The sequence below is a fragment of the Carcharhinus amblyrhynchos genome, chromosome 9 (genome assembly GCF_965287045.1).
Source record: "Carcharhinus amblyrhynchos chromosome 9, sCarAmb.v2.hapA, whole genome shotgun sequence".
In the NCBI taxonomy this organism is placed as follows: domain Eukaryota; kingdom Metazoa; phylum Chordata; class Chondrichthyes; order Carcharhiniformes; family Carcharhinidae; genus Carcharhinus; species Carcharhinus amblyrhynchos.
The window spans coordinates 112,339,194-112,411,282 of record NC_137332.1 but is presented as its reverse complement, the minus strand read 5'-3'; the positions used below and the strand labels follow the sequence as shown (position 1 = coordinate 112,411,282).

Sequence of the window (72,089 nt, the reverse complement as noted above, 5' to 3'; positions counted from 1 at the left end):
GTGAAAATGTGACTGATGTTTTCACTGGTGAAACACCTCACTCCAATGTTAAAGCTGATGACAGAAGTTCTCAATGCTGATAATGGGTGAGAGCAGTTTCCAAAATACAGGAGGGTCTCTGCCGGCGGGAAGATTGCTGCCGATGATAGAAACTTCCCAGACTGTCTTTCCATGAAGGGGAATGTGAGTGAATTCCGCTGGGATGAATAAGGAGTGCACGGATCACGCGCCAGGCTTTCGTTCCAGCTTCCCACACAGTCTCTGCTTGACGCCCGGGGAGTAAAAATGAAAATATATCTGAGTGTTAGAGATTGTGGCAGAGATGGAGCATTTTACAGAATAGAATGACGGAGAATATCTCTGCAATTAAAAATGCAATTATTTTTAATCAACGTTGCAACTCGCTCCCCTCCTCCTTCACTCTCTACATTAGTCTAATTAAAATATCTGCTTATCACTCAATCCGATGCGGGAAATATGCCAAAATGTCACAGCCTGTGAGTTCTCCCTGTTTGTGTTTCCTACCCTGCTGGACAGGCACAAGTGTTCTTCCAGTAGCGGGAGGCGCTTTAAGATCACTTCCATTAGACAATGCTGGAAATGCTCAGCAGTTCTGACAGCCTGTGTGGAGAGAGAAATGGAGTTCATGTTTCGAGTCCGTGTCACTTCTTTTTAACTCTATTTCCTCTCTCCACTCAGCCTACCAGACCGGCTGAGATTTTCCAGCATTTTCTGTTTTTGTTTCAGGTTCCAGCATCTGCAGTATTTTGCTTTTAGACTCCCAATTGGATGAGATTTCACCCTCTCCCACTTTACATTGGTTAGTCCCACAGTGTTACCCCCATCCCTATGATATTTTTCCTCTTTCTCAATGAGTGAGAGGGTCGGCACTGTTTGAGATATGAATCCATATAAAAAAAGCCCCTGGACCAGTGTTTAAATGTGTCTGTATTTTATTTATATTTCAGAAAATAAGCCTTGTTTGCCCAAACAGACAGAAAACAAGGTCCATAAACATGCTGTGATGATCTTGTAATTCAAGCCTCCCTGTCAATGTATCAACTCTCTCTATTTCAACCATTCCATGTGACAGTGAGTTCCACATTCTCACCCCACTCTGCGCATAGAAGTCCCTCCGAATACTGGGGGAAAGATGAGATTGCAAGTCCTTCCAAACAACATCAGTTGATGTTATTTTCAGGGCCATTGTCTCTGGGAGATATCCACTGAACACAGAGACTTGTGTTGTAGAGATGGCTGGGAGGAACCGGCCAGTGCATCAACTCTCCAATGCCTCTCCACCTCTATCCCTCACCAGGAGGGGTTGAGGTCTCGCACTGCTTCCTTGAGCAGGGACGTGAACAATTCCCATTCACCACTCTCCTCCACCAGATTCAACTTGTCACAACAATTTCTCCTTTAATTTATTTCGTTTCCTGCAACTAAAAGGTGCGGCTATGAGGACCAGTAAGGGCCCCAGTTGTGTTTATCTTTTTGTGGGGTGTGTGGAAGACTCCTGGTTCCATTCTACTCTGGAACACTCTGCAACTCCTTTTTCTATTGCATCAATGACAGTATCAGTGCCACTTTGTACTTTCATCTGGAACAGGGAAAAAAGTCGGCTTTGCTTCCAATTTTCACCTCTCTCTCGCTTTCACAGGATCCATCTCCAACACTTCATTTCCCTTCCTTGACTTCTGTCTCCATTTCTGGTGATAGGCTGACCACCATGTTCATTATAAACCCACTGATTACCACAATTACTTTGACGACAGCTCCTCACACCCGGCTTCCTGTAAGAACCCAATCCTATTCTCCCAGCTTCTCCATCTATGTAATATCTCTTTTGATGATGCCACCTTCGACAATGGTGCTTCTAACATATCTGTTTTTTTACTTCACCGAGTCTCTCCCCCTGCACGATCTGCACTCCCTCGCTGCAATTGATATGAAACTCAATACTGACTAACCCATCTCCTTTACCTCTACCACACTCCTTTTCCTCTCTCTCAGTACCATCCACTGGTTTACTCTTAGACTTGTATTCTTTGTCCCTTCCTGTCATGCTCTGTTTACCATTTCCAATATTAGTACCTTTTTCCCTTGCCTTGTCTCTTCACTTTGGTAAATCACATCATTCCAAATTTGATGCCTCGCCCAAACATCTAACTTGAAACTCTCTACTTTCCTAGTTAAGTGCCTGCTGGAAGATTATCCCCAGCACAGTTCAGGTGCAGGCTGTCCCAATGGTACAGATTCCCCAGTACTGATGTCAGTGCTCATGAACCGGAATGCACTTCTCCCACTCCAGTCTTTGAGCCATGAATTCATTTCTCCAATTTTTATTGCTCCATGGATATCTGCACATGACTCGGGCAATAATTCAGAAATGGTTACCATTGAGGTTTGTGCATTAATTTGGTGCCTAGCCCCGTCTATGCAGAAACTCCTTCCTTCTTCTGCCTACATCATTGGCATCTACATGGACCTCGGCCACTGGACGCTCGCCCGCCCAGTCCATGTTCCTCTCCAGCCCGGAGCACATATCTCAAACCCTTGCACAGCGCAGGTAACACAGACATCTCTCACTCCTTGCTACGGAGGACCCTTGACTGTACTGGCCTCTTAGCCCCTACCATTCTCTATTCTGCCAGCACATACTCTCTCCACTTCCTCTCCTTCTCCCTTTCCTCATTATTCTGCTTTATCTCTCCCCAAGCACTCTCCTTCTGCCCCTCTCTCCTTTCTCTTTCCAGCAATTTCTCTCCTGCTCTGCTTTCTTTCCCCACATCAGCTTGAACATTCACCCCCCTCTCCCAATCCCGTCTTGCACATTCTCCCCCATCTCTCACTCCAGTCTTGCACATTCCCTCCCCTCTCCCACTCTCTCTCATGCACTCATTCTTTTTCCCATCCCCCTGTTTTTGCTAACATGCCTCAATCTTTTTTACACTCTTCTACTTCTACATTCACCCTCATGCTCACTCTCTCACTCACACTGTGCCTTTCTCCCTGAATCCTGCATTCTCTACTCCCCTAATCTCATTGTTAGAGAGCTTCCAAGACACTTCCTGCCACCTTCCCGCTCTCTCTGTCCTCCCCTCTCTTTTTTATCCACCCTCCTGATTTCCTTGTCACACTGCTCTCTCGCACTCTCTTCTGCTTCCACACCCTCCAGACACCCGATCTCTCTCCAATCCCACTCTCCATCTCTTGACTCCAGCTCTCTCCACTTCTCTATTCCTCACTCTCTGCTCCGTTTCCTCTCTTCTCAACCTCATTCTCAGCTTTCATCTCTCTCCTCTCCCCTCTCTCTCACCTCCTGGATTTGCTTCCTATCTCATTTCTTTCCTTGAGACTCATATCTCCCCTACACCTTATTGTCCTCTCCCTTCACTTCTTTACCTCACTGTGCTCACTTCTCCTCACTCCATCTGTTTCTCCCTGTGGGATTCTACCCCTCTTCTCACACTCTCCTCTCTTCATCTGACTAAATCACTGACTGTTATTTTAACTTTCCCCCAGCTCCAGCCTCTCTGACACTGGATCCAAACACAGCCCAACCCCGCCTCATCCTGTCTGAGGACCGGACCCGTGTGGGATTTGGAGAGAAATGGTAGCCGGTCCCTGACACCCCGGAGAGGTTTGATTCCTGGCCCTTCGTTCTGGGATCAGAGGAATTCACATCAGGGAGACATTCCTGGGAGGTGGAAGTGGGGCAAAAGACTTGGTGGCGGCTGGGAGTAGCCCGAGAGTCTGCAGAAAGGAAAGGGACAATCGACCTGAGCGCCGAGTTTGGGTACTGGGCTGTGGGGCTGAATCCCAGAAGCAGTTGTTTTGTCCTTACTTCCCCATCATGCACCTCCTTCACCCCAAGAGTGAAATCCCAGATGATCGGAATTTACCTGGACTATGAGTGTGGACACGTGTCATTTTACAATGCAGATAACATGTCCCATTTCCACACTTTTACCCACAGTTTCACAGAGCGAATCTTTCCCTTTTACAGTCCGGGATGGAATGACAATGAGGAAAACCCTGCACCACTGACAACCTGCTGGATTAAAGATCATTAACAAATCCATCCCATAACTTCACACCGCCTCTCTGCGCCCTGCCAGCTGTCAGACCATCAGATATAGGAGCAGAATTAGGCCACTTGAAACCTGTTCCACCATTCGATCATGGCTGATGTTTTTCTCATCCCCATTCTCCTGCCTTTTCCCCATAACCCCGATCCCCTTATCAATCAAGAACCTATCTATCTCTGACTTAAAGACACAAAATGACCTACCCTCTACAGCTTTCTGCGGCAAAGAGTTTCTCAGATTCACCACTTTCTGGCTGAAAGAATTCCTCCTCATCTCCGTTTTAAAGGATCTTCCCTTCAGCCTGAGGTTGTGCCCTCTTGTTCTAGTTTTTCCGACTAGTGGAAACATCCTCTCCATGTACACTCTATCCAGGCCTCGCAGTATCCTGTAAGTTTCAATGAGATGCCCCCTCACCCTCCTAAGCTCCAACGAGTACAGACCCAGCGTCCTCAACAGTTCCTCATATGACAACCTCTTCATTCCAGGGATCATGCTTGTGAACCTCCTCTGGACCCTTTGCAAGGTCAGAACATCCTTCCTTAGATATGGGGTCCAAAACAGCTCACAAAACTCCAAATGGAGTTTGACCAGAGCCTAATACAGCCTGAGAAGTACATTCCTGCACTTGTATTCTCGCCCTCTCGACATGAATGCTAACATTGCATTTGCCTTCCTAACTGCCGACTGAATCTGCACATGAACCTGAAGGGAATGTTGAAGAAAGACTTCCAGATCCCTTTGTATATCTGATTTCCTAAGCATTTTCCCATTTAGAAAACAGTCTGTGCCTCAATTCTTCCTTCCAAAGTGCATAACCTCACACTTTTCCACATTGTATTCCATCTGCCACTTCTTTGCCCACTCTCCTAACCTGATCAAGTCCTTCTGCAGCGCCCCCTCCCCCCTGCTTCCTCAATATTACCTATCCCTCTGCATATCTTTGTTTCAAATTCAAACTCAGCAACAGTGCCTTCAGTTCCTTCCTACAAATCGTTAATGTATAATGTGAAAAGTTGTGGTTCCAGCATTGACCCCTGAGGCACACCATAGTTAGTGGCTGCCATCCTGAGAAAGACCCCTTTATCCACACTCTCTGCCTTCTGCCAGTCAGTAAGAAATCTCAAACACCAGGTTAAAGCCCAACAGATTTATTTGGTAGCACAAGCTTTCAGAGTGTTGCTCCTTCCTTCGGTGAGTGAAGAGTTGTGTTCACAAACAGGGCAGACATAGATACAGACTCAGTTTACAAGATCATGGTTGGAATGCGAGTCTTTACAGGTAATCAAGTCTTAAAGGTACAGGCAATGTGAGTGGAGAGAGGGTTAAGCACAGGTTGAAGAGAAGTGGAAATTGTCTCCAGCCAGAACAGTTAGTGAGATTTTGCAAGCCTAGGCAAGTCGTGGGGGTTACAGATAGTGTGACATGAACACAAAATCCCTGCAGAGGTCATCCCCATCTGTGAGGAACTTAGCTATCAGTTTTTGCTCGGCGATTCTACATTGTCAAGTGTCACGAAGGCCACCTTGGAGAATGCTTACCCGAAGATCAGAGGCTGAATGCCCATGACTGCTGCCCCTGACAGGAAGAGAACACTGTTGCCTGGCGATTGTCGAGTGGTGTTCATTCATCCGTTGTCATAGCGTCTGCATGGTCTTCCCAATGAACCATGCCTTGGGACATCCTTTCCTGCAATATATCAGGTAGGCAAATTTGGCAGCTGGTAATTAGTGGTGTGCCTCAGGGGTCAATGCTGGAACCACAACTTTTCACAATATACATTAACGATTTGTAGGAAGGAACTGAAGGCATTGTTGCTACGTTTGCAGATAATACAAAGATGTGCAGAGGGACTGATAATATTGAGGAAGCGGGTTGTGGGGTGGCTGCAGAAGGACTTGGACAGGTTCGGAGATTGGGCGAAGAAGTGGCAAAAGTATGTATCGTGTACCGGGTGGATGGTGTTCTCACGTGAGATGATGACATCCATGTCAATGATCCTGCACATCTTGCACGGGCTACTGTGGCAAGGTTCTGTGGTGTTGTGGTCACTGTTCTCCTGAAGGCTGGGGTATTTTGCCTCGGACATTGGTGTGTTGAGGTTGTGCAGTTGTTTGATGACAAGAAGTGGGGGTGTGGGGATGGCCTTGGCGAGATGTACTTCTTCATCTATGACATGTTGAAGGCTCCAGAGAAGATATCGTAACTTCTCCGCTTCGGAGAAGTACTGGTCAAAGAAGGATACTCTGTCCGCCGTGTCCCATGTTTGTCTTCTGAGGATGTCGGTGCGGTTTTCCGCAGTGGTGTGTCAGAACTGTCGATCGATGAGTCAAACGCCATATCCTATTTTATGAGGGCGTCTTTTAGCATCTATGGGTGTCTGTTGCAATCCTCCCCTGCCATTCAACCAATCCTCTATCCATGTAAGATGATGAGTGTGGGTCTCAGTCACAGGTGGAGAGAGAAGCCAGGTTAGCATTCCTGGTATAAACCCTGGGAACTGAAAGATCAGCAATGACTTCTGTAGGGCTGGGAGAAAGAAGGAGGAGGAGAGAAGAAACAAATAAAAGTTTAATTGTGGGAAGGAACTTTCCGGGTAGAGCTGTGAACTGCAGGAACCCAGTGACCTTCCTGCCTGTAGTGTTTCTCCAAAGGCAGAAGGTAGTGGGACACCACCATGTTTGAGATGAATCAGGGCAGAGATCTCCAGGGATGCTTTCAATAAAGTAATTTATATTTAGGGAAAAAAAGAACAACACAAAGAAGAGGGGAAGAAAATTTGTAAAACAATAACAAGCTCACCGCTTTGTATAAATTCCTAGGAGTTAATGCTAGATCTGCAAGAGCAGCTGTGAGGATTTCCACCCCAATCTTCCAGAATTCTTTCCCTTCTTCACAATGATGAACAATTTGGCTGTCACAGTTTTCAGCGGTGAGCTGGACATTTATTTTGCGTAGGTTGATGCGGGGGTGCGGGGGGTGGGGAAGTGGTGGGGAAGGTGGGAGAGCAGCTGTTGTTGTGATACTCGGCCATCTCCATTTTGGGTTCAAGCAGTGAACAAGTGCCATTACCGTGCTGCCTGGTCTGTTAAGTACTTCCATCATTTTCTATTTATATTAATCTCCAGTTGGTTTGTTTCTAGTAATTGTGACAAAGCTGTCTGCCTAACTGACTTCAAACTCTCAGCATGGTTCAACAGTGTTCCCTTAATGATTCAATAACAATGATGAACTGGATTGGGTTTGCACAGCTCTGTAAATATCGCCCAGAATGCCATGATCAAGGGAACATTTGTAATAAAACTGGAAGGAAGTAAACTTCTGTGTTTATGGGAGGTTTTACTTTATATTAAAGTAGCAAGCTGTCTTGAGACAGTTTGAAGATGTAGTTTGAATGCAGCCAGTCCATCACACAAAACAGCCTCCCATCCATTGACTCTGACTACACTTCCTGCTGCCTCGGCAAAACAGCCAGCACAATTAAGAACCACACGCACCCCCGATATTCTCTCTTCCACCTTCTTCCGACAGGAAAAAAGTCACATAAGTCTGAGGTCACGTACCAACTGGCTCAAGAACAGCTTCTTCCCAGCTGCTGTCAGACTTTTGAATGAACTTACCTTGCATTAAGTTGATCTTTCTCTACTCCCTAGCTATAACTGTAACAGTACATTCTGCACTCTTGTTTCCGTCTCTATGAACGGTATGTTTTGTCTGTACATCGCGCCAGAAACCATACTTTTCACTGTATGTTAATTCATGTGACAATGATAAATCAAATCAGATTGTACATGATGTGATGCTGCTCTGAATATAGATTTGAAAATCTGTCTGTATTGATCACGATGTGTGGACTAATCGAATTGAGAGGACATTAATATTTAACCAAATGAAAAGCAGTTCAGTTGCTGCACTAATGTGTGAGTGGAGTCACAGTTATTGTTAGTTTCTGGTTTGTCTGACCTGTATCATCATTGTCCACATCAGCGAAATAATCTTTTAATCACTAGTATGTAATTACTTGTTTTAATAACATCTTTAATGTTCTTTGTAAATGGAACCATTTCCTGTTATTATATTGAATTATATTTAACATCCATTTTATCATTACATTGGTAAAATGATTTTCCAAACAAAACCATCTGAGAACCACTGGAATAGAAACAATTTTTCTGAAAGATTCCACAGTTCATCATTAAATCCAAGAAGCAGAAACTCAACCTGTTATTGGTGCTTGTCGAGATATGATGCGGAGATGCCAGCTTTGGACTGGGGTAAACACAGTTAGAAGTCTCACAACAGCAGGTTAAAGTCCAACAGGTTTATTTATAGCAAACGCCACTAGCTTTCGGAACTGCCTATTCCTTCGTCAGGTGGGTGGAAGGAACAAGCAGTTCCGAAAGTTAATGGCGTTTGCTAATAATAAACCGCCTGGACTTCAACCTGGTGTTGTGAGGCTTCTCACCTTGTCGAGGGCGGCAGGTTTCCGGGGAGTGGCATCGGATTGGTCAGAGAGCCTGTCACTTAGATAGAGAGGGTGTGTCCCTGGTGACTAGGGAAGCCGATTGGCTGGCAAATCCGCCAATCAGAAGCAGTAGGCGGGCTTCCGAATGTCCTGGAAGAGGATGGGTTGGAGCTCCTGTCACTCTGAGCGCGGAGTTCCTGCCTCCGGGGCGGGGCGGTGTTCTGGACGTTGATTGGTTAAAGTGCCTGTCCGTCATACGCCGGAGGATGAGCTTCCGGTCAGTTCGAAAGCTGGTTGGTTGCATCATCTGTCACTCAGAGAGTGGGTGCCCTGTTGTGTTGGCAGCAAGGGTCAGATCACAGCACAGCCACACCGAGCAAGAGCAGTTCCTAGAAGATCAGATTGGGAGGAGGAATTGTCCATCTGTTAACAGGCACAGGTGAGAGGGGCTTCCTCTTTGGTGAGGGTTGAAAAGTTATACAACCCCGAAAGTGCAGAAGGAGGCCAGAATGTCACGTTCCAGTGGGGAGTCCAATAAAATTCATGGGAGCTAAACTCGTATTGTTTGGGGACGTTTGGGCAGGAAAGGAGGTGGGGGATGATGGAGGTAAGGAGATGGGGTTGTAATGGAGGTGAAAGGCGATAATGGGGGTAGATAGCTGAAGGAGGATGATGAGGGTGAGGAGATGAGGAAGAGCGGGGATAGTCAGAGTGAAGCAGGTTTTGACGAGGAGCAGGGGAGGGTTTGTGTCACTTGAGAAGCAGTGGAAGGATTGTTAAGGAGGAGGGTGGAGAGTGGTTTTAGGAGGGGAGAAGGTTGATGGGGTTGAGGATGGGGAGAAGGGGTTCAGGAGGATGGAATAGAGGTTTAGGAGGAGCGATATCGTGTTAAGGAGAAGGGGTGTCGAGTATGAAGGATGGGCAGTGGTGAAGTTGATGGGAGAAAAGAGTGTGGTTTGTGGGATAGGAAGTACAGTGGGGTATGTGTTGAGGAGGGGTATGACAGGAGGATAACAGCGATCATTGTGAAATTAATTTGATCGATTTTATTCAGGCCTCAGTGAATATCAATCCCAGGGAATAAATTAAAACAATTGTCAGATTCAACAGCATTCAAATTACACAAAACAAATGAACACACTGTGACATCCTCTGAGGCAGAATAAAACCGCTTTTGAATGTTTGTACATTTTTAATTTTAGCAGCAAGAGGGCCTCTCTGAAATTAAGCACAATTCTCAGTTAGCTGATGTTGGATGTGGCTGTGTGGATCGTGATATTAATCCCATGTCCATCTAACAGAACTCTGTCTCTGTACATTTTCAGCAGTGAAACTAGCTGTTTTTTAAACTTAGTACTTAATCAATGTGTTAGTGACCTGTGAGAGTTTAAATTCCTGCTTTTACCAGCTGTTTTTGTCTTCACAGGAACAGTTGAATCAATGACAGAACCTCGATCCTGCATTTTTTCAACTTTGAACAAGATGGTGTGGAACTTGTTGATAAATCTGAATGAGGAGGAGGATGATATTTTATTCAGAACAGAGACAAATCGACAAAGGAAACAAGGCAATTCAAAGGAACCTTTGTGTTTTACATAAAGGACATGGACTTGGATCTAGAGGATACAATTTCCATGTTTATCGATGTTGGAATACTGGGCAATGAAGTAAATAGTGAGGAGGATAATTACATATTTCAGGAAGATGGACTGGTGGAATCGACAGACACATACCAGACATAAGTAAATGTGGAGTAATGTATTCCAGGAGGAGCATGATGAAAACACAGCATCATTTAAATGGAATCGTTTTGATGGGCCGGCCTTGTGAATGGATAACTGTTAAGGCTCCACGGTCAAGTGGATCTAATATTATGATTTATGGAGAGATTCCAAGTATCTTTAATGCCTACTTCCCATGAAACGTATTACTGCTCAAATAGCAGGTAATGTCAAGTTTCAAGAACAAATTTCCAAACAGATAAATAACGCTCGGGATGTTGTTAACCATGTCTGTATGGGTGACGAGCAGTGAACAGAACTTATTGGAGTTCTAGCATCTACACATGTCTGAGTGATTGAGCATGGGGGGGGGGATGAGAGTCTGTGCTCACTGGTCATCCTGTCCACTGAGAATAATGCCAATCCAAGTATCTTGGTGAGCAAAGGTTTTCTTTGTTTCTATTCATTGTTCAGTCTGATATTTTATTTATTTGTCTTTTGGTTAAAAGTTATTTTTATGACATATAATTTATCAGTTAAATTATAAAAATCTTTTGAGATTACAGTTTTAGTTTGAAAACTTTTGCTCAATTCTATTACATTCCTCAACTCAAAGGGACCAATATACAAGTTTGTCCACCTACCATTTTTGAAAAAAAGAGCACAGTGACAAGAGAAGGCCATTCAGTCTCTCAAGCCTGAGAACTTTTGGTTAATCTCAGATTTACAGTTAGAATTCATCCAACATCAAAGTTGTACCATCCTTTGTTTTTTGACATTTTGCTCATTTCATTTATGAAAGCATAAGAACCAGGAGCACATTTGGCTATAATATCTTCTATCTTCAGATTGTAAATAGTTGGGACCTGAACACCAAACGTGTGACACCCCACTCGTTAAATCTTGCCAACAAGAAGACGGCCCATTTACCCTGACTCTCTTTCTTTCTCTTTTTTTCTCTCTCTCTCTTTCTCTCTCTCTTCTTTCTCTCTCTCTGCTTCCTCTCTCTCTCTCGCTCTGCTTCCTCTCTCTCTCTCTCTCTCTTTCTACTTTCCCGTACCTTGTAAATCTGGGTGATCTCCCTCATTGAGGCGCTGCTTGGGCGGGTTCTCCGTGCATCCCTTCTCGCTGCCACGGTTGCAGCGACCTCCCCGGGTACTGCCCTGGGCACTGGCTGACCCACTGCCCCCTCGCCGATGCCTCCCCTGACGGGTGAGGTCCCCCGCTGCCCAGTCAGACTGCCCAGCTGTTTCCGAGCCTTGGCCACCTTCCTCCTGGCAGTGCGGTTGATCCGGACAGCACGGGGAGCGAATTCCTGGCAGCACAGGGGGCAGGGGAGACGCTTGGGCAGCGGGAAGCCGTCCTCCACCGGCCGGAGAGGGAGGGTGGGGAGGCAGACCCGGCAGACGATGTGACCGCAGGGCACACTCACTGGCTGCTTGTAGAGCTGCAGGCAGACAGGACAGATAGTTCCATCCAGGATACTCTCCATCTCCTCAGCTGCTGCCTCGGCCCCAGCACCGAGCGGCTGGTCAAAGTTTCGATTTCCCCTCAGACAGCTGTGGGAAAGGTGGGGAAGTCAGTCTCCGTAACACTTCCTGCATTAAGCTCTGCTCTGTGGAGCTGGAGGTGGGGCTTACTTAACAAGGAACAGAATCCACATTCTGATCCGCAGACTCAATATCTCCACTGATCCACGCAGCGTGACACTCGCAGGGAGGCTGTAAGTGTCAAAAGAAGTAAGAAGTCTCACAACACCAGGTTAAAGTCCAACCAGTTTGTTTGATAGTGATCCCACAAGCTTCTGGAAACGCTATTCCACTCTCAAAATAATCCAGAGAATAAGAACATAAGAAATAGGAGCGGGAGTAGGCCATCCAGCCCTTCGAGTCTGCCCCGCCATTCAATAAGATCATGGCTGATCTGTCGTGGCTCAGTTCCACATTCCTGCCCTCTCCCCATAACCCTTAATCCCCTCGCTTATCAAAAACCCATCAACACGCGTCTTAAAAATATTTAGCGAGGCAGCCTCCACCACTTCAACGGGCAGAGAATTCCAGAGATTCACCATCCTTTGAGTGAGGAAGTTCCTCCTCAACTCCGTTCTAAACCGCCCCCTACCTTTATCTTGAGGCTGTGCCCCCTAGTCCTACTGTCCTTTCTGAGCGGGAAGAGCCTCTCCACCTCTATCCTATCCATCCCATTCATCATCTTATATGTCTCAATGAGATCTCCCCTCATTCTTCTAAACTCTAATGAGTACAAGCTTAGTTTATTCAGCCTCTCCTCATAGCTCAATCCCCTCAACTCCGGTATCAGCCTAGTAAACCTCCTCTGCACTCCCTCCAAGGCCAAAATATCCTTGCGTAAGTGCGGTGACCAAAACTGCACACAGTACTCCAGTTGCGGCCTCACCAATGCCCTATACAGCTGCAGCAAGACCTCCCTACTTTTATATTCAATCCCCCTCGCTATGAAGGCCAGCATCCCATTAGCCTTCCTGACCACTTGCTGCACCTGCAGGCTGGGTTTTTGCGACTCATGCACAAGGACCCCGAGGTCCCTCTGCACCGTCGCCTGCTGCAGTTTTTCGCCACGTAAGTCATAGTCCTTACTACCATTATTCCTACCAAAGTGGACCACCTCGCACTAGCCAACATTACATTCCATTTGCCAGTTCCTGGCCCATTCGCCCAGCCTATCTAGATCCTTCTGCAGACTCTCCACACCCTCCACGCAATTTGCCGTTCCACCAATCTTGATGTCATCAGCAAATTTCGACACCATACACTCGGTTCCCTCCTCCAGATCATCTATATAAATGGTCAATAGCTGAGGCCCCAGCACCGACCCCTGGGGCACTCCACTAGTCACCAACCGCCAATCCGAATAGCACCCATTAACCCCCACTCTCTGCCTCCTATTTGACAGCCAATCCTCTATCCACGCTAACACCCTACACCCAACTCCATGCCCCCTTACCTTCTGCAATAACCTCTTGAGAGGCACTTTGTCAAACGCCTTCTGAAAATCAAGAAAGACCACATCCACTGGCTCTCCTCTATTCACCGCCCTAGACACATCCTCATAGAACTCAAATAAATTTGTTAGACACAACTTCCCTTTAAGGAAACCGTGCTGCGTCTGCTCTATCAAGCAATTCCCCTCAAGATGCCTCGCTATTTCCTCCTTGATGACGGATTCTAACATTTTACCTACAACAGACGTTAAACTAACCGGCCTATAATTCCTTGCCTTTTGCCTGCCACCCTTCTTAAACAACGGCGTAACATTAGCCGTTTTCCAGTCTTCCGGCACTTGCATCCTTTCTGCTTGGTGTTTCTTCTGCTCTGCCCAAGTTTGCAAGAATTCGATTTCATAGAAACCTTGCAGTGCAGGAGGCCAAACGGCCCATCGAGTCCGCACCAGCAACAAAGTAAAAAGTTTATTTATTCATCATAAGTCACTGTGAAAATCCCCCAGTCGCCACACTCTGTTCGGGTACACTGAGGGAAGATTTAGCATGGCCAATGCGCCTAGTAAGAAGTCTCACAACACCAGGTTAAGGTCCAATAGGTTTACTTGGTCGCAAAAGCCACTAGCTCCGAAAGCTAGTGGCCTTTACTACCAAATAAACCTGTTGGACTTAAACCTGATGTTGTGAGACTTCTTACTGTGTTTACCCCAGTCCAACGCCGGCATCTCCACATCACTGCATCTAACCAGCAGGACTTTCAGACGATGGGAGGAAACTGGAGCATCCAGAGAAACCCACACAGACGTGGGGAGAATGTGCAAAGATTCCCACCTAGACTCTATCCCAAAACCCCACACATTTACTCCACTAATCCCCCTAATGCCCTCTCTCTCTGTCTATCTCTGCCTCCCCTTCTATCTGCCTTCCCCTCAATCGCTCTCTCTCTCTCTCTCTCTCTGCTTCCCCCTCTCACTCTCTTTCTCTGCCTCCCTTCCCGCCCCACTTTCTGCCTTCCCTCTCTCTCTCTCTCCTTCCCCTCTCTCTCACTCTCTTTGCTTCCCTTCTATCTCCTGGGTCACTAAAGGGCAACTTAGCAGAGCCAAACTACCTAACCAGCACATCTTTCAGACAGTGGGAGGAAAGTGGAGCACCTGGGAGGAACCCATGCAGACATGGGGAGAACTTGCAGACTCCACACAGACAGTGGCCCAAGTCAGGAATTGAACCCAGGACCTTGGAGCTATGAGGCAGCAGTGCTAACCACTGTGCTGCCCCATTTTATTTGATTAAATTTATTATTATTACATGTATTAGTATACAGTGAAAAGTATTTTTCATTGCGTGCTATACAGACAAAGCATACCATTCATAGAGAAGGAAAGAAGAGTGCGCCAAATGTAGTGTTAGAGTCATAGCTAGGGCGTAGAGAAAAATCAACTTAGTGCGAGGTAGGTCCATTCAAAAGCCTGACTGCAGCAGGGAAGAAGCTGTACTTGAGTGGGTTGGTACGTGGCCTCAGACTTTTGTATCTTTTTCCCGAAGGAAGAAGGTGGAAGAGGGAATGTCCGGGGTGCATGGGGTCCGTAATTATGCTTGCTGCTTTTCCGAGGCAATGGGAAGTGTAGACAGAGTCAAGGGATGGGAGGCTGGTTTGCATGATGGATTGGGCTGCATTCACAACCTTTTGTACTTGCTTGCATTCTTCGGCAGAGCTGGAGACATACCAAGCTGTGATACAACCAGAAAGAATGCTTTCTATGGTGCATCTATAAAAGTTGGTGAGAGTTGTAGCTAACATGCCAAATTTCCTACCACTATAAATTACAAAATGTCGTGAATTTCCTGATGGCAGCAAATTAGTTAGGAATTTTGTTCTCCTGAAATTCCATGACCAGTCCACCTGACCTACACATCTTGGGATGTTAAGGGGCCACATTTGAACGGCCCCACACAAGCAATTGCTCTTCCATTCTGCTCTCTGATTCCCTCACCTTCTCTGCACTAACACCACCTCACCCCACACCCTAACCCCCACCCCAACTCCCTGGTGCACTCAACCCCATAGCAGGAAGGCGGAAGTAACGTTTGCTAACCTCAAAGGTACAGAAAAATGTCTGTCCCACCAGGTGTATGCACCAATCATTACATACATCATCACCGGGTGGGGGGGGGGGGGAGGGGGTCTGCTACACAAGATTCCGGCATGTTGGATTATTAATGAGGATTCACCGGATGAAAATGGGATTCCAAACATATACCCCCCCCTGCCCAGGAAACTCCATTAAGGGATTTGAGGAAAATGTCTAGTTTCCTCCTGCAGTCTTAAGATGTGGAAGTTAAGGGGATTGGCCATACTAAATTGTCCCTTGGTGTCCAAAGACATTTGGGTTAGGTGGATTGGCCATGCTAAATTGCCCCTTAGTGTCAGGAGGATTAGCTAAGGGAAATACATGGGGTTACAGTGAAAGGGCCTGGGTGGGATTGTGGCCGGTGCAGCCCCGATGGGCCAAATGGCCTTCTTCTGCACTGTAGGGATTCGAAGACTTCCAACTTCCACCACCGGACCTCGTTTCCAGAATGGAAAGTTCCTCCCAGAGTTCCAAATCAGGACAATGTGTGTGTCTGTTCTGGGGTGAGGGTTGGGGGGATGGTGGTGGTGGGAAGGAGAGTGTCGGGGGAAGGAGGATGTTGGGGGGAGGGGGGTTGGGCGGTGGCAGTGGAAAGGTTCCCGCTGGGAATGAGATAAATAGTAATAATTGCTGGTGATGTAATCTGTTGGTTAATGTGGTTTAATGCTAACAGCAATAACAGGCTTAGAATAAAAGTTTGTTGTATCTGTAAATAAGTGAATGAAACCTGCACAGATCAATGTGCCCTTTGCCCCATAAAATAGTTGTGGTCGCCTATACCTTTGGACCATCGCTCTCCGAAGGTGTGCCCCCAGCCCATGTTGAATAAACCAGATTAACTTTACTCCTATCCCAGCAAAACCAGAAACATTTAGCATGGCCAATCTACCTAACCTGCACAATCTTTGGACATGAAGGGACAATTTAGCATGGCCAATCTATCTAACCTGCACATCTTTGTAACCAGAACATCGGGAGGAAACCTACGCAGATACGGGGAGAACGTGCAAACTCCACACAGACAGTGACGCAAGACAGAAATTGAACATTCGTCCCTGGTGCTGTGAGCCAGCAGTGCAAACCACTGTGCCACAGTGCTGCCCCATTGAATGGTGGAGTAGACTTGATGGGCTGAATGGCCTACCTATGCTCCTACATCTTGTGGCCTTATAAGGTGAGATTTAGAATTAAATTTGCATTTAACGTTAGGTTTCAGGTTAGATTTAGAGTTAAGATTGGATGTAGGGTTTGGTTTAGGATTAGGTTTCTGTTTAGGGCTAGTTTTCGGGTTAGATTTAGGGTTAGGTTTATGGTCAGACTTAGGGCTTGAGTGAGTTGTGTGGGTTACTTGGAGTTTAGGATCGGGGTCTATCACAGTCTATATTTGTATACATGAGCTCAATATTAAAATGTTGGTCGTAGATGAGATAGTTCTTCCGTTAGTGTTGGTGTCCAAAATAGTTGGGCCAGGGTTTGTGTTAGACAGGAAGATTTTTTCGGTGTTTAGCCTGGTTGAGTTTCCCTATTAGGCCAGAATTCTCTGGCCATTCACGCCAGTGAGATTCTCCAGCCCCGCTGGCAGCATACCCCCATCTGTGGGTTTCCCGCTGGCATGGGGTGACATCAATGGGAATTCCCACTGACGGCGGTGGGAACCAGAGAATCCCACTGACAAACAACACACCACCTCCCGCCAAGGGGCTTGGAGGCTGGTGAACTTCAGGTTTTTAGGTGTCCAGATCACCAGCAACCTGTCCTAATCCCCCCTTGCTGATGCTACAATAAAGAAAGCCCACCAACGCCTCTACTTTCTCTGGAAACTCAGGAAATTTGGCATGTCCACTACGACTCTCTCCAACTTTTACAGATGCACTATAGAAAACCTCTTTCTGGTTGCATCACAGCTTGGTATGGCTACTGCTCTGTCCAAGACCACAAGAAACGAAAGGGTCATGAATGTAGCCCAGTCCATCATGCAAACCAGCCTCCCATCCATTGACTCCGTCTACACTTCCCGCTGCCTTAGAAAAGAAGCCAAAATAATCAAGGATCCCACATGCCCCAAACATTTGTCTCTTCCAACTTCTTCCATCGGGAAAAAGCTACAAAGGTCTGAGGTCACATACCAACCAACTCAAGAACGGCTTCTTCCCTACCGCCATCAGACTTTTGAATGGAAATACCTTGTATTAAGTTGATCTTTCTCTACACCCTGGCTATGACTGTAACACTACATTCTGCACTCTCTCATATCCTTCTCTATGAGCGGTATGCTTTGTCTGTATAGCACGCAAGAAAAAATATTTTTCACTGTATACTCACACATACAACAATAAGAAGTCAAATAAAGTCAAAGAATCTCGCCCTTTACGTTTGATTCAGATTATTTGGTAATGGGGTTTGTTGCATGTCTGATCTCTGGGTTGTGTTTTTTTTTCTTTGTTGCCCGTTGCAATGGCACAAAAGTGTCCTATGACACTTTTAATGTGTCATTAAATGTTGATTTGAGACATTGTTTAGTTTGGACTGACAAGATTACATTGTGTTGCTCGCATGCAATGTTTGATTTACTGAGGTGGTTCTCATGTGATCTTGTTTTGTCAGAGGCTGTGGCTTAGAGGTATCGTCATTGGACTAGCAATCCAGAGATTCGGCATAATGTCCTGGGGTCCTGGCTTCGAATCCCACCACAGCAAATGGTGAAACTTGAGTCTGGAATTAAAAGTCTAATGATAACCATTGTCGATTGTCGGAAAAACCCATCCGATTCACTAACGTTCTTCAGGGAAGGAAATCCACCATCCTTACCCGGTCTAGCTTACATGTGACTCCAGAGCCACAGCAATGTGGTTGACTCTGAAATACCCTCTGAAATAGCTTGGCAAGCTAATTAGTTCAAGGGCAGTGCTAGTCCAATGAATAAAAAGAGAGGAAATGCTAAAAACTCCCCAGAAACAACAGAGAATCAAGGGATTGTGAATCAGTCTAGTGAACCTTCATTGCACTCCCTCTGTGTCAATGCTCCAGGTGTGGTCTCACCAAGCATCTATACTCTATGATGATTAAGGAATGTGCATTACTTTCTAGCACTTCCTGGCCACTCAAAAATAAGCAAAATTAGCATACATGGGATTGGGGGGTGGTGGGTAATACACTGTCTTGGATTGAGAAATTTGGGACACAAAACAGAGAGCAGGAATAAATGGGTCTTTTTCAGGTGGGCCAGCTGTGATGGGTTTGGGACTGTAAGGATCAGTACCTTGGGGTTCAGCTATTCACAATGTTTTAGATGTAGGGACTAAATGTGTTATTTCCAAAATGACACAAAACTCGGTGTAAGCTGTGAAGAGGATACAAAGAAGCTGCAAAGGGACTTGGAGAGGCTGAGCGAGTGGGTGAAAATTTGCCAGATGGTTAGCACTGCTGCCTCAGCACCAGGGACCCGGGTTCAATTCCGACCTCGGGTCATTGTCTGTGTGGAGTTTGCACATTATCCCCATGCCTGCGTGGGTTTCCTCCAGGTGCTCCGTTTTCCTCCCACAGTCCAAAGCTATGCAAGTTAGGTGGATTGACCATACTAAATTGCCCCTTAGTGTCAGGGGTACTAGCTAGGGTAAATGTGTGGGGCTATGGGGATAGGGCCTGGGTGGGATCGTGGTCAGTGCAGACTTGATGGGCCAAATGGCCTCCTTCTGCACTGTAGGGATTCTATGTAATTCTGATATGGGCCAAACGTGGGCAGTTGGGACTGCTGGGAGGGCACCATGGATCAGTTGGACCGAAGGGCCTGTTTTCATGCTGTATTGCTCTATGACAGAGCAGGTTCAAAGGGCCGAATGGTCTACTCCTGCCCCAACCTAATATGCTATTATGTATCATTTTTAATGCCCTTGATTAATGGCATGTTCCTCGAGTAAACGTTTCAACTAAAAGACAGCACCTCTGGCAGTGCGGCATGTCCTCAGTACTGCACCAAGTGTTGGCTGGTACATGTTCGGAACTCTGGATTCAAAACCATATTTTTCTTCTTTCAAATGATAAAGTTTAAAGTTTATTTATTGGTGTCACAAGTAAGGCTTACATGAACACTGCAAAGAAGTTACTGTGAAAATCCCCTAGTTGCCACACCCTGGCGTCTGTTCGGGTACCCTGAGGGAGAATTTAGCATGGCCAATGCACCTAACCATCTGGTCGCAGCAGCTGAGGGACTTCACTGGTGCATTCTGGGAGAAGTCAGATGAGCAACATTGACCAAGAAGTGGGAAGCAGAAGATCTGGTCTGAAGGAGTGGTAAGCCCAAAACATTGCATTAGTGTTTCCCACCTACTCTCCTTCTCCTCTAACCCAAAAAAAAGGAAGGTAAAAGTGAAGCTAAGTTTTTTTCAAACAATTGTATTGGTGCTCAAAATGTCAGTCAGTGGGGTTAAGTGCTGCAGTTGTGAGGTGTGGGAGATCTGTGATGCTTCCAGTGTCTCGCCTACTATATCTGCAGGAAGCTCACGCTATTGCAGCTCCTTACAGAATGCATGGATAGGTTGGAGCAGCAGTTGGATGCACTTAGGAGCATAAAGGAGATGGGAAGCGTCATAGATAGGAGCTTGATGGTCACACCCAAGGTGCAGTCTGAAGGGTGACTGCCAGAAGGGGCAGCCAGTCAGTGAAGGAATCCCCTGCGATCATCCCCCTCTCTAACAAGTATACCATTTTGGATACAGTTGGGAGAGATGGGCTATCAGGGGATAAACACAGTAAGAAGTCTCACAACACCAGGTGAAAGTTCAACAGGTTTATTTGGTAGCAAAACCCACTAGCTTTCGGAGCTAGTCAGGTAAGGGGCAGGGTAAGGGAACAGGTAAGAGACACTTACCTGACAGAGGAGCAGCGCTTTGAAAGCTAGTGGCTTGTGCTACCCAATAAACCTGTCGGATTTTAACCTGGTGTTGTGAGACTTCTTGTTGTGTTTACCCCTGTCCAATGCCAACATCTCCACATCATGACTATCAGAGGATACCAGCAGCAGCAGCAGCCAAAGCAGTGGCACCGCAGCTGGCTCTGTTGTTAAGCAGGGAGGGATAAAGAGGACTAGAGCAATAGTTATAGGGGACTCTATAATTAGAGGTGAAGATGGGCGTTTCTGTGGACGTGAAAGAGACTCCAGGATAGTATGTTGCCTCCCTGATGCCAGGGTCTAGGATATCTCTGAATGGACAGAAAGCATTCTGAAGGGAGAGGGCGAACAGTCAGATATCCTGATACATATTGGTACTAATGACATAGGCAGGAAGAGTGATGAAGTCCTGCAGCAGCAGTTTAGGGAGTTAGGCAGAAAGTTAAAAGCAGGACTTCTGGGTTGTAATCTCAGGATTACTCTCTGTACAATGTGCTAGTGAGGTTGGGAATAGGAAGATAGTGCTGCTGAACACGTGGCTAAGCAGCTGGTGTAGGAGGGCGGGTTTCCGATATCTGGACCATTGGGGTCTCTTCCGGGGCAGATGGAACTTGTACAGGAAGGATGGGTTGCATCTAAACTGGAAAGGCATAATAAATATTCTGGCCGGGAGGTTTGCTAGTGTCACACGGAAGGATTTAAACTAGTTTGGCAGGCAGGGTGGTGTTATTGCGAGTGGGCGAAACGACCACTACAGACTCAGGATGAGTTCAATAACGGCACAGCTTTCTTTTCTTTTTACGTCGACGGAGAAACAAAGTCAGGACATACAATCGGACTGTCCCAAAAGTGCTCTAAAGACTCCCCCACATAGGGCTACAGTTATACCTGAACGTTGCGTTTCAAATGCTAATCCTTTATTTACAGTATTTGACTTCAGCCGTCCTGTTTCGATGTTTTTGAGTGTTGGAGCAATTGTTTTAAGTGTGTTTTAATCGTTTTTGTCTGGTTGGTTATTAATGGTCTAGGATCTCTGGGGTTTGATCTCAAGAGTTTTGAGGGGCCAGGGACGCTTTCCTTAACTGTGTTAATTTTAGCTGTCTCCATGGGTTTTTTGACTGGTTTAGAAGTGCTGATTTTGATGGGGTGGGGATGTGTTCTTTAGTTCCTGTAGGTGCCATCCTGTCCAATTTCCCTTATGTGCTAGCCCTGAGTTGCATTCTAAAAGCATGCTCTTGCCTACTGATCAGTGTCTGTTACTTTGTGATTTTAGTGGAGGGCTCTGAGGATAGCTTTAGTTTGCTTCCATTTTGTGTGCCCAATTTCATAAAATTTGTTGTCCGATAACAGTGGGAACCAAAGCAAAGGTGAATTAGCTGAAGGGTAACCTGAGAGTAGGGCCAGTAAATACCAGAGAAACAGCAGGCAGAGAGGGATTGCTAATCAGAGTCTGGTGGACTGAGGTGCATTTGTTTCAATGTGAGAAGTGTAACAGGTAAGACAGATGAACTTCGAGCTTGGATTAGTGCCAGGAACTATGATGTTGTTGCCATTACAGGGACTTGGTTAAGGGAAGGACGTAATTGACAGCTTAACATTCCAGCATACAGATGTTTCAGGCAGGATAGAGGGAGATGTGAAAGGGGTGGGGGAGTTGCATTCCTGGTTAAGGAGAATATCACATTTGTACTCCAGGAGGATACATCAGAGGGCTCATACAGTGAGGCAATATGGGGAGAGTTCAGGAATAGGAAAGGTGTAATCACAATATTGGGGGTTTACTATAGACTGCCCGACTGCCAGTGGGAAATTGAGGAACAGATATGTGGGCAGATTTTGGCAAAGTGTAAAAATAACAGAGTTGTTGTGGTGGGAGATTTTAATTTCCCCTAAATTGTCTGGGACTCACTTAGTGCTAGGGGCGTGGATGGGGCAGCGTTTGTAAGGAGCATGCAGGGAGGCTTCCTGAAACAGTGTGGAGATAGTCCAACTAGGGAAGGGTCCATACTGGACTTGGTATTGGGGAATGAGCCTGGCCAGGTGGTCGATGTTTCAGTAGGGGAGCAGTTCGGGAACAGTGACCACAATTCAATAAGCTTTAAGGTACTGATGGAAAAAGATGAGTGTGGTGTCCTCAAGTCTTCTGGTAGATGGACTGCAACCCAGATAAGTGTGTGGTAGTTCATTTTGACAGGTCAAATGGGATGAAGGAATATAATATTAAGGGTAAGACTCTTAACAGTGTGGAAGATCAGAAGAATCCTGGGGTCCGGGTTCATCGGACTCTCAAATCGGCTTTGCAGGTAGAGGATGTGGTTAAGAAGGCGTATGGTGTACTGGCCTTCATCAATCGAGGAATTGAGTTTAGGAGCCGGGAGATAATGCTGCAGCTGTATAAGACCCTGGTCAGACCCCACTTGGAGCACGGTGCTCCCGTTCTGGCCGCCTCATTACAGGAAGGATGTGGAAGGATGTGAAAGGGTGCAGAGGAGATTTACAAGGACGTTGCCTGGATTGAGTGGCATGCCTTATGAGGATAGGTTGAGAGAGCTCGGTCTTTTCTCCTTGGAGAGACGAAGGATGAGAGGTGACCTGATAGAGGTTTATAAGATGTTGAGAGGTATTGATCGAGTGAATTCTCAGAAGCTTTTTCCCAGGGCTGAAATGGCTGCCACAAGAGGACACAGGTTTAGGGTGCTGGGGAGTAGGTACAGAGGAGATGTCAGGGGTAAGTTTTTCACTCAGGAGGGTGGTGGGTGCGTGGAATTGGCTACCAACAGTGGTGGTGGAGGTGGAATCAATAGGGTTTTTGAAGAGACTTCTGGATGAGTACATGGAACTTAGTAAGATTGAGGGTTATATGTAAGCCGAGTAGGTAGAGATATGTTCGTTGCAACTTGTGGGCCGAAGGGCCTTTTTGTGCTGTGGTTTTTCTATGTTTTATGTTCTATGTTCTAAGTTAAGGTGCTAAATTGGGGGAAGGCTAATTATAATAATATTAGGCAGGAACTGAAGAATGTAGATTGGGGGCAGATGTTTGAGGGCAAATCAACATCTGGCATGTGGGAGTCTTTCAAGTGTAAGTTGATAGGTATTCAGGACTGACACATTCTTGTAAGGATGGAGGATAAATATGGTACGTTTTGGGAACGTTGGATAATGAGAGATATTGTGAGCCTAGTCAAAGAGAAAAAGGAAGCATTTGTCAAAGCTAGGAAGCTGGGAACACACAAAACAAGTGTGGAATGCAAGGAAAGTAGAAAGAAACTTAAGCAAGGAGTAAGAAGGGCTAAAAGGGGTCATGAAAAAGCATTGGCCAGCAGGATTAAGAAAAATCCCAAGGCTTCTTATACATATATAAAGCGCAAGAGGGTAGCCAAGGAGAGGGTTGGCCCACTGAAGGACAAGGAAGATATCTATGCATGGAGCCAGAGGAAATGGGCAAGATATTAAATGAATACTTTGCATCAGTATTCACCAAACAGAAGGACTTGGTGGATGTTGAGTCTGGGAAAGGATGTGTAAATAGTTTGAGTCATGTTGAGATCAAAAAGGAGGAGATATTAGGGTTCTTGAGAAACAGTAAAGGAGACAAGTCCCCAGGGCCTGATGGGATATTTCCCAGAATACTGAGAGAGGCAAGAGAGGAAATTGCTGGGGCCTTGAGAGAAATCTGTGCATCCTCTCTGGCTACAGGAGAGGTTCCAGTGGATTGGAGATTAGCCAATGTTGTTCCTTTGTTTAAGAAGGGTAGCAAGAATAATCCAGGTAATTACAGGCTGGTGAGCCTCACATCAGTGGTACGGAAATTACTGGAGAGGATTCTTCGAGACAGGATGTATTCCCACTTGGAAATAAGTGGTTATATTAGTGAGACGCAACATGGTTTTGTGAAGGAGAAGTCACATCTCACGAACTTGATCGAGTTTTTGGAGAAAGTGACAAAGATGATTGATGAGGGTAGGGCAGTGGATATTGTCGACATGGACTTGAGTAAGGCCTTTGACAAGGTCCCTCATGGCAGACTGGTGCAGAAGGTGAAGTCACATGGGATCAGAGGTGAGCTAGCAAGGTGGATACAAAACTGGCTCGGTCAAAGAAGACACAGGGTAGCAGTGGAAGGTGTGTTTCTGAATGGAGGGCTGTGACAAGTGCTGTTCCTTAGGGATTGGTGTTAGGACTTTTGCGGTCTGTAATATATATAAATTATTTGGAGGAAAATGTAACTGGATTGATTAACAAGTTTGTGGATGTAATACAGATAGGAAATATGCAGTAAATGGCAGAACCCTTAAGAGTATTGATAGGCAAAGGGATCTGGGTGTACAGGTACACAGGTCACTGAAAGTGGCAATGCAGGTGGAGAAGGTAGTCAAGAAGGCGTACAGCATGCTTGCCTTCATCGGCCGGGGCATTGAGTTTAAAAATTCGCAAGTCATTTTGCAGCTTTATAGAACCTGAGTTAGGCTGCAGTTTTCAATTCTGTTTGCCACACTATCAGAAGTATGTGGAGTCTTTGGAGAGGGTGCAGAAAAGATTTACCAGGATGTTGCCTGGTATGGAGAACATTAGCAATGAGGAGAGGTTGGAGAAACTTGGTTTGTTCTCACTGGAGCAACGGGGGTTGAGAGGAGACCTGACAGAAGTCTGCAAGATTATGAGAGGCATGGACAGAATGGATAGTGAGAAGCTTTTTCCCAGGGTGGTAGAGTCAATTACTGGGGGGCATAGGTTTATGTTGCGAGGGGAAAGGTTTGAAGGAGATATACAAGGCAGATTTTTTACAGAGTAGTGGGTGCCTGGAACTTGTTGCTGGGGGGAGGTGGCGGAAGCGAATACGATCGTGACTTTTGAGGGGTGTTTTGACAAGTACATGAATAGAGGGATATGGTCCCCAGAAGGTCGGGTGTTTTAGTTAAGTTGGACAGCCTTGAAGGGCCGAAGGGCCTGTTCCTGTGTTGTAATTTTCTTTGCCCCTTGTCTTTTGGACCATGGGAGCAAACAGGAGCACCCAGAGGAAATCCATGCAGACGTGGGGAGAATGTACAGACTCCACACAGACAGTGACCTGAGGCCAGAATCGAACCCGGGTCCCTGGCGCTATGAGACAGCAATGCTCGCCACTGTATCACCGTGCCGCCATGGTTGAGAGCTTCAAGTTTCCAGGTGTCCAGATTATCAACTTGTCCTGGTCCCTCCATGTTGCGCTATGGTTTAGGACAGCCACCAACACCGCTACTTTCTCAGGAGGTGAAGGAAATTTGGCACATCTGCTGCAATTCTCAGCAATTTTTACAGATGCAGCATAGAAAGCAACTTTTCCTGATATATCACAGCTTGGTAGGGCTCCTGCTCTGACCAAGAGTGCAAGTAAATACAAAGGGTTGTGAACGTGGCCCAGTCCATCATGCAAAACCACCCTCCTATCCATTGACTCTTTCCCTGCCTCAGAAAAGCAGCCAGCATAATTAAGGACCCCAGACATTCTCTCCTCCACCTTTATCTGTCAGGAAACAGATACAAAAGTCTGACGTCACATACCAACGGACTCAAGAACAGCTTCTTCCCTGCTGCCGTCAGACTTTTGAAAGGACTTACCTTATATTAAGTTGCGCTCCACATCCTAGCTATGACTGTAACACTACATTGTGCACTCGCTCCTTTCCTTCTCTACGAGCAGTATGCTTTGCCTGTATAGCACACAATAAGCAATACTTTTCTTTGTATACTAACACATGTGACAATAATAAATCAAATCAATATCAAAATCGCTAAAGCAGCCTGTTGGCAAGGGGTTGAGAAAGGTGTATACTCTGCTCGGTTATAACCCGAAAGAACTCCCCAGCAGGAGAAGGGTGTATGCGAACACCAACACTTGAAAATTCCCTCCCAAGCCACCCATCATCCAGATTTGGAAATATATCAATGTTCCTTCACTGCCCGAGAAGTCAAAATCCTGTAGCTCCCTCCCTAACAGCACTGTGGATGTACGTACACAGAAAGAAGTCTCACAACACCAGCTTAAAGTCCAACAGGTTTATTTATACGAAATGCAACAAGCTTTCAGAATAGGCTGTTCCTTCGTCTGGTGGTTGGGAGTTCCACACTGGCGGGTGTACCTACACTGCAAGGAGAGCAGCGATAGAGGCAGGGCGAAGGGGGAAGGGGCAGATGGTGAGGGGAATGGGGCGTGGGAGAGAGGGAACGCAATGAAACGGAGGGGAAATGAGGTGAGGAGGGTCCCCGGCACTGAGGGACAAGAGATGCAGCCAATCACCTCCAAGGTTCTGCAATCCCGCCTCCCTTCATATGAGTGACAGGCGCTCCGGCCAATCCTGCCCCCCAATTGGCAACGCCCCTGTGACGCTACGTGTATATTATCAAATAAATAGGTTGGACTAAAACCTGGTGTTGTCAGACTTTTTACTGTGTTTACGCCAGTCCAACGCCGGCATACCCACATCACGCTACGTGTCAGCGGATAAGGCAAATCCATTTCCGGGTTCCCTGATACCTCGCCTCTCTCAGTCTGAGTGACAGCGGCGTTGACCAATTGCCCTCCACCTTCCGGGGACGGCCTCCTTTATTGTCAATAAGTCATACTGACCAATCGGCTTCCCTAATGCTCTGAAACCCGCCTCTTAATCTGAATGAATGACGCAACAACCAATTGATTTACGGACCATTCGAAAACCCGCCTCCCTCACGATGACTGACAGGCGGTTCAGCGAACCAATCGCCTTCTAAGCTTCATGAACCCCGCCTCCTCAGTCTCCAGCGACCAATCGATAGTCCCCCTGAACCGCCCCCTCAATGTAAATGACATCCATCCTGACCAATCGGCTTCTCCATTCCCCGGATCCCGCCTCCCTCACTCAGTGACAGACACAAACAACATGTTGAGTTTCTGCTTCTTGGATTTAATGATGAACTGTGGAATCTTTGAGAAAAACTGTTTCGATTCCAGCGGTTCACAGATTGTTTTGTTTGAAGAATCATTTTACAAATGTAATCATGGAGCCCCCAATGTAAATTATAATTCTATATAATAACCACAATATGAACAGGTTCCATCAGTTTACAGCTGGCAGGAGGCAGGGAGACGGTGTGAAATTATGGGATGGATCTGTTAGAGACCTTTAATCCTGCAGATTGTCAACGGCGCCGAGTTTTTCCCGTCGAAGTTCCATCCCGGGCTGAAGAAGGGAAAGATTCTCTCAGTGAAAGTGTGGGTGAAAGTGTGGAGATGGGACATGTTGTCCGCATTGTAAAATGACACCTGTCCACCTTCATAGTCCAGGGAAACCCCGATCTTCCGGAGATTCACACTCGGGGTGAGGAGGGTCAGTAAGGGGGAGGTGAGGGCAGAATAAACACTTCCGGAAAACAGCCTCACAATCCAGAATCCGGACTCAGGTCTCAGGGGGAATTCCCCTTTCCTGTTCACAGACTCTCGGGCCACTCCCAGATCCCACCATGTCTTCTCCCCCACCTCCACCTCCCAGTAATGTCTCCCTGATGTGAATCCCTCTGATCCCAGGACAAAGGGCCAGTAATCAAACCTCTCCGGGGTGTCAGGGAGCGGCTGCCGTTTGTCTCCGAGTCTCACACTGGTCCGGTCCTCAGACAGGATGAGCCGGGGACTCGCTGTGTTCGGATCCAGAGTCAGAGAGGCTGGAGCTGGGGGAAAGTGAAAATAACACAGTCAGTGATTTAGAAAGAGGGGGTGGGGAGGGGAGAGAGTGAGGAGTGAGGAGGAGAGGAGAGAGGTTAGTGAGGGGGAGAGGAGAATGAGGGGGAGGAGAGAGTGGGAGCAGGAATGGGATGGCAACATGGAGCCGGAGGGAGGGGAGAGGAGGGGGAATAGACCAGAAAGGAGAGGCAGGGAAGAGGGGAGAGAAGATAGTGAGTGACAGAGAGAGAGGGAGGGGGGATGAGAGGATAGGTGGAGGGGTGCAGTTGGGAAGAGAGAAAAGAGGCAGGAATGAGAGGGACTGGAGGGAGCCGGAGTGTAAAGAGGGAGATTGAGAGTGGGATGTGGGAGATTCAGAGTGGGATGTTTTTAGTGTGGAAGCAGGAGAGAGAACGACAGAGCAGATGACAGGGATTGGGATAGTGGGTGAGAAAGAAAGAGCAGAGTAGAGAGAGGATCTGGAAGGCAGATAGTGTGGGAGGAAGAAATAAACAGACCCTTCCGTGTAAAGACAGGATGGGAAATAAAGCAGGAGGGGCATGGAAGAATGTGAGAGAGAGGGAAAGGGGAGAGAGTCTGAAGCGAGTGAGGGGGAGAAGTATACCAGAATGATGAGGGAAGGGGATAGGAGGTGAGGTGGAGAGAGATTATGTGTCGATGGGGGAGTATAGGAAGGTGCTGAGAGAGAGTGGGTGAGGAGCAGGGTCAGGGAGCAGGAGGGACAAATGAGTGGTTGGCAGGGAGATGGGATGGTTGTGGGAAATGGGAGAGAGATTGCGGGACAGATTGATTTCCAAGTTAATTAGTGTCACAAGTAGGCTTACATTAACACTGTAATGAAGTTAGTGTGAAAATCCCCTCGTCACCACACTTCGGTGCCTGTTCGGGTACACTGAGGGAGAATTTAGCATCGCGAACCAGCATGTCTTTCGAACTGTGGAAGGAAACCCACACAGATGTGAGGGAGAACATGTAGATTCTGCACAGACGTGACCCAAACCAGGAATCGAAAGCGGCTCCCTGGCTCTGTGGGGCAGCAATGCGAACCACTGAGCCACCATGCCACACAAAGTAGGAAGAAGAGACGAATTAAAGAGGGAGAGACAAAGGAAGAATGGGAGGTGAGTGAGAGAGGGAGAAAGAGGAGGGAGAGAATGTAGGTGGAAAGAAATTAGTGGGGAGAAGGGGGGAGTATGTAAGCAGAGGAGTGCATAAGTGACAAGGAGAGAGAGATAGCAGGGTTGGGGAAGGAGAATTTGAGAGAGGGAAGACAGGCTGTGAGAAGGAGAGTGGGGGGGTGACAGTTACGGTTGAGGAGAGAGGGAGAGGGGACAGAGGTAAAGGAGAGAAAGCTGGAGACAGCGGGTGGGAGGCGATATCTCTGTGAAACATTGTGTAAGTGTCACTGTACAGATTGTTCACAATCTGCGTCTGTAAGATATCACACAAAACCTCAATTCCAAGAACAAAAGAATTCGGAACAGGATTAGGCCATTCGGCCCCTCGAGCCTGTTCTGGACAAGATCATGACTGATCTGATTGAATATTGTCAGTGATCCGGCCTCTGCTGCTCACTGGGGTAGAGAATTCCAATACAAGTGACCCTCTGATAGAAAACAAAATCTCATTTCTGTATTAAATGGGAGATTGCTAATTTTCAAAATGTGCATTATACAAGACGCCATCGCAAGGGAAACATCCACTCAGCATCAATCTTGTCGAGTCCCCTCAGCGTCTTGTATGTTTCAATAAGATCACCTCTCATTCTCCTAAACTCCAATGGATATCGGCCAAATCTGCTCAGGCTTTCATGATAATATAACTGCCTTCATCCCAGGAATCAGTCTCTAATTCAATGGTCATTTCTTATATTATGTATATTAATAATTTGGATAAGGGAAGTGAATGTACTACTGCTAAATTTGAGATGACACAAAAATAGGTGGGAAGGCAAGTGCTGAGGATGACAGGGTCTACAGAGGGATAAAAAAAATTAGGTGTGTGGGTGAAAGCTTGGCAGATGAAAAATAATGCAGGAAAATGTGAAGTTATGCAGATTGGTGGGAAGAATAAAGGAGCTGGATATTATTTAAATAGAGAAAGACTGCAGAAAGCTGCAGCACAGAGGGATTTGGGATCCTTGTGCATAAATCACAAAAAAGCTGGCATGCAAGCTCAGCAAGTGTTAGGGAAGACAAATGGAATATTGACTGTAATTGAAAAGGGAATGGAGTATGAAAATAGGGCCGTCTTGCTAGAACTGTACAAGTGACTAGTTTGACCACACCTGGAATACTGTTTTCATCCCCTCAACTCAGAAAAGACATGCCATCATTAAAAGTAGTCCAGAGAAAGTTAATTTGATTGATTCTAAAGATGGCAGGATATTTTTATCAATCGAGGCTAAGTAGGTTGGGCCTGTACTCATTGGAGTTGAGAAGAATGAGAGGTGACCTTATTGATATATACAGGATTCTCAGGGGGCTTGACAGCTTGGATGCTGATAGTTTGTTTCGCCTTGTGGGAGAGTCCATGACCAAAGGGCATATTCTCAGAGCAAAGGCTTATCCATTTAAGACAGAGATGAGGAGGAATTTCTTCTCTCAGAGTAGTGAATTGTTGGAACTCTTTACCGTAGAGAGGTGTAAAGACTGGAATATATCTTTGGGGCTGAGAGAGACAGATTTTTAATCAGTAATGGAATCAGGGTTATGGAAATAAGGTGGGAAAATGGAGTTGGAGGATTATCACATCAGACCAGTCCTGATCTCATTGAATGGCAGAGCAGACTCAATGAGCTAAATGGCCTACCTTTGTCTTATGATCTCATGATCTTACGTAAGGAGATCAAAATATTTCACATTCCTCCAAATGCAGCCTCACTAAGGCCCTGTATGCTTGCAGGCACAATTTTTTATATTTGATTGTCCTTACAAGAAACATTAACATTCCATTGATATTCCTAATTACTTCCTGTAAATGCAGACTAAGGTTTTGTGATTTTTACACCAGGACATCCAGATCCCTCTCTTCACTAAAGTTCTGAGTTTCTCAGTGCGATATCAGACCAGACCCCAAACTTGTTACAATATTGGATGAAGCTCCATATTTGGTTATGTTCAGAATAGGAACAATCAACGTTTTTTTTGATGCACAGAGCAAATTTGAAATCCCAGTTACTGAAGAAGGGTATAAAGCCATGAGATTCAATACTTTGAAAGAAATACAATAACCTTTGAGACAGCGTCAGGGCATAATGGTTGGCAATGCTGCCTCACAGCTCCAGAGACATGGGTTCAATTCCAACCTTGGGTCACTGTCTGTGTTGAGGTTTGCACATTCTTCCTGTGTCTGCATGGGTTTCCTCCGGGTGCTCCCATTTCCTCCCCACATCAATGATATGTGGATTAGGTGGATTGGCAATGTTAAATTGCCCCTTTAATTTTTGTGTGTGAGTGTGTGCCCTGTGATGGATTGGTGTCTTAACACCCTCTGCCTGTCGACATTGTCTCTGACTCGCCAGGACCCTGAATTCGAGTAAGTGGGGAAGTGAGGAATAATTTTTTCTATTAAAGAGTCAACAAAGCAAACAGTTAATACTATATATCTTATACATAAATAATGAACAAGGTAAGCATGAATTAAAAGGAAATCCTAATTACTCACTAAGGGGATAAAGCCATAAGATTCCATAATTTGAAAGAAACACAACGCACAGTGGTGCGTTGGTCAGCTGCTACCTCACAGCTCCAGGCACTGGTCTCACACACACCTCAAACCTCGTGTTAGATGACATGACCAAGGCAGAACACACCGACTTTCTCAATAATCTGTCCAAATGTCAATGATCACCATTCATTAAAAACCTTCCATAAATAATGGAGAATCAGGTGGCTGGTATTAATGAGGAACAACAAGATGCTTTTATGCTTAAAACAATAGTAGAAATAGAGAAATGAATGAGATTTGAAGTAGATAAATTTCCCCAGACTTGGTGGTCTCTTTCTCAGATGCTGAAAGTCATGACTGTCAAGAAAGTTGATGCATTGGTGGTTATCTTTCAAAATTCTACAGGCCCTGGAATTGTTCCTGCAGATTGGAAGGTGCAAATGTAACTCAGATGTTTAAGAAAGAAGGGAGAGAGAATATGGAGAATGAAAAACTTGTTAGCCTGACATTAGTCCGACGGAAAATGCTAGGATCTGTAACAAATGATGGAATAACTGAACACTGAGAAAATAATGGTGAATTTGGGCACAGTCGGGATTTCGGAAAAAGAATCAGTTTGACAAACTGCATAGGAACAGGCCCTTCGTCCTTCCAATCCTGCACCGACCATGCTGCCCAACTTAACTAAAACCCTCTACCCTTTTGGGGACCATATCCCTCTGTTCCCTCCAATTCATGTACATGTCAAGACGCCCCTTAAAAGTCACTACGGTATCCGCTTCCACTACCTTCCCCGGCAACCCAGTTCCAGGGACCCACTCTCTGAGTAAAAAATTTGTCCAGATCAATTTCCATCTGCCATCTCTCCACCCAAGTCTCCAACTGCTGTATTCCCTGATGGTCCTCATCGCTATCCACAAATCCACCAACCTTTTCATCATGTGCAATCTTACTAATCAATCCAGTTACATTTTCCTCCAAATCGTTCATATATATTACAAACAGCAAAGATCCCAGTAATGATCCCTAAGGATCACCATTTGTCACAGCCCTCCATTCAGAAACTCACCCTTCCATTCCTACGCTCTGTCTTCTTTGACTTTATCCACTTTGCTAGTTCACCTCTGATCCCATGCAACTTTAGCTTCTGCACCAGTCAGTCATGAGGGACCCTGTCAAAGGCCTTACTGAAGTCCATGTAGACAACATCCACTGCCCTACTCTCATCAGTCATCTTTGTCACTTCCTCAAAAAACTCGATCAAGTTTGTGAGACACGACCTCTCCTTCACAAAACCATGCTGGCTCTCATGAATACGTCCACTTATTTCCAAGTGGGAATATATCCTGTCTCGAAGAATCCTCTCCAATAATTTCCCTCCTACTGAAGTAAGGCTCATCGGATTGGAATTACCTGGATTATTCTTGCTACCCTTCTTAAACGTAGGAACAACATCAGGAATTCTCCAATCTTCTGGGACCTTCTCTGTAGCTAGTGAGGATGCAAAGATTTCTCTCAAGGCCCCAGAAATTTCCTCCCTTGCCTCTCTCAGTATTCTGGGCTATATCCCATCAGGCCCTGGGCTATGGAGGGCATTAAATATGACGAGAGGTTGGAGAAGCTTGTTTTGTTCTCACTGGAACGATGGAGGTTGAGGGGCGAATTGATAGATTATGAGGGGCATAGACAGAGTTGATATTCAGAAGCTTTCTCCCAAGGCGGAAGAGTCAATTACTAGTGAGCATAAGTTTAAGTTGCGAGGGACAAAGTTTATAGGAGATGTACAAGGTAAGTTTTTTTACACAGAGGGTGATAGGTGTCTGGGACTCTCTGCTGAGAGAGGTGGAAGGAGATACGATAGTGGCTTTTAAGGGGAGTCTTGGCAAATACATGAATAGGGTGGGAATGGAGGGATATGGTTCCCGGAAGGGTAGGGGGTTTTAGTTCAGTTGGACAGCATGGTCGATGCAGGCTTGGATGGCCAATGGGTGTGTTCCTGTGCTGTAATTTTCTTTGTTCTTTGATATGTTGACCTTCATCGTGAGAGGATTTGAGTATTGGAATGGGGATGTTTTGCTGCAATTATATAGCACATTGGTGAGGCCACACCTGGACTACTGTGTGCAGTTTTGACCTCCTCATCTGAGGAAGGATGTCCTTGCTATAGAGGGAATACAGCGAAGGATTACCAGGCTGATTTCTGGGGTGGCAGGTCTGTCATACGAGGAGAGACTAAGTCGGTTAGGATTATAGTCACTGCAGTTTAGAAGGGTGAAAAGGGTATCTCATAGAAACTTTAAAATTCTAACAGAGTTACACAGGATAGATTCGTAATGAATGTTCCAAATCGTGGAGGAGTCTGGAACGAGGGGTCATAGTTTGAGGATAAGGGGTAAACCTTTTAGAACTGAGGTGAGGAGAAATTTCTTCACCCAGAGGATGGTGAATCTGTGGAATTCACAATAACTGAATGTAGTTGAGGCCAAAATGTTGTGTGATTTCGAAAAGAAATTAGATATAGTTCTTGGGGCTAATGGATCAAGAGATATGGGGAGAAGGGGGGATCAGGATATTGAATTTGATGATCCGCCATGATCAATTTAAAAAGCAGAGCATGTTTGAAGGGCCAAATGGCCTACTCCTGCTTCTAATTTCTATGTCAACTAGAGAACTATATGGAGTGGCAGTTATCTGTCAACCACCTGAAATCAGTTCATTCATGAGTGTTAATCAGTGCAGCAGGAAGTAAAACTAGCAAGCGACTCAGCAGAGGGTCTATAAATAAGACACACCTTTCAAAATGCATGGCCAGTAATAGTTGCATGAGACAGGTGACTGCGCTGGACTGGGATGGAGACTGAGTGAGGGGTGAATCAGGTTCATGCGGGAATGAAATGCACAGGGAAAAGAAATGTGGTTATCATTGGAATTATTCTAAGTTAATTAAGTGAATAATTTAATTAAATTTAAGTATATAACATGAGGAACAATGCAAGACAGGTGTTCTGTTGCAGTTGAGGAATGTGTGATTTTGGATGTCCAGGTAATCCATGACGAACACATCTACAGAAAGTGTGAGCAGCTGGAGGACTTCCAGATCAGAATTAGTGAGTTAGAGGCTGAACTGCAGACACTGCACAATGTAAGGGAATGGGAGAAATCCCTGGATAATTTGATGTGGAATATGGTCACACCTCTTAGAATAGGCTCATCTGTTTTGGTCAGCAGTGAGTGACAGGAAGATATGATCGAGAGTGAGACAGGGAAAGGGACTGAGCAGACAATAATGGAGGAACCTCAGACTTTGCAGTTGTTGAAAAGATTTGAGGTGCTTATAATCTGTGTGGATGAAAACAAAGGCTGAAAAGTGAGTGAGCAGTCTAACCATGGCACTATGATACAGGAAGCCTATCAAGTGGGGGATAACAAACAGGAATGTGGTTGCAGTAGGGGACAATGTAGTGTGGGACACAGATATTGATCTCTGCAGCAAAAGCGAGAGCCCAGACAACTCAGTTGCTTGATCGTACCAGAGTTCTGAGTTGGAGAGGAATTTTCACTGTAAGTGGGAGGATCCAGTTGGCGTGGACTATTTAGGTACCAAAGACATAGACAGGACAAGCAAAGAAGATTGTCCTGGTCCACTCCACTAATGGTCAATCAGGGTGATATTGTGGGCTGGGACACTGAGGTTGGAGGGAAGTGGTCACACAAGCAGGGGTATTTGGGATGTCTGTAAAGGGCATAGTCACTGTGAGAGGCTCAGTACAAATTAAGGAGCAGAACCTCAAAGGTAATAATCTCTGGATCATTACCTGAGCTACATGTAAACTGGCAGAGGGAAAATGAGATGGCAAAGATAAATGTTCAAAGGCTGGTGTCTGGATCATGGGCATTGGCACCAATATTGGGGATAGTGGGTTGTTTTGATTTGATTTATTATTGTCACATTTATACTGTGAAAAATATTGTTTCTTGCAGGCTATACAGATGAAAAGTACTATTCATTGAGTACGTATGAGAGAACGAAAGTCTTGGATGCCAAATATAGTGTTACAGTTACAGATGGGGTGAAGAGAAAGCCAGCTTAATATATGATAACACCAATCAAAAGTCTGATGGCAGCAAGGAAGAAGCTGTTCTTGAGTTGGTTTGTACGTATTCTCAGACTTCTGTATCTTTTTCCCGACAGATACAAGAAGTTGGAAGAGAATATGTCCAGGGTGCACGGGGTACTTGATTATGCTGGCTGCTTTCCCTGAGGCAACGGGAAGTGTAGAAGGAGTCAATGGATGGGGGGCTGGTTTGCATGATGGATTAGGCTACACTTTGTAGTTTGTTGCGGTCTTGGTCAAAGCAGGAGCCACATCAATGCTTTCTATGGTGCATCTGTAAAAGTTGGTGAGAGTCATGGTGCTCATGCTAAATTTCCTAAGCCTCCTGAGAAAGTACAGGCACTGTTGATCTTTCTTAACTATCGTATTGGCATGGAGGGACCAGGACAGGCTATTAGTGATCTGAACACCTTGAAATCTGAAGCTCTCGACCATTTTCACTTCCTCCCTGTTTTTGTAGACAGGAGCATGTCCTCCAATACATTTCCTGAAGTTGATGACTCTCGTTCATTTTACGACATTGAGGGAGATTGTCGTCACACCATTTTGCCAGATTCTCTATCTCTTTCCTGTAGCCCATCTCATCATTGTTTGAGATTTGACCCACTACGGTTGTATCATCAGCAAATTTGAATATTGGGCTGGAGGGGAATTTGGCCACATGGTCATAGGTGTTTGAGGAGTATCGTCAGGGACTGAGGAAATAGCCTTGTGGAGCACTGGAGTTGAGGATGATCACAGAGGAGATGTTGTCACCTATCCTTACTGATTGTGGTCTGTAGAAAAGAAATCTAGGATCCAGTTGCAAAGGGAGGAGCCAAGCCATCGGCCAGGGAATTTCAAGATGAGTTTTGTCGGAATAATGGTGTTGAAGGCTGAGCTGTAGTCAGTAAATAGGAGTCTGACATTGGTGTCCTTGTTAACTAGGTGATCCAGGTTTGAGTGTCGGGTCGGGGAAATGGCGTCTGCTGTGGACATTTTGCGGTGATAGGCCAACTGTCGTGGATCCAGTCAATCTGGGAGGCTGGAATTGATTCATGCCATGACTAACCTTTCAAAGCATTTCATGATGGTGGATGTTAGAACCACCGGACGGTAGTCAAGTTAAAGTTTATTTATTAGTCACAGGTATGGCTTACATTAACACTGCAATGAAGTTACTGTGAAATTCCCCTAGTCGCCACAGTCTGGCCCCTGTTCCAGTCAATGCACCTAACCAGCATGTCTTTCAGAATGTGGGAGGAAACCGGAGCACCCAGAGGAAACCCAAGCTAGCACAGGGAGAATGTTCCAACTCCACACAGACAGTGACCCAAGCTAGGAATCGAACCCAAGTCCCTGCTAACCACTGTGCTATCTTGCCACCTCCCCCACTTCCCCCCCGCACCCCCCCCCCCTACCCCCCCGCCACCCCATGCTGCCTCATTGCTGGGACGGTCGACACCTGAACTGCTGGAATGAGTGTTCCAGGAAATTGCATAACACGGGAAGTAAAAAGGGCTTCAAACTGAACTCAGAGGGTAAGCTACCTTGAATATATGTGGCAAATCCAGGGGGAGATTCAAGGCAAGAAACCATCAAAATAATATGGGAAATGGGGATCAGAGAATAACGGGAATGGACAAACAGATAAAACCTTCGAATACACCAAGAGTCAAGACTAATTAGTACAAAGATAATAAAAATATGAAACTAAAGGCTCTGTATCTGAATGCACACAACATTCATCATAAAGTTAACAAATTGATAACACATATTGAAGTAAATGAATATGATCTGATTACAGAGACATTGCTGCAGGAGGAAAGGATAACATTTACTAATATTCAAGAAGAATAGAAAGCTAGGTAAAAGTGGAGTGGGAGCACTGTTTATCAAGGGCCTCATTGGTGCAGTAGCTGGAGATGATCCTGGTTCAGGAGATCCGGATATAAAATCGGTTTGGAGATGAGGAATAGTAGGGGAAAGAAGTCAATAGTGGGAGTTGTCCACAATCCTTGCAACAGTAGCCACAATGTGGGTCACAGATAAAGAGACAGTAATAATCATGGGTGATTTTCATCTAAGTATAAACCAGAAAAATCAGGCTGTAGTTGACTGGATGGGGAGTTCACAGAATTCTTTCGAGGAAGTTCCTTACAGCGGAACGTTCTGGAATTAACCAGAGAGTAGGTTATATTAGACTTGTCTTTATGTAATGTGACAGGAATAATTAGTGAATTCTGAGCGAAGGCAGCACTTGGTCACCGCAACTACAATATGATTGAATTTGAAATCCAGTTTGAAAGGGAAAAGAGTGGGTCTAAGTTCGGTATTTTAAACTAAAATAGGGGCAACTATCTGATCATGAAAGCTAAGCTAGTTGTAGTGAACTGGGTCCCCAGGCTTGGGGATATATCGATACAGAAGCAAAGGCAGATATTTAAGATGATATTTCAGAATATTCAGAATAAATAATTCCTACTGTAAAGAAAATCCCCAATGGGAGGACCCACTATCTGTGGCTCACTGAAGAAGTTAAGGAAAGGCTCAAATTCATGGAAAAACATATAACTGAGCAAAGATGAATGGCAGGACAGATGACTGATGAGAATGTAAAGAATGGCAGAGATCAAACCCCCACAATAATGTAGCAGCAGCAAAATAGGTATCCAGTTTTCCCACACTAAACATAAGGAGAAGTCACATTGTCTGTACAAACTGGAGACATTTGATATAACTGGAGACTCAATACAATCTTGATCTTCCATTGGATGGTGATGCCCCACCCAGAGGAACAATCTGTACAATTAATCCCTGGTCTTAAAGGGACCACTGGAAACCCTAATAGAAATGATACAAGGAGTTATTTCCTCTGTTTCCTTTCTAATATTTATACCGGAAACGACAACATCAAAACAGAAGACTTCATCATCATCACAATGCTGTTCCTGAGATCCTGCTTGGACATTGGTTTTCTCATTTTCTACATTCAAACACCGACTGTTCCTTAGAATAATTCCACTGGTTCTAAAGTGTTTAGGCTCACACTGCAGGAATGAAGGGAGCTTTTGATGATTTCTCTGTGACCAGGAGGTGAGTTATTTTTCTTACTCCTGCTTGCTGAACATACAACATAGAACATAGAACATTACAGCGCAGAACAGGCCCTTTGGCCCACAATGTTGCGCCGACCAGTTAAAAAACAATGACCCTCTAACCTAAACCAAACCCTTTCCATCCATAAACCTATCCACGGATCTCTTAAACGCCCCAAACTAGGTGCATTTACAACTGCAGCAGGCAGGGCATTCCAATCCCTCACCACCCTCTGGGTAAAGAACCTACCCCTGACATCCGTCCTATAACTACCACCCCTTAATTTAAAGCTATGCCCCCTCGTGCTAGCTTTCTCCATCCGAGGAAAAAGGCTATCACTGTCCACCCTATCGAAACCTCCAATCATCTTCTCTGTTTCAATAAGGTCCCCTCGTAGCCGCCTTCTTTCTAACGAAAACAACCTCAAATCCCTCAGTCTCTCCTCATAGGACCTCCCCTCCACACCAGGCAACATCCTGGTAAACCTCCTCTGCACCCTCTCCAAAGCCTCCACATCCTTCCTATAATGTGGGGACCAGAACTGCACACAATACTCCAAGTGCGGCCGCACCAGAGTTTTGTACAGTTGCAACATGACGCTGCGGCTCCTAAATTCAATCCCCCTACCAATAAACGCCAAGACACCGTATGCCTTCCTAACAACCTTATCTACTTGATTCCCAACTTTCAGGGATCTATGTACACATACACCTAGATCCCTCTGTTCATCCACACTATTCAGAGTCCTACCGTTAGCCCTATACTCAACGCATCCGTTATTCCTGCCAAAGTGAATTACCTCACACTTTTCCGCATTAAACTCCATCCTCCACCTCTTGGCCCAGCTCTGCAACTTGTCCAAGTCTCCCTGTAGACTAAGACACCCTTCCTCACTATCTACCACACCTCCGACTTTGGTGTCATCAGCAAATTTACTAATCCACCCAACTATACCCTCATCCAGATCATTAATAAAAATTACAAACAGCAGTGGCCCCAAAACAGATCCCTGAGGCACACCACTCGTAACTGAACTCCATGACGAATACTTACCATCAACCACCACCCTCTGTCTCCTATCCGCCAGCCAATTCCTAATCCAATTTCCTAAATGACCCTCAATCCCATACATCTGCAATTTCTGCAGAAGCCTTCATTATTGAAGCCTGACATTATTGTTACCTTCTGCAGAAGGTAAAGGAAAGTGTTAAATTAAAAGTGGATGCATTTAGAGTAGCTAAGAGTAGTGGGCGAGAAGAGGATTGGGAGAGGTTTAAATGTCAACAAAGAATGACAAAGAAGTTGTTAAAGAAGGGTAGGATAAACTATGAAGCTGGGCTAGCGCTAAATATAAAAAAGGACAGTAAGAGTTTTTATAAATACATAAAAAGGAAGAGGCTGACTAGGGTGAACGTTGGACCCTTAGAGGATGAGAGGGGGGACTTAGTGATAGGGGATGGGGAAATGGCTGAGGCCTTGAATAACTTTTTTGTTTCGGTCTTCACAGAGGAGGACGTGAATAATTTGCCAGGTGTTCGCGATGGAAAGATGGTAGGAGTGGAGGGCCTGAATGACATTATTGTTACTGGAGAGGCAGTGCTCGACAGACTGGAGGGACTGATTGTGGACAAGTCCCCAGGACCAGATGGAATGCATCCAAGGGATCTGACAGAAATGGCGGAGGTGATAGTGGATGCCTTGGTGATTATTTTCCAAACGTCGCTGGATTCCGGGGAAGTGCCGGAAGATTGGAAAATGGCTAATGTTACGCCGTTGTTTAAGAAGGGTGGCAGACAAAAGGCAGGGAATTATAGGCCGGTTAGTTTAACGTCTGTTGCAGGTAAAATGTTAGAATCCGTGATCAAGGAGAAAATAGCGAGGCATCTTGAGGAGAATTGTTTGATAGAGCAGACACAGCACCGTTTCATTAAGGGGAAGTCGTGTCTGACAAATTTATTGGACTTCTATGAGGATGTGTCGAGGGCGGTGGATAGAGGAGAGCCGGTGCATGTGGTGTTTCTTGATTTTCAGAAGGCGTTTGATAAGATGCCTCACAAGAGGTTATTACAGAAGGTCAGGGGCATGGAGTTGGGGGTAGGGTGTTAGCGTGGATAGGGGATTGGCTGTCAAATAGGAGGCAGAGAGTGGGGGTCAATGGGTGCTATTTGGATTGGCAGTTGGTGACTAGTGGAGTGCCCCAGGGGTCGGTGCTGGGGCCTCAGCTATTTACCATTTATATAGATGATCTGGAGGAGGGAACCGAGTGTATGGTGTCGAAATTTGTTGATGACACCAAGATTGGTGGAACGGCAAATTGTGCGGAGGGTGTGGAGAGTCTGCAGAAGGATCTAGATAGGCTAGGCGAATGGGCCAGGAACTGGCAAATGGGATTTCATGTTGGCAAGTGTGAAGTTGTCCACTTTGGTAGGAATAATGGTAGGAAGGACTATTACTTACATGGCGAAAAACTGCAATATGCGACGGTGCAGAGGGACCTGGGGGTCCTTGTGCATGAGTCGCAAAAACCCAGCCTGCAGGTGCAGCAGGTGGTCAGGAAGGCGAATGGGATGCTGGCCTTCACAGCGAGGGGGATTGAATATAAAAGTAGGGAGGTCTTGCTGCAACTGTACAGGGCACTGGTGAGGCTGCAGCTGGAGTACTGTGTGCAGTTTCGGTTGCCGCACTTATGCAAGGATATTTTGGCCTTGGAGGGAGTGCAGAGGAGGTTTACTAGGCTGATACCGGAGTTGAGGGGGTTGATCTATGAGGAGAGGCTGAATAAACTAGGCTTGTACTCGTTAGAGTTTAGAAGAATGAGGGGAGATCTCATTGAGACATATAAGATGATGAATGGGATGGATAGGATAGAGGTGGAGAGGCTCTTCCCGCTCAGAAAGGACAGAAGGACTAGAGGGCACAGCCTCAAAATAACGGGGGGGGCGGGGGGCAGTTTAGAACGGAGTTGAGGAAGAACTTCTTCACTCAAAGGGTGGTGAATCTCTGGAATTCTCTGCCCGTTGAAGTGGTGGAGGCTGCCTCGTTAAATATATTTAAGACGTGGGTTGATAGGTGTTTGATAGGCAAGGGGATTAAGGGTTAAGGGGAGAGGGCGGGAATGTGGAACTGAGACACGACAGATCAGCCATGATCTTATTGAATGGCAGGGCAGGCTCGAGGGACTAGATGGCCTACTCCTGCTCCTATTTCTTATGTTCTTATGTTCTTTATCTCTCACTCCTGCTGTGTATTCATGAGGATTTCTTATCCCCTGTTCCCTCCTCAGGAACGACAGAACATTTTCCCACACTGCAAACCCGCGGGAAACTGGACAGAGATTTTGTTCTGAAGATCAGCTCTCAGAATGGATTGGGCCTCTGATCAAATTCATCAAGTGAGCAATGGGTTCACTTGTTCACTACCTCAATGGAGTCACTCAAAAACTCAACCTCACTCAATCCAAACTGCCCTGTCATCCTCCCTATTCTAGATGTAAAGCTTTGATCTAGACTCTGTGACTGTGTGAAACCTGTGGACATTTATAACCACCCTTGTATTCCAGAGCTTGAACATTTCAATAAGATCATCAGATTCCCTCCCTTATCCACTGCAGACTCGCACTTTCTGCATCCATCCTCTTGATTAAGGTGTCCAATTCCACCAAACAGAATATAAGAACATAAGAAATAGGAGCAGGAGTTGGCCATCTAGCCCTTCGAGCCTGCCCCACCATTCAATAAGATCACGGCTGATCTGTCGCGGCTCAGTTCCAAATTCCCGCCCTCTCCCCATAACCCTTAATCCCCTCTCTTATCAAAAACCCATCAACCCGCGTCTTAAAAATATTTAGCGAGGTAGCCTCCGCCACTTCAACACCTGCTCTCTAATGTCTGTGTGTCTTCCTGATAAATGATGATAAAAAAATGTTTCCCACAATGACAGAGGAGACCAGTCCAGTCTCCTGGAGCAATTCCATTTCACATCCTGAGATTGGTGCTCTATTCCTCTGGTTATACAGATCCCTTCACTGCTTTGACACACAGTGCAGATGGCTTCAGACACTTCCCCAGAGGAACCTCAGAAAGAGAAATATGAGAATGGGGAGACTGCAGGTATTAACAACTGGAAATGTGAGTATTTAAGCTGGATCTTTGGAGCCCATTCAATATATTTACAACTGGATTGATAAGCAGGACAATTAATATGAGACTTACCGGGGTTAATGAAGCTTATCATTTCTCTCCATGCTCTGTACTGTAAAAGGTCTTTGTACTTTCTGATAGGCAGGGCGGCAGCAGACACTGAGAGTTTGTTATACTCCTTACTAATCCTGTAAATGGTAAAAATGATGCTATGAATTTGTCTTTGTTAGGAGAATTTAGAACTTATTTAAATGGTCAAGTTTACAGCATGTTTGATGACAGAGAAAATGTACAAAGTGAAATGTTAATCTTGTTTCTCTAAATGAGAAAGAAATAACTTTTAAATTCAAGGGCAGAGAATGGAAACGGCCACGTCTTGAAAAAGGTTCAAAACATGATAACAGACATCACAGACTGCAGGAAATGATAAATGTTTAGCCTGTCCACTTGCTGTATGATAAACAAAGTTTGTAGAACAAAGACAAAGACTGAAATCATCCCAAAGTTCAATATGCAATTCTGCAATCCCTGGCCCCACAGAATCCTGCTCTTCTCTACTCCCGACACCTTGAACATCTCTGATTTCAGTCACTCCCACATTGGGAGCTGGACCTTCAGCTGTCGACGTCCTGAGCTCTGGAATTCTCTCCCTGATCCTCTCTATTTTTCTTTCTTTTTTCTTCCTTGAAGACGCTTTCTCAAATCTACCTCTACCATCCAAATTAATCTTTCCTTATTTGGCTCTGTGTCAATTTACTTTGTCATGCTCCTGTGAAACTCCTTGCAATATTAATTTCCAATAAAAGTTCTATGTGAATACAAGTGTGGTGTTGTTAAGGACGCAAAGCCAATTTTTATTTAGTACAATCTTAGAATCCATTCTCCCTTTAACCTGAGACTTTCTCGGGTTGGTCAGGCTCCATGCAGGGACATGGGTGTCCCACTCCTTAGAAACATGGACTGCGCGGTTCCCTGAGAGTCAGTGGGAAGGTCACAGACACTAACAGCCAACATCGGGCAAGTGATCTCTTCCAGCCTGGTTGTATTATTTACACTTCCCTGTTATTTATTACAATATCGTAGAACAGTTATGTAAAATCACTGTAATGAGTTGAGTTATCATAAAGTTCTCGTCAGTGTGTATACGCGGAGCTTATCATTTCCTGCAGTGTGTGATGTCTTGGTAACTAATGACCGAACATTTAAAGTTGTGACAACAACCAATAAATAAATACAAAATAACACATCACTGAGTTTATTTTACCAAACTGCAGAGTTTCAGTAAAGAACATGTCCTACCTTCTCTTCCAACAAGCTTCCTCCTGAAAGAAATTAACCAGGAACAGTGAGGATGACAATAACAGGTTTCAGGAGCAGTTAGGCAGGCTGGTGAAATGAGCAGACTCAGAGCAGATGAGATTTCACACGGAAATGTAAAGTGATGCATTTTGGAAGGAAGATTGTGGAGAGTCAAATAAACTGGAATTGAACATCAGTCCCGCTCACAGACGCAGTGACTCACACACCGTCCCAGACACACCCACACACTCACAACATGGAACTGGAACTGGATTACAATGGGAGTTCCAGGAGTAAATCAAACTCGGGAAACACGAAAATAATCACAAACCAACTGTGAAAATCAAGAAACTTATTACAGATATTCCCGGGAATCTTATTCAATGTGGGACCCATTAGTTCAGAGTTACAGCAGAATTTCCACGGAATAGACAGAAATCAGTTACTGTTTTTCAGTAAATTCTATATTAATTTCACCATTACCATCAGTTATTCAGTGACTGTGTGAAGTTGCCCTGAACTGAGACACAATATATTCCCTCACCTTCAGAAATATCAGCTGGTCTTTTTGCTCCATCTGTTTCCGCAACTTGGAGAGTTTCTTCTCAATAGAATTTAAATTCTCCTGAATCTCTCGAAGGTTTCTCTCCATCGGTTCTAGAATCCTCTCCTCTTCTTCCCTGACATCTCTGAGTAATCGCTGCTCTTTCTCAGTGAGAATCTGGCGCATTTTAGTGAACTCGGATGTGATGTGGGTCTGCAGACTGCTCGACTGTTCCTACCCAATGAAATGTGAAACATAATTAATGGTCCACGATAAAGGGAACAAAACTAACCGAGATCCCAGAAAATCAGCACAAGGAGACCTTACTCTAACTTCAGAAATCTTTCCTTTCTGTTTCTCTTCCATTTCTAGAACCGCCAATTTCTTCTCTGTGAGAGAAACTAAAGAAGATTTGAGCTGATCCTGTGATTGGGAGAGAAAATCACAGAATGAAAATGCTGTATGTTGAAAATGTGATAAAACTATGAGGTAAATAATATTTCCCTTTTACCTTGTAGATTTCAACAGCTTCATCGGTGGGCCGGAAGCGGTGCTCTCTGTGTTCCCGCGAATCTCTACAAATCAGACAGATCAATTTCTTATCAGTTTCACAAAACAGCTTCAGTTCTTCCTGATGTTTCTCACAGTGAAGTTTACTTTTCTTCTCTTTCGGACTCAGCTTTAATTGTCGAGCTTTCTCGGCCAGATTCGCTAAGGCCCGATTTACCCTGAGGTTTCTTCCCGGAAACTCCTCTCTACATTCGGGACAGGTGTTTTTCTCCTTCATTTCCCAACATTGGGTGATACAGGAGCGGCAGAAGTTGTGTCCACAATCCAGTATTACCGGATCAGTGAAGAAATCGAGACAAATGGGACAAATTGCCTCCTCGGTCAAACTCTGGAGCTGTTGTCTGGAAGCCATGCTCACACTCAGCACTTCCTCATTCAAACCGCTTTCAGTTTCGGTGTTACTGCCGCACATCCTCAGTTCAGCTATTTACTGATGAAGTTCACTGCAGCACTCAGGGAAGTACTATTACAGAGTGGGCCATGTCCCCGCCACTTCCACACTGGAGATAACAACTGGCGCGGTCTCAAGATAACGGTGGGGAATCATTGAACTCTGTCGGCGGCAGGCTGGGCTCCCGGGGATGTTGTGGATGTGGTAAACACAGTAAGACGTCTGACAACACCAGGTTTTAGTCCAACCGATTTATTTGATAGTAAACTCACAAGCTTTCGAGGGGATTCCCTCTTCGTCAGCTGATTCACCTGGGGACTGTCTTGAAAGGTACACAGATTCGATAGGCCGATTAACCTCTTTCTGTGTTGTATCAGCCTGGCAATGTTATTTATTCAGAACCTTGGATCTGACCTGATCAAATCCAAATTAACAAATCCCATTTAGTAAACCCCATTGTTTGAGATGTTCCCTGACCATTCTGCGAGAAGGATTTACGCAGTAAAATTCTGCAACAACTGAATACATGCTGCTATATTTAGTTGGTTTAGAAACCCGCAATGAAAATATTTAAGTACGAATCGTTGCGCTGACAGCGGGAGTTAACAACAGCAATCGTGGAGCACAAGTGTTTGGAGAACTCAGGAACTGAACAGGATCGCTGCAGGCTTGGTATCAAGACCCTGCCTTGTGTAAGTCAACTCCAATCTGCTGCACTCCCGGTTTGTCTGTTCATCTGATGAATATCGCAATGGGATTCATTCTGCCGGATGAAATGTTGGACACTGAACTTTCCACGGATTTCATTCAGACATCCCAGAGGATCACAGAGTCACTCAACACAATAAAATCAACTATGATCTCGATATGTTCCATCTCAGGCTCGTTCTGATATAACTATTATTCCTCATTCACTGAGATCACTGTTAATTGATTAACTGTTTCCAAAAGGACATCGACACGTCTCTCTTTCCAACAGCCGCTTATACACAGCTCTGGTAATGCAGTGTTAGTTGTTCCTGACAGGAATTAGGAATATTCCCATTCTGTCCTTTCCAGCCTTTCAGCCTCAGCATTGAATTCAGGAACTTCAGCTTCTAACCACCGTTACCATTCTGCTGTAACCATTAACACTGCTCTGGAACCACCTTATGCTTCTTCACCAGTCCCATTCCCCATTCTCTTATACTTTGCACCGTGACACACTTAGACATTTAACCTCTCCTGTCTTCCACCATTTCATAGAGTTTTACCCGTTGTTACTCTCCGTCCTTTTCCCTGACACTGTCCTTGCTGAGAAATTGTTTACTCTGTAAAATAGGAATGTAAGGTGTTGTTCATTTCCAGCCATTTCCCTCTGGCGCTCAACACAAAGCCCAAGTACTCAGGCTCAGAACCTCCCGGTAATTCCTTCACCTCCGATCCCAGATGGCTGTATTTGTGCCGTTTTAAGTCCCGCACAACCCAATGCCTTGTATTCGTCTTCGTACCGCACTGTGACACCCACCACTGTAACTCTCTGATCGACCGTGAGTATTGTTTCAGGTTTCCAGAAGGAACCGTCCTTGGCCACTAGTCTTGGCTCCTTGTAAGATGTTGAGCAGTACTTACTGACATCTCGGTGGAGTTGTTGGAATCCCTTGCTGTGCTGTTTAATTCTTGCGTTCTTTACAAACGGGCAACAACCGAAATGTGGGCGATTGTTTTGTTTGCTGCCTCGCATCACTGATATGATTTGATAGCGTTTGATATCTCCCCCTTGTTAGGGATGAACTTGTGGGATAGAGCTTACTTCAAAAAAGTAAGTTGTTAATGAGACGAGATGGTTTCATTTGGAATGCTGTATTTATTTATCTGTCTGAGGTTTATTTGGGTGTTTCAGTTTGAAGGATGCTTGCGATTTCCTTTTTGGTGTACCGGCATCCTGCAAATCTCGGCTCGAGTTCCCTCAGGAGTGTAACTTGCTCCGGGGTTCACTTACAGGCACAGATCCCCGGCTTAGAATTGACCTGAAGAGCTTCCAGGCGCTTCTGGGTGCGCAAAGCGACATGTATCTGCCTGTCGTGCTGGCTCAGCCCAGACCTGGTGGTGAAGCTGAGCTCGCACTCGCTGCATTGGTATTCCCCGACTGTTACAGGTTACCTTTCTCCGCTACACTGAGGGCAGTGCCAGGCAATGGATTGATAGTCTCCTGTTTTACCGCAGAGCCAACGCCTGGTTCTGATGTTTATAACCTGGGGCACTTTGGTCATGTGGATGTTGGAGAAGCCGATCGTGCGGAGGAGGGTGTTACAGGGGCTGCAGAACAACCCGATCAATGGGGGTAATGGCTGATCACCTCTCTGACTGATACTTGGTCATAAGTCGGCTCGACAGTGACCCCTTCCATGAAGGTGGTCGTCTCGGATGTTTCTCCATTTGTGTCAATTGCCGCTCCATTGGCCGGAGTTCCCCTTCCCTTCTTGGAAACGCGATATTTCTTCTAAAAGGAGATTTGTGTTGTTACAAAGTTCGCATTTTCCGGTGGATGGGCCGTCCACCTTGGAGGGAGTGCAGAGGAGGTTTACTAGGCTGATACCGGAGTTGAGGGGGTTGAGCTATGAGGAGAGGCTGAATAAACTAGGCTTGTACTCGTTAGAGTTTAGGAGAATGAGGGGAGATCTCATTGAGACGTATAAGATGATGAATGGGATGGATAGGATAGAGGTGGAGAGACTCTTCCCGCTCAAAAAAGACAGTAGGACTAGGGGGCACAGCCTCAAGATAAAGGGGGGGCGGTTTAGAACGGAGTTGAGGAGGAACTTCTTCACTCAAAGGGTGGTGAATCTCTGGAATTCTCTGCCCGTTGAAGTGGTGGAGGCTGCCTCGCTAAACATTTTTAACTGGCGGGTTGATGGGTTTTTGATAAGAGAAGGGATTAAGGGTTATGGGGAGAGGGCGGGAAAGTGGAACTGAGCCACGACGGATCAGCCATGATCTTATTGAATGGCGGGGCAGGCTCGAAGGGCAAGATGGCCTACTCCTGCTCCTATTTCTTATTATGTTCTTATGCTCACTCTTCGATAACAGTGTCGTCCGCCACTGGGTTGGCTGCCTCTCCTGCTCTGGGACCCGAACTCAGCTGCCAACAGGGCTGGTAGCAATGGCGGGGGTCTCAAGATCTCCTCTTGGGTTGGAGTGACGGAAGATCTTGTTACTCGCTCCGGAGAGCTGGAACATGTGTGGCGGTGACATTGACATTTTGCACATTGCGCTGCGACAGACGCCACTGCGGGGAGGTTGTTTATCCGGGACGGATCCCAGCCGCTCTGAACCATCAACAACGGGATTCCCATTCCTTGATACCATCTTGAGACTCAGTGGGTTATGGGGAGAGGGCGGGAAAGTGGAACTGAGCCACGACAGATCAGCCATGATCTTATTGAATGGCGGGGCAGGCTCGAAGGGCCAGATGGCCTACTCCTGCTCCTATTTCTTATGTTCTTATGTTCTTATGTTCTCTGATCCACGCAGATCGCGGCCGTCTCGTACTTTTCCCTAGTCGTTGAGTCTCTCAGTAGCGGATTACTGAGTTTACCAGCGGGAGCCAACGGGGAGGAGCGACTGTCTCTGGTCGCTAAAAACAGGAGAAAACTCCACAGAGACAGCTCGCCAGAATTCATTCTCCGGGGAAACCCGCCCAAGAGAGCCAGAGTTACTCCCGCCTGTGTTCGCGGGTTGTCTGGTACTCGAGCCAATATCGCAATGGGATTCCCTCTGCCGGGCAAAATGATGTGAGGGTCAACTCACTCTGCAAACTTCCTTGGAATCAACAGAGCGTCTCAGAGACACCGCACCAAAAAAATCAATCACAAGCCTCGTGTTTCCCACCTAAAATATTTCCTTATATTTTAAATCGTTGACTCGGGTCACTGTTAACTCCTGACTTTCGGTCTATTACAAAGGAATTGGAATTTCAGAGCAAAGAATTCTCACTGTAAATAGACAGAAGCGCGGTGGCACAGTGGTTAGCATTGCTGCCTCACAGCGCCAGGGACCCGGGTTCAATTCCAGCCTGTGTGGAGTTTGCACGTTCTCCTCGTGTCTGCGTGGGAATGCTCCAGTTTCCTCCCACAGTCCACACGTATGCGGGTTAGGTTGATTGGCCATGCTAATTGGCCCCTTGGTGTGTGATTGACAGGGTAAATACTTGGGAAGGGCCTGCGTGGAATTGTTGCTGGTGAATGCTCGATGGGCCGAATAGCCTCCTTCTGCACTGCAGGGATTCTGTGATTCTATTCAATGATCCTATAAAGGGCCTTGGTGATTGGGCAGCTGTTATTAAGATGTGGAGATGCCGGCGTTGGACTGGGGTGGACACAGTAAGAAATCTCAGAACACCGGGTTAAACTCCAACAGGTTTATTTGGAATCACGAGCTTTCGGAGCGCTGCTCCTTCACCTGTTGGACTTTAACCTGGTGTTGTGAGACTTCTTACTGAGAAAGAAGACTTCCGGCATTCGACTAATACTTGTGAACACTACGGAACAAGTTAGTCAGTTTCCTGACTTTTCTCTATTCCGGTGGCGGTTCTGTTATGTTACGAGATATGGGGATTATTCTAACTCTGGCGTCCTTTCCCAATCCTTACCCCATTCCCTTATTCCTTCCGGCCTTGTCTGCGATTCTGTTGTTGGATAATTTTCTGTCGGTCAATAACACAGTTTTCACCTTGAATGACAGTGAAATTAATGGATCATCTCCTTGTCTGTTTCAGTGTTTTCTGAATGTTGTCTGTATTTGTGATGGGGACACGGGTTTGGGTGCACGTGAGGTGTGAAGTGTGTCTGATTATGTATCCAGTTCCCGCAACAAATCTTTGCATTCAAATCACCTCCCTTGGCCTCGCTGCTCCCTATCTTTGTAAACTCCTCCAGCCCGATAACTTATTAAGATCTCTGAGCTGTTCCAATTCTGCCTCTTGTTAAACCCTGATTCCCTTTGGTCCAACATTGGTGGCTGTGTCTTCAGCTGTCCCGGCCCGAAGGCCGCGGTTCCACTAATACCTCCCGACCTCTCTCCCCTCCTTTAAGATACTCTTTAAATATTAAGATTGACGCCGTTTTTCGATATCTGGTGAATAGGTTTGTTTCGGTGGCTCAAATCAACTTTTGACAATTACTTTAATAATTATTCTGTGGGCAGCATCAAGACTGTATTTAATTGAACCCTGGTTAATTCACCTGACGAAGAGGCAGTCCCCTCGAAAGCTTGTGAGTATATTATCAAATAAATAGGTTGGACTAAAACCTGGTGTTTTCAGACTTTTTACTAATCCACTGTAACCATGCCTTACACGTCAGATTGGGGATAATCTGATGATTTTTCCTGTGTTTTGAGCAGGAATGATCTGAACAGAGGAATAACCAGATGAAGAGCGCAATGTAACGTTGCAGTGTGGGTGTCAATCAGTGTGTGTGATGTGCGAATGGAGCTGGTGAATCAGTGACACTCAGGATCACAGAATGTGGTGAGAAAGCTGAATCAGCTGAATTTGGGACATTGTCTCTTTCTGAACCCGGGGCTCCGGGTCCTTTCCCGGGCTCCCCTCCCCCACGCGCTCTTTCCACCACGTGACGCTTAGCCGCGTCCAGCCCCTCCCCCTGTCCCCGCCTACGGTGCCTAATCCTCCAATCAGAGCCGCGCTTCATCCCGCGCTCTGACCTTGGGTGGGAGGTCAGAGCGTGGCTGCTCCTCGCGCTCTGGGCGGAGCTTTTCCTCCCGCGCGCCCGCTTTCCCCCCTCAGCCGTCCAGAGCCGCATCATGGGCGCTCATTCAACTTCATATGAGTCCAACACTTTCTCATGGGATGTCTAGTTTCACTCCATTCCATGGCCTCCTGAGAGTTTGCATAGAGGCTGCCGTGAGATGCGGAGCCCAGTGCGTCTGGACGAAGCCGAACTGAACATCTCCCCCAGCCGGAGCAAAGACCTGAATTCCAGAGATGGAGTGAGAGTGACTGCCCTGAACATCATGGCAGCATTTCACCAGTGTGGCATCAAGGGGCCCCAGCGAAACACAACTCCATGGCAATCGGGGGGAAACTCTCCAGTCTGGATTATTACTGCAGGAACATCACCATCAAGCTGCTAAAGTCCCTGGTTCTGCAGGCCCCAGTCGGGGGAAACATCCTTCCAGCACCTATCCTGTGTCAACCCCCTTTTCATTGAAACTCTGGGGAACAGATGCCGAGTGTATTTATTCTCATCTCACATGACAATCTTCAGTTCAAGTCAACTTTGAAAATGTGGATTTGATCCGATCTAAATGTCAGATCATATAAAAATCATAATGTGATCTCGCAATGGAAAGAGACCATTCGGCTCATCCTGCCTGTTAATCTTCGAAAACTGCCCCCACTTCTTGGGCCGTTTTTAATGGGGAATTCTTTCCTGCAGCACTAAGATTCTGTCAGCAGGTGGCAGCGCTGCGCTTTGTAGGAATGAAAGGTTTGAGTTCACACACACGGCGGGATTTTCCAGCCCCCAAACCAGAAAATCACACCCAAGGTCAACGGACCTTTGAATGACTTCTGTCCACCCCCTCACCCCCACCCGCCAACGCCTCTACTTTCTCAGGAGGCAAAGGAATTTTGACGTGACCGCAGCAACTCTCAGTAATTTTTTCAGATGCACCATAGAAAGCACCCTTTCCCATATAGAACATAAGAACATAAGAAATAGGAGCAGGAGTGGGCCATCTAGCCCTTCGAGCCTGCCTCGCCATTCAATAAGATCATGGCTGATCTGTCGTGGCTCAGTTCCACATTCCCGCCCTCTCCCCATAACCCTTAATCCCCTCGCTTATCAAAAACCCATCAACCCGTGTCTTAAAAATATTTAGCGAGGCAGCCTCCACCACTTCAACGGGCAGAGAATTCCAGAGATTCACCACCCTTTGAGTGAAGAAGTTCCTCCTCAACTCTGTTCTAAACCGCCCCCCACCTTTATCTTGAGGCTGTGCCCCCGAGTCCTACTGTCCTTTCTGAGCAGGAACAGTCTCTCCACCTCTATCCTATCCATCCCATTCATCATCTTATGCGTCTCAATGAGATCTCCCCTCATTCTTCTAAACTCTAACGAGTACAAGCCTAGTTTATTCAGCCTCTCCTCATAGCTCAACCCCCTCAACTCCGGTATCAGCCTAGTAAACCTCCTCTGCACTCCCCCCAAGGCCAAAATATCCTTGCGTAAGTGCGGCGACCAAAACTGCGCACAGTACTCCAGCTGCGGCCTCACCAATGCTCTATCTCGCCGCAGCAAGACCTCCCTACTTTTATATTCAATCCCCCTCGCTATGAAGGCCAGCATCCCATTAGCCTTCCTGACCACCTGCTGCACCTGCAGGCTGGGTTTTTGCGACTCATGCACAAGGACCCCGAGGTCCCTCTGCACCGTCGCCTGTTGCAGTTTTTCGCCACGTAAGTAATAGTCCTTCCTACCATTATTCCTACCAAAGTGGACCACCTCGCACTTGCCAACATTAAATTCCATTTGCCATTTCCTGGCCCATTCGCCCAGCCTATCTAGATCCTTCTGCAGACTCTCCACACCCTCCGCGCAATTTGCCGTTCCACCAATCTTGGTGTCATCAGCAAATTTCGACACCATACACTCGGTTCCCTCCTCCAGATCAACTATATATCACAGCTTGGTATGGTTCCTGCTCTGACCAAAACTGCAAATAATTACAAAGGGTTGTGAACGTAGCCCAGTCCATCACGCAAATCACCTTCCTATCCATCGACTCTTCCCCCTGCCTCAGAAAAGCAGCCAGCAGAATTAAAGACCTCAAGCGGACGAGCACACTTGCTCCCAGAGCACGAGATTCAGGTTCGAATCCTGGTCAGGCTGCTTTTCAGCAGTAACATTCGCACTGCATGAAAGAAACTCTGTGAGCCCTCTCAGGTGGACCCACCCCACCCCCTCCTTCTGCTGCTCATTCCTTCTTTGAAGGAGACAACATCTGTGAGTAAAACACTTTCTTTGGCATCGCTTCTCGGCCTTTTGGCGAAGATCAAGTGTCGTATTTGTTCTGATCAGTTTAATATCTGATATGTCCCGTATCTGGGAACCATATATTAAATTGATTTTTGGAGCAGGGAGATGGAATAGGGGCTTGCTCCGTTCACTCCCCGTATCGACCGGTAACTTCAAAAACAGCTCTTCCACCTTTATCTGTCGGGAAAAAAAGATACAACAATCAGAGATCACAACCAACCGACTCAAGAACAGCTTCTTCCCTGATGCCATCAAACATTTGACTTTGCATTAAGTTGAGCTTTCTCCACTCCCCAGCTCTGAGGCTGAATAAACGAGGCTTGTACTCGTTCGAGTTTAGAAGAATGAGGGGAGATCTCATTGAGACGTATAAGATGATGAATGGGATGGATAGGATAGAGGTGGAGAGACTTTTCCCGCTCAGAAAGGACAGTAGGACTCGGGGGCACAGCCTCAAGATAAAGGGGGGGGGGGGGGTGCGGTTTAGAACAGAGTTGTGGAGGAACTTCTTCACTCAAAGGGTGGTGAAGCTCTGGAATTCTCTGCCCGTTGAAGTGGTGGAGGCTGCCTCGCTAAATATTTTTAAGACGCGGGTTGATGGGTTTTTGATAAGCGAGGGGATTAAGGGTTATGGAGAGAGGGCGGGAATGTGGAACTGAGCCACGACAGATCAGCCATGATCTTATTGAATGGCGGGGCGGGCTCGAGGGGCTAGTTGGCCTACTCCTGCTCCTATTTATATGTTCTTATGTTCTTATGACATTCTGCACTCTCTCCGCTCCTTTTCTGTGGACCGTATGCGTTTTGTGTAGAGTGCGCAAGAAAGAATACTTTTTACTGGATGCTAATACGTGTGACAATAATGAACCATATCAAATCAAAAACTCACTGCCGATATGCCGCACAGAGGGACAAGAGATGCAGCCAATCACCTCCAACTTTCCGCAAGCCCATCTCCCTTCAGATGAGTGACAGGCGCTCCGGTCATTCCACCTCCCCAATTGGCAGAGGTCCCGATCCCGTGACACTGAATGACAGCGGGTACGACCAATCGGCTCCCTGGATTACCGGAACCCCGCCTCTCCCAGTCTGAGTGACAGCAGCGCTGATCAGCAGAACCAGCAGAGATCAAGCCCTTGCGATTGTGCAGCAGCTTCAAAATAGATAGCCAGTGTACTCACACAGGGAGAAATCTCATACCTGAAGACGCAATGCAAACTTGATCTTCCATTGGATTGCGATGCCCCACTCAGAGGAACAGAATGGTCTAATCACTGATCTTAATTGACCACTGGAAATTCCCATCAGAAATTAGGTAAGCAGTTTGTTTCCTCTGTTCCTTGCCCAATATTTACACTGAAACAACATCATCAAACTTCATCATTATGCTGTTTCTGGGAGCTTGCTATTTGGAAATTGTTTTTTACATTTCCTGCATTACAGCAGTGGTTGTTCCGCAAACACATTCATTGATTCTGAAGGAATTTGCTTCACACTGTGGGAGTGAAGGCAGTTTTTAATGATTTCTCTGTGACCAGCAGGTGACTTGTCTTTCTCACTGCTGCTCGACTCTCCTTGCTCTCTCTCCTCCCCACTGAATATTCATGCATCCCACGGCCCCGAGTCACCAGAGTTGGGAGGAGGACTTCTTGTCTCCTGTTCCCTCCCCAGGAGCCACGGAACGTTTTCCCACACTGCAAACCAGTGGGAAACTGGACTATGATATTGTTCTTAAAATCAGCTCGGAGACTGGATTGGGTCTCTGATCAAATTCACAGACTGAGCGGTGGGTTCACTGGTTCACTGCCTCACTGGAGTCACTCAAAAACTCAACCTCACTCAATCTAAACTGCCTTGTCACCCTCCCTATTCTAGATTTAAAGCTACACCTACTTCGATCTCGACTCTGGATGTTTGCAATCTCCCTTTCATTCTGAACCATGAATATTTCAGTAAGATCACCGCACTCCCTCCTTTATCCAGCACAGATTCGCAGTTTCTACAGCCCCCTCCTCTTGATCAATGAGTCGAATTCTACCAAACAGAATATCTGCCGTTTAACATTTGCTCTCTAATATCTTTACGTCTTCCTGATAAACGATGATAAAAACTACTTCCTAGAATGACAGACGAGACGAGACAGATCCCTTCACTGCTTTGACACACAGTGCTGATGGGTTGAGACACATACCCAGAGGAACCACAGGAAGAGAAATATGAAAGAGAAACCTCGGACATCCCTCCTATATCTCCCACCATGAAACTTGCAGTTATGCCCCCTAGTAACAGCTCCATCCACCTGAGGAAATAGTCCCTGAACGTCCACTCTATCTATTCCCCTCATCATCTTATAAACCTTTAGTAAGTCGCCTCTCATCCTCCTCCACTCTAAACAGAAAAGTCCTAGCTCCCTCAACCTCTCCTCATAAGTTTTACCCTCCAAACCAGGCAGCATCCCGGTATATCTCCTCTGCACTCTCTCCAATGCTTCCACATCCTTCTTATAGTGAGGTGACCAGAACTGCACACAATGATCCAAATGTGGTCTCACCAAGGTCCTGTGAAGTTGCAGCATAACCCCACTGCTCTTAAACTCAACATCCCCCCCCTCCCCACCCCCCCCGCTATTAATAAACACTAACACACTATAGATCTTCTTTATGACTCTATCCACTTGAGTGGCAACCTTCAGAGATCTGTGGATATGAACCCCAAGATCTCTTTGTTCATTCACATTCCTCAGAACCATGTCGTTGGCCTTATAAACCACATTCAAATTTGATCGACCAAAACGAATCACCTTGCACTTATCAGGGTTAAACGTCATCTGCCGTTTTTTTTCGGCCCAGCTCTGCATCCTATCAATGTCTCTTTGCAGCCGACAACAGCCTTCCACCTCATCCACTACTCCACCAATCTTGGTGTCATCAGCAAACTTACTGACCCAACCTTTAGCCCCCTCCTCCAAGTCATTGATAACAATCACAAATAGCAGAGGATTCAGCACTGATCCATGTGGCATGCCGCTGGTCACTGGCCTCCAGTCTGAAACTTTTCCATCCACCACCACCTTCTGTCTTCTATGACTTAGACAGTTACTGATCCTAACGGCCAAATTTCCATCTATCCCACACCTCCTTACTTTCTTCATGAGACAACGATGCGGAGCCTTATCAAACACCTTACTAAAATCCATGTATACAACATCAGCTGCTCTACCTTCATCTACACACTTAGGTACCACCTCAAAGAACTCAATCAAATTTGTGAGGCAAGACTTACCCTTCACGAATCCGTGGTAACTATACCGGATAAAGCTGCATCTTTCCAAATGGTCATAAATCCTATCCCTCGGGACCTTTTCGATTAACTTACCAACCACCAAAGTAAGACAAACCAGCCTATAATTATCAGGGTCATTCCTATTACCTTTCTTGAACAAAGGAACAATATTCGCCACTCTCCAGTCCTCTGGCACTATCCCCATGGATATTGAGGACCCAGAGATCAAAACCAAAGGCTCTGCAATCTCATCCCTTGCCTCTCCAAGCAGCCTAGGATATATCCCATCTGGCCCAGGGGATTTTGTGACCCTCAGGTTTTTCAGAATTGCTGATACATCTTCCCTCAGAACATCTACCTCCTCCAGCCTATCAGCCTGTATCATACTCTCATCCTCAAAAACATGGTCCCTCTCCTTGGTGAACATTGAAGAAAAGTATTCATTCATCGCCTCTGTTATCTCTTCTGACTCCATGACCCGCCCTAACCTCATCCTGGTCATTCTTTTATTTCTCACATAAGAGTAAAAAGCCTTGGGATTTTCCTTGATCCGCTCCACCAAGGGCTTCTCATGCCTCCTCCTGGCTCTCCTAAGCCCTTTTTTAAAGCTCATTCCTTGCTACCTTGTAACCCTCAAGCGACCCAACTGAACCTTGTTTTCTCATCTTTACATACGCTTCCTTTTTCATCTTGAGAGGACATTCAACCTCTTTTGTGAACCATGGTTCCCTCATTCGGCCATTTCCTCCCTGCCTGACAGGGACATAACTATCAAGGACACGCAGTATTTGTTCCTTGAACAAGCTCCACTTTTCATTTGTGCCTTTCCCTGACAGATTCTGTTCCCATCTTATGCTCCCTAATTCTTGCCTAATCGCATCATAATTACCCTTCCTTCAGTTATAAACGTTGTTCTGCCGTATGGCACTATCCCTCTCCACTGCAATCATGAAAGACACCGGATTGTAGTCACTATCTCCAAAGTCCTCTCCCACAAACAAATCTAACACTTGGCCCGGTTCGTTACCCAGTACCAAGTCCAATGTGGCCCCACCTCTTGTCGGCCTATCCATATATTGTGTCAGGAAACTCTCCTGCACACACTGTACAAAAGCTGCCCCATCCGAACTATTCGACCCATAAAGGTTCCGATCAATATTTGGAAAGTTAAAGTCACCCACGACAACGACCCTGTGACCTCCACACCCATCCATAATCTGTTTTGATATTTCTTCCTCCACGTCTCTATTGATATTTGGGGCCCTATAGAAAACTCCTAAAAACGTGACCGCTCATTTCCTATTTCCAACTTCAGCCCATATTACCTCAGGAGGCAGATTCCCCTCGAACTGCCTTTCAGCAGCCGCTAAACTATACTCGATTAACAATGCTGTTCCTCCACCTCTTTTACCACCCTCCCTACTCTTACTGAAACATCTATACCCGGAACTTCCAACAACCATTCCTGTCCCTGTTCTTACCATGTCTCCGTAATAGCCACAAAATCGTAGCCCCAAGTCCCAATTCCCGCTCCAAGTTCACCTATCTTATTCCGGGTGCTCCTTGCAATGAAGTAGACAAACTTCAACCCACCTTCCTGTCTGCTTGTACACTCGTGCAACCTTGATACCCTCCTCAGTACCTCACTACACTCAGCACTGGCTTCTGGACTACAGCTCGTTTTCCCATCCCCCTGACAAATTAGTTTAAATCCCTTCCGAAGAGCCGTGGCAAATTCCCTCCCAGGATATTGGTGCCCCTCTGGTTCAGGTGCAAACCGTCCTGTTTGGTCTCACCTTCCCCAGAATGTGCTCCAATTATCCATGTAACTGAAACCCTCCCCCCGACACCATCCCTGTAGCCACGTGTTTATCTGCACTCGCTCCCTGTTCCTCAACTTGGTAGCACGTGGCACTGGCAACAAACCAGAGATGACAATATGGTTTGTCCTGACTCTCAGCTTCCACCCGAGCTCCCTGAATTCCTGTTTTAAATCCCCGTCCCTTCTCTTAACAAGTCGTTGGTACTGATATGTACCATGAGTTGTGAACTGTTCCCTCTCCCCCTTAAGGATCCTGAAAACACGGTCTGAGAAGTCACGGACTCTGGCACCCGGGAGGCAACATACCATCCATGAGTCTCTTTCGTTGCCACAGAACCTCCTATCTGTCCCTCTAACTTTCGAGTCCCCAATTACTATTGCTCTCCTGCTCCCCTCCACTCCCCCACCCCCTTCCCTTGTGAGCCACAGGGACGGACTCAGTGCTGAAGATCCGGTCACCGCGGCTTACCACTGGTAGATCGTCCCCCTCAACAGTATCCAAAGCAGTAGACTTGTTGCCGAGGGGAAAGACCACAGGGTATCCCTGTACTGACTGCTTTCTCCCAGCCCCTCTCACTGTCACCCATCTATCTTCATTCTTCGGAGTAACTCCATCTCTCCTATCCTCACGCGAATCCAGCACGGAAAACCACAGGCTGTGAAGTTTGGCGATGGATCAGATTCATTAACAGGCAGGTAGAGGTAGAGAGATCAATGTGGATTGGAAATCAATGTCTTGTTTTATTGCAGAGATATTGTCTGTGATTCTGCTGTAAAATGTTTCATATATCTGACAGTGTGGAACATTGGGTTTTATTGTTACTGCCTGGGTGTTAAACAGCTCCTGTGTGGAGAACAGGAAAGATAATCTGTCCTGGGGGACATGAGCACCGCTTACACAGCCCAGCGGAATTTACTAACATTCATTTCAACACAGAGAAAATCTGGGAAGTTATTGAAATTGGAATTTCTGTCATTCTGAGCGGATTAAATTCTCCTCAATTTTGGAAAATGCCCTCACCCTCGGCAGCACCACGGAGAGTTCTGCCATCATCGTTAAAATCTGAGCGAGGACTTTCGGCAGTCAAATCATGAAGTAATTTTTCACATCAAAGTGTCGGAGAAATGTGGAATTCTCCCTCATCTAGGGATAGATATTGGGAATATTGTGATCTTCCAGGGTATCAAGTTGAGGTGCTCAGTGGAATATACTGACTTTAATTTCAACTCAAGGAAAAGTTGGAAATTTCTTTCATTTGTGGCAACTCGGGGCTCCTGTCCTTGTCAGTAATTAATTCATTGCGGTTGCAGTAAGTTTCTGGAATGAGTTGAGATTCTGCGTGAATTCAATTTTTCACTGTTACTGAAGTGCACCGCTGCCACCTGCTGACAAAACTCATTCCACCAGGTAAACTCAAAGCACCAGCCAGGATTTATCACTCCCTCCTTTGGCTCCCGGTACTGGGCATGTTCATATCATCAGCAATGTTTCCAAAGGATGGAAGGTGCCCATTGGGCAGGGGCCGGATTAACTTGGAGACAGAGGAGACAGTTTCAAGTGATGCTGGAAATCCTCCGATAACATCGGTCACCAAATGCAATTATGTATTAAAGATAGTCCACCAGTCAGGAAAGTGATGGAATACGCTCCACTTTCTTGGTTGAATGCAGCTTCAAAAACACTCCATAAGACCATCCAGGACAAAACAGACACTAGACTGGCACCTCATCCACAAACAGTCACTCATCCACCATCAGTGCACCTTCGCAGCAGTGTGTACCATCTACAAGAAGCGCTGCAGAAATTCACCAAGGCTCCTTCAGCAACACCTTCCAATCCCATGACGACTACCATCTTGAAGGACAAGTGCAGCAGACACATGGGAAAACTACCTGCTGGAGGTTCCTCTCCAAATCACTCAACATCCTGACTTGGAAATGCATCGCAGTTCCATCACTTTCACTTGATGGAAGTCATATCCTGGAACCCCCTTCCGAACAACACAGGGGTGTAGCTAGCCTTCAGGGACTTCAGCCGTTCAAGAAGGCAGCTCACCACTTTCTCAAGGGGTATGAGGGATTAGAAATAAATACTGGTCTAAACAGAGACATCCACATCCTATTAATCAATTAAAAATATAGCTAGGACTCAGGAAATGGAAATATGTTCCTAATTTGATTCATGGACAGAATTGAGATAATATTGTGCTCCTGAGTCAGCGCAACTACCTTACAACCTCTTTCCCCCCAGCTAACTTTTCTAAATACGTTACACTCTGAACTTTTTAATGCCTGCCATGTTTTTTCTGTAGCCATGACTCTAGTCTCCATTCTATCCAATTCCCTTCAACATTTGATTGTCTCCAGTTCTCGTTTTAATACAGATTCTGATCCAGTAACTGAATTCAAAGATGGATTCCACATACCCCATAAATCCTCCAAATTTTCCTATCACGGAGATATCACAGACCAGATGTTGTGCTTAAAAGACAGATGATTTATGGTTCCACAATATCAAACTATTTCCCAGTCCACAGACTTTATTAGCAAACAAATCCTGTCCACCAGAATAAACATGGTCCTGTCCTGGATGTATTTAATAGCAGCGATAATCGCACAATCCAAAACACAATCACTTGTAAATTCGGCGATACCTCTGCAGGTTGGATGAATAAGTGAATTTCATCTCAAACACAGACAGGTGAATGGCTTCACTCCGGTGTGAACTCTCTGATGTATCAACAGGTCGGAAAAACGAGTGACTCTCTTCCCACACACGGAGCAGTTGAATTGTCCCTCCCCAGTGTGAGTGCATTGGTGTCTGAAGTTGGCCACGAGGAACCACTAAGGTAACAATCTTCAGAATAGCCCCCGTGTATTACTGAGTACGGAAAGGGCAAAGGGTAGATGGATGGTCGGCTGGAAAGACAGTGTGGCAAGTAGCCTTGAGAATCATGGGAAATTTGAAACTTGTTCAGACCGGAAGGTTACAGAGGACTAAGGTAACTATTGTGGGGCGATTCGGAAGTAACATTGAAAAGGGGCAAAATAAGGAATATAAAGAGTTTCGAGAGACTGATGGTGTTAACATAGAAATAATGGCAATTAAAAGGGTTAAGTAAGGAAAATGCAATAGCTTCTAAAATTGGGTTTTCTGTAAATGTCTGTGAACATGTGGAATATGAGATATCCTCCCCACTGATTGTACCCGATCCCAAAATCATCCCTTTTACTATTCAACCAGCATGCTCACCAGATTTTACTCATACATGTCCAAAACGTAAATGAGGAATATCTGCGAGCATCAACGCATAACTTTATATTGGCTATGTCTTTCCAATTTTAAACAATTTCATTACTTTTACTTTAGTACTTGTTGCAAGGCAAAACTTGTATCAAACATTTGGATTTTCAATCATCTTCCAACCCTGACACCCTTTCCATGGCCTCATCTCATTCACTGCGCATGCGCGGGTAGACTTTCAATCAGGGTGGGAGTCACACTGAACAATTCAATGCGTCATCATGATTTAAATTTAGACCCTTTATTCTGGAACTCAACAACTCATTGGAGATTCGAAGAATGAAAGGGAATCTCGTTGAAATATATTGGATTCCAATGGGGCTTGACAGGGTAAATGCTGAGACGGTGTTTTCTCTCGAGTGAGAGTCCAGGACCAGAGGGAATTGTCTCAGAATAAAGCGGTGCTAATTTAAGACTAAGGTGAGGAGGATTTTTTCCTCTGAGTGTTGTGAGTCTTTGATACTCCTTGCCACAGAAAGTTGTGGGGCCAGAGTCGTTGCTTATATTTAAGGCTAAGATAGATTCTTGATCGGTAAAGTAATCATGGGTGATGGGGAATGGGCGAGAAAGTGGACACTGAGGAATGTCGGGCCAATTATGATCCTATTGAGTGGCGGAGCAAGCTCAAGGAACTGAACAGCCCACTCCTGTTTCCATTTGTTATGGTCGAATTAGTTCCTGCTGCACCGAGGTTCCGTCAGCAGGTGGCAGCGGTGCGCTTTGTAACAATGAAAGACTTGAGTTCACACAGAGTCTCAACCCATTCCAGAAACTTACTGCACCCGCATTACATCGCGACACCACTCTGTTTGTGAGCAATGTTGGAAGGTAAAGCAGGTACTTCACACAGAGCAAGTTCTCTCAGATAAAAACAAATAAAATTAATTGCTAGTTAACCTCTTTGTATCGGTGCTGTTTGAGAGAGGAACCTTGGTCAGGACAAAGTTTCAACTCTCCTGCTTTTCTTTACCGTGGCATTTAAACATAATTCAAAGCAGACAAGACCTTGGTCAACATCTCACCGAAAGATCAGCACATGTGTTGCTTAGCACACGGAATTAACAGTCGGGGAATAGAGATGGATATCCAGCCTCTCGAGTCCTTGAGACTATTTAAATCAAGTTTGCATTGTCTGTACAGAATCATGATGTAGTAGGTGGTGGAAAGGTTGGCGACATTGGAGAGTCTAAACACAAATTGGGTGACATCTTTCCAGAACACCCTCGTCCTGTCCGTAAGCCTGACCCTGAGCTTCCAGTGACTGTTATCTTAACTGTCCGCCCCATTCCCTCTCTCACCTTTCTGCACTCGGCATCCTGCTCTGTTCCAGTGAATCCTCTGTCAAACAATTCCTTATACTGATCCAAACTGTTCTGCAACCGAGGTGAACTTCTGACCTCACATCCATTCCCTTACCCAAGGAAATTCCAGTTCTAACATCGCTTGTGTCTGTGGGGCCTCAGCTCACCACCTGTTGCTGAAACTGTATTCCGGGCTTTTGTTACCGCTGCTCTTGATCGCCCCAATTCAGTGGCAGCTCTTGTGTTCCAATCCCAATTCGTGTCACTACTGGATGGGAAGTTTGCAGAATGGAAGTCTGTCTCACAGGATCGTAAGTTTTTCCTTTCTTATAAAAAAAATCCTGGATAAACAGTGTCACAAAGCCACTAATTAGTTTTAACAACTGGAAAAATAGATTTATTATAGTGAAAAGTTTGATTGTATTATAATGTTGCATTACTCCCCAGTTATCTTCACAAATGTCTACAGTCTTCAACATTAACACCCCACTCTGAAACCATATGGCCCATCTTCCGTCAATTTCGATGACAATCTCAAGATGAGTTTCCAAACTCCATTCCCAGACAAACACGTTTTGAAATCTTCTTTCAAACAACGCTTTCCATCAGCTGTTTTCGTCAAGGATCCACTCCTGGTTTTCTATCTATCCTTTCAAATAAAGCTTCCGCTCTACTTTTTAACAACGGTTTCCCACTTCTCCTTTCAGATTTCCCTTGACTTAAATTGACACAAAATCAGCCCCCAGCACAGTACTGTTGCTTCACACACTGGAAGCAAGGATACGAAATCTTACAATTACTTCAGACATGTTGCTTGTTCGTAGCAAACCTTACTAACTCTTCATTGCCCAGGCCTGACGTTTACTTCCACTGCGTTCAAGGCAGTTCCTCCTTATTCCGTTAACTACGGACGTCTTAGAAACTTCACTTCATTTCTCTAGTTTCCTTAACCAACTGTACTTTATGTTTCCTGTCTTTGTGTTCTTTACCATTAGCCCATGGTATGGATTTTCTTCGAGCAATGGTGAGAGAGATGTCCCGCTCTCTATCCTTCTATAGCCACCTGCCAATGAACTCAGTTAAAACCACACTCAAAAAACGCTCCGATCTAAAGATGGCCCAGTTACTAAGCAATGAGTTCTACTCCTCCAGTCTTAGAGTCCTGGACCTGAATCCCAAATTAAATTAGGAAGACAGACAAAACCCCAACATTTTTTCTATTGTTGCATAAATGTGAGGATAGGATCATTCACACCAGGTATAATTCCACTAAAAAATTAGGGATCATTAATAGTAAAGCAATCTTTATTTAATAGCACAGTTTAATTATAACTCTACTAAATGCAGCAGCTTATCTGTAACTCATTGAAGAATATTTAAACATGAAAAGAAACAACTCTAACTTCTATCTTATCACTGCTCCAGTTCCAAATAAGCAACTTTCTTTTACAGACTCCAAAACCACTTTAAGTACAGTTAGCAACTATAAATATACTTTCTATAGTGAGTGTAAACAGCCTTGAAGCTTTGAGAAATTTTGTGGAGAGAACATCTGACAGATCTCTGTCTTGAAACAAAATCCCAGCCAGAGTTGAAAGCTGCTTCTTTTTTCTCTCTGCTACATACCAAGCTCCTTCAATGAAGCACATTATCACATGACCCTGTGTACCGAAACCTACCTGCCATTCCTTTAGCCAAAAATCCCAGTCAGTTAGCTGTCTCTTAAATAAACACCACATGGCTATAATGAGTAATTATGATGCTGCTCTCCCAGCATCTGAGCTGCACTCCCACCAGACATACCAACTGTCCGTAGAAAATTACTGACGTTAAAAACATTCCCCTTAAACGTTATATACCCATAACTACTTTCATCAGATCAGCTTGCTCTCTGAGCACAATAGAAGCAAATTTGAGCAAAAACCAAGCCTCCACACATACAAACAACATTGTCGATCATTGGTCCAATTGTATCCTGCCTCACATGGCAACACTAAATTAACCCACTTATAACGATACCTGATTCCTAATATTAAACAGTACAAATGTAGATCTCTTGGAATTACATCGGTTTTCTGGACACATTCTAATGTGAGTGGACTTGTTCAAAATTCTTCTTCATGTATCCTAACTCACAGCAAGACTTGTTCACACATCACTTCAGAATGCACTCCACGGCTAGATTATAATATTGTCGGCTTTGTTTATCAATGTCTCCATGATCTCATTCCTCCATATCTCTGTAAATATCTGCAGCTTTACAAATCTCACCATATCTGTGCCATTCGAATTCTGATCTCTTGTGTAAACTCTGATTTTTGTCGCTTCATCACTGGCGGCTCTATGTTCACGTGGCCAGATCTTAAACTCTGGGATTATCTCTCCCCTCCTCACCCCTTGCCCCCCATTTCTCCCCACCCCCAAGCATTCCGTGTTTCCTTTAACAACATTCTCTAAATCCTTCCTCTTTGACTAACAGTTTGCTCACCTGAACCATTTCACTACATTAACTTTGGCCCATAATCCACATGCGAAGAATCTTTTGAAGTTTACAACGTGAAAGGTGCTATGTAAATGCCAGTTACAGTTATTATTGTTGAGTTTTCCGTTATTTCGGGGATTTGCAACCGGTGCCGGGACAAGTATCTGTGGAAGCAGGAACAGCATTGCTCATCCCCCTCATTCCAGCCAGTCCAAACTGTTGTTTTATGATGATTCTGGTGAGCAGACTCCCCTGGTTAGGAAGCTCAAAGCGCGCCTGACACTGAAACTGGAGGAGAAGATAAAGATCTTCCTGATGTTATGGGGAGAAGTGAAATGGACAGGAGGACAAACAACAATATAAAGATATAATTCACCAACTCACCAGGTCCCCTTCCACAGCACATTCCAAATCCATCACCTCTCCCACCTGCAGCAGATAGACGAGCACATCACCACCTGCAAGATCCTCTCCAATCCACATGCTCTACATTCAATATTAATGACTCCCAGAGCCAGTCGCTCTGCAATGTTACCATAGCGGCATCGGGCAGGGTGGGCCTGGGTGGGAATCTCTGTCGGGGAGTTGGTGCAGACTCAGTGGGCTGAATGGCCTCCTTCTGCACTGTGGCGATTCTATGATAGCGCCACCACTTCGGCTCATTCTGACTTGTCAGTGACATCCTATCAATCTTCTTAAGAATTGTACATGTTTCAATAAGATTGCTTCTCGTTCTTTTCCACTCTACAGAATATTTACCCAGTCTATTCACTCTCTCCTCACACCACAGCCCGCCCAGAAATCAATCTAGGCAATCCTGTCTGTTCTCCCTCTGAGGTCAGTAAATCACTCCTTAGATAAAGAAACAAGAAGTGTGCACATTCCACCAGGTGTGAACTCACAACGTCCTAAGAAAACAGCAACCACATTTGTTTTTACTCTTACACTGCAATCCGTTAGGAATAGAAACAAGACAGTAGTTCACAGTAAACTCAGTAAAGAGAGTGAAATATACACTGAAGGATACACTGAAGTTGGATTCATGGCTTTCACAGGCGATTTTTTTCAGCCTCCGTGTCCCAGCGACCCTCTGCCGAGTCTGAAGAGGTGCGGTGAGAGATTTGTTCCGCAGTGTGAGCGCAGCAGATTGGAGCGGATTTGTCCAAGTCTGGGTTTTGATACCAAGGCTGACAGCGATCCTGTTCACTTCGTGAGTTCACCAATCATTTACTCTGCACCATTACCGTCCAACGATCACCTGTTTATAATCCTCTTCAGTTTTACAGATCGATTAAGAGTCATATAAATACCGCAACATAAATCAAACTTAAACACAACTGGAAAATCCTTATGTGTGTCTATTTCCCACCCAATTGAGGATATGACGCGCATTCTCGTCCTCAGTTTTCTCAATGATGGCTGCGGAATGCATCATCAGACAATGGCATTGAGTGAAATCAATTGTCAGAATGCAGATGTGATACAATCTAAGAACAGAAGGAGCACGTAAGAGTCATAATATGACCCAGCAGAGTCCATTCGGCCGATCGTAACTGTGAATCGGGCCGTTTTGAATGGGGAATTCTTCCCTGCAACACTGTGATTCCGTCAGCAGGTGGCAGCGGTGCGCTTTGTAACAATGAAAGACTTGAGTTCACACAGATTCTCAACCCATCCCAGAAACTGACTGCAATGAAGTACTCACAAGAACAGGAACAGCCGTTGTGTAAGGAAATACATGGTATGACACATGAGCAGAATAAATGAGATGAATTAGCAGTTAGCCTCTTTTTGCTGTTGCTGTTTCAGTGAGGAAAATTGTCCAGGACACTGGGGGAATTCCCCTGATCCTCTTTACTGAGGGATCTGAAACATCCACTTGAGGCAGACGCGACCTCGGTTCAACATCTCCACCGGACTGACAGCTGGAAGTGAAAAGAGAGTAACAGGAGTAGACCATTCAGATCCTGGAATCCTTTCCGCATTTCAATGAGTACATGACCGATCTGTTTCTCAATTCCATTTACAGCCTTTGACAGAAATCGGTTGACATTCTGGAAAGTCTAGATTTTTCCGATATCCACAGAATATGTTGGGACAATATTGGGAAAATCAGATTTTGTAGTGAAAATATGATTGATGTTTTCACTGGTGAAACACCTCACTCCAATGTTAAAGCTGATGACAGAAGTTCTCAATGCTGATAATGGGTGAGAGCAGTTTCCAAAAAAAAAGAGGGTCTCTGCCGGCGGGAAGATTGCTGCCGATGATAGAAACTTCCCAGACTGTCTTTCCATGAAGGGGAATGTGAGTGAATTCCGCTGGGATGAATAAGGAGTGCACGGATCACGCGCCAGACTTTCGTTCCAGCTTCCCACACAGTCTCTGCTTGACGCACGGGAAGTAAAAATGAAAATATATCTGAGTGTTAGAAATTGTGGCAGAGATGGAGCATTTTACAGAATAGAATCACGGAGAATATCTCTGCAATTAAAAATGCAATTATTTTTAATCAACGTTGCAACCCGCTCCCCTCCTCCTTCACTATCTACATTACAGTCTAATTAAAATATCTGCTTATCACTCAATCCGATGCGGGAAATATGCCAAAATGTCACAGCCTGTGAGTTCTCCCTGTTTGTGTTTCCTACCTTGCTGGACAGCGCAAGTGTTTTTCCAGTAGCGGGAGGCGCTTTAAGATCACTTCCATTAGACAATGCTGGAAATGCTCAGCAGTTCTGGCAGCCTGCGTGGAGAGAGAAATGGAGTCCATGTTTCGAGTCCGTGTCACTTCTTCTTAACTCTATTTCCTCTCTCCACTGAGCCTACCAGACCGGCTGGGATTTTGCAGCATTTTCTGTTTTTGTTTCAGGTTCCAGCATCTGCAGTATTTTGCTTTTAGACTCCCAATTGGATGAGATTTCACCCTCTCCCACTTTACATTGGTTTGTCCCACAGTATTACCCCCATCCCTATGATATGTTTCCTCTTTCTCAATGAGTGAGAGGGTCGGCACTGTTTGAGATATGAATCCATATAAAAAAAGCCCCTGGACCAGTGTTTAAATATGCCTGCATTTTATTTATATTTCAGAAAATAAGTCTCATTTGCCCAGACAGACAGAAAACAAGCTCCATAAACATGCTGTGATGATCTTGTAATTCAAGCCTCCCTGTCAATGTATCAACTCTCTCTATCTCAACCACTCCAGGTGACAGTGAGTTCCACATTCTCACCCCACTCTGCGCATAGAAATCCCTCCGAATACTGGGGGAAAGATGAGATTCCAAGTCCTTCCAATCAACATCAGTTGATGTTATTTTCTGGGCCATTGTCCCTGGGAGGTATCCACTGAACACAGAGGCTTGTGTTGTAGAGATGGCAGGGAGGAACCGGCCAGTGCATTAACTCTCCAATGCCTCTCCACCTCTATCCCTCACCAGGAGGGGTTGAGGTCTTGCACTACTTCCTTGAGCAGAGGCCTGAACAATTCCCATTCACCACTCTCCTCCACCAGACTCAACTTGTCACAACAATTTCTCCTTTAATTTATTTCGTTTCCTGCAACTAAAAGGTGTGGCTTTGAGTACTAGGAAGGGCCCCAGTTATGTTTATATTTTTGTGGGGTGTGTGGAAGACTCCTGGTTCCATTCTACTCTGGAACACTCTGCATCTCCTTTTTCTATTGCATCAATGACAGTATCAGTGCCACTTTGTACTTTCATCTGGAACTGGGAAAAAAATCGACTTTGCTTCCAATTTTCACCTCTCCCTCGCTTTCACATCTCCAACACTTCATTTCCTTTCTTTGACTTCTGTCTCTATTTCTGCTGATAGACTGACCACCATGTTCATTTTAAACCCACCGATTACCACAATTACTTTGACGACAGCTCCTCACACCCGGTTCCCTGTAAGAACACAATCCTATTCTCCCAGCTTCTCCATCTCTGTAATATCTGTTTTGATGATGCCACCTTCGACAATGGTGCTTCTGACATATCTGTTTTTTTTTATTTCACTGAGTCTCTCCCCCTGCACGATCCACACCCCCTCGCTGCAATTGATATGAAACTCAACCCTGACTAATCCATGCCCTTTACCTCTACCCCACTCCTTTTCCTTTCTCTCAGTACCATCCACTGGTTCACTCTTAGACTTGTATTCTTTGTCCCTTCCTGTCATGCCCTGTTTACCATTTCCAATATCAGTACCTTTCTCCCTTGCCTTGTCTCTTCACTTTGGTAAATCACATCATCCCAAATTTGATGCCTCGTCCGAACATCTAACTTGAAACTCTCTACTTTCCTAGTTAAGCGCCTGCTGGAAGATTATCCCCAGCACAGTTCAGGTGCAGGCTGTCCCAATGGTACAGATTCCCCAGTACTGATGTCAGTGCCCATGAACCGGAATGCACTTCTCCCACTCCAGTCTTTGAGCCATGCATTCATTTCTCCAATTTTTATTGCTCCATGCCTATTTGCACATGGCTCGGGCAATAATTCAGAAATGATTACCATTAAGGTTTGTGTATTAATTTGGTGCCTAGCCCAGTCTATGCAGAACCTCCTTCCTCGTTCTGCCTACATCATTGGCACCTACATGGACCTCGGCCACTGGGCGCTCCCCTGCCCACTGCATGTTCCTCTCCAGCCCAGAGTACATATCTCAAACCCTTGCACAGCGCAGGTAACACAAGACATCTGTACTCTCACCCCTTGCTGCGGAGAACCCTTGACTGTACTGGCCTCTATGGCCACTGCATTCTTATGGGCTTCCCCCAGCTGAATGACATCTTGCTCCCATGCTCAAATGTCCATTCTTGCTTGCTTCGTTCCAGTGAATCCCAACACAAATTGGAGGAGCAGTATCTCATCTTCTGATTAGGCATGTTACAGCCCTCAGCACTCAACATTGACTTCAATAACTTTACACTGTGACCTTTCTCCTCCACCTTGACCCTTTTTTTAATTTCAAACTTTTTTGTGCCAACACAAACCCTCCCCTTCCCCACTGGGCCAGCTGCCACTTGTTCTTTAGCCTTACAGTAAGCACTGACTTTTCTTTCTTCCTTTAGCATTTGCTGCTAAATTACCTTAACACCACTAACAGCTCCTTGTGTAGTCCATCACACTGTCTCTCTCTCGTACCCTATACACATACTCATTGCAATCTCGGCGAATTCCCACCTTTCACTGACCGTCTATCTGCTCCAGCTGCTCCTTCCTCGCTTAAACAAATTAAAATTCATCATATTTCTCAGAAACGTTAACTTTCTTTCTCTCTGCACAGATCTGCCAGACCGGCTGAGATTTTCAGCATTTTCATTTTTTTATTATTTCTGTGAGCTTCTTATGCAAACATTCCAGAAATCTGGCGGTAAGTATCTCGCCCTCAGTTCTCCCTATCAGCTGCGACTCACCATGAGGCAAAAAGACGGTGGAATCGAATCTCTCTCCAGATACCTGGGACATCACCAAGGTTTGTTGTGAGATTCTGTTCTTACGATAACCCATACATACCCCGACTTCGCAGTGGTCACTCCGTGTTCAAATACCTCGTCGGCTTTAAGGAGCTGTGGGAGGCCCCGGTTGGGGAAATGGTTTACTTTCGGGCAAATAAAACCAAAAATCACAGCTACAACTCATTTAAATATCGCCTTTGTGCCTGTCGTTTTCTAGACGAGTGCGGGACTTCCTGCTCCAGGAGGGGCTGTTCATTCATTAGTTCAATTCAGTTCAAAAGTTTTATTGCTTTATTGTCTTTCTTTGATTTTCTTTTCCCCCCACACTTTCCCCCTGTTTTATCTTCTCTTTCTTTCCCCTTTCTCCCCTTTGCTTCCCCTTTCCCCGCTTTTTCTCTATTTTCCCTCTCTCCCAGCCACTCGTCCCTTTTACTCTCTCTACGGACTGCCATTCGTTGCCTTTCCCCTTCTTTTTGTGGCTATGACTCATCTTTCATTCCCCCACCCTGCAGTATAAATATCTCCCACTTCCTATGCCTTTTAGCTTTGATAAAGGGTCACCTGGACTCGAAACGCCAGCTCTTTCATCTCCTTGCAGACGCTGCTGAGATTTTCCAGCATTTTCTCTA

The 72,089-nt window shown here is 45.6% G+C and overlaps 1 protein-coding gene and 1 pseudogene across 1 annotated transcript; one reads left to right on the top strand and one right to left on the bottom strand.

The window, feature by feature from the left end:
• Positions 1 to 27,397: 27,397 nt before the first annotated feature.
• LOC145348700 (E3 ubiquitin-protein ligase TRIM69-like) lies at positions 27,398 to 43,727 on the bottom strand. The gene is made up of 3 exons (XM_080196857.1): positions 43,720 to 43,727; positions 43,035 to 43,150; positions 27,398 to 27,948 (listed from the first exon to the last, which is right to left on the bottom strand). The coding sequence occupies exons 1-3, from the start codon at positions 43,725 to 43,727 to the stop codon at positions 27,398 to 27,400; spliced, it is 675 nt and encodes a 224-aa protein (XP_080052983.1).
• Positions 43,728 to 53,795: 10,068 nt separating this feature from the next.
• Positions 53,796 to 53,962, top strand: LOC145348792 (U2 spliceosomal RNA; annotated as a pseudogene).
• Positions 53,963 to 72,089: the final 18,127 nt, after the last annotated feature.

Bases quoted from the DNA above. Each gene is read 5' to 3' on its own strand.
- LOC145348700 (XM_080196857.1), bottom strand. The intron at 27,949-43,034 runs GTAAGTCTCATA...ACTTTCCCCCAG, and splicing joins GATAAGCTTCATTAACCCCG to CTCCAGCCTCTCTGACTCTG.